This window comes from Scardinius erythrophthalmus (genome assembly GCF_964197995.2).
Source record: "Scardinius erythrophthalmus genome assembly, chromosome: 14".
Taxonomy (NCBI): Eukaryota; Metazoa; Chordata; class Actinopteri; order Cypriniformes; family Leuciscidae; genus Scardinius; species Scardinius erythrophthalmus.
The window spans coordinates 5510683-5582771 of NC_138234.1; the positions used below are offsets into that span (position 1 = coordinate 5510683).

At 41.7% G+C, this 72089-nt stretch overlaps 2 protein-coding genes across 3 annotated transcripts; one reads left to right on the forward strand and one right to left on the reverse strand.

Moving 5' to 3' along the window:
• The first annotated feature begins 4774 nt into the window (after positions 1-4774).
• On the forward strand, positions 4775-60516 carry LOC308702276 (major histocompatibility complex class I-related gene protein-like). Of its 2 annotated transcripts, XM_081384983.1 has the most exons (6): positions 51592-51723; positions 52957-53214; positions 59093-59371; positions 59570-59872; positions 60046-60147; positions 60344-60516. In XM_081384983.1, the coding sequence occupies exons 1-6, from the start codon at positions 51678-51680 to the stop codon at positions 60436-60438; spliced, it is 1083 nt and encodes a 360-aa protein (XP_081241109.1). In that variant the 5' UTR covers positions 51592-51677; the 3' UTR covers positions 60439-60516. The 2 variants fall into 2 exon arrangements, with proteins under 2 accessions (XP_081241110.1, XP_081241109.1); XM_081384984.1 differs by lacking the exons at positions 51592-51723; positions 52957-53214 and adding an exon at positions 4775-4875.
• On the reverse strand, positions 17311-51502 carry LOC308701560 (uncharacterized protein; the record flags this gene model as incomplete). Its single annotated transcript, XM_081383916.1, has 11 exons — positions 51319-51502; positions 50805-51071; positions 47643-47921; positions 46643-46712; positions 33789-33973; positions 33161-33523; positions 23523-23789; positions 23153-23431; positions 22465-22749; positions 18607-19148; positions 17311-17346 (listed from the first exon to the last, which is right to left on the reverse strand). Exons 1-11 carry the CDS (start codon positions 51362-51364, stop codon positions 17311-17313), a joined length of 2619 nt encoding a protein of 872 aa, XP_081240042.1. The 5' UTR covers positions 51365-51502.
• Positions 60517-72089: the final 11573 nt, after the last annotated feature.

Here is a 72089-nt window from a genome sequence, read left to right on the forward strand (position 1 = left end):
TGTCCCACAAGCTGGCAATATCTGATCTCCCACATCCTGAAGATTCCCAACCGGACTGAAATCTGGAGAGAGTGCAGACGACTGGAGGAAACTCTTCATTTGTTTTTGTCGGCAGTCTCTTCTTGACTAGATACCCGCTTATATCCATTGTTCCGTTTCTGCAAAGTTATGTCATAAATATTAGTTAAATAAGGCTATATTTTAATTACACAATTTATATGACCACTGAAACAGCATGTGACCAATTCCAAATACCAGATTTTTGCAATTACACACTGCAATTGTAAAAACAGCAAATTCTGCAAAGGTATTTCTCTAAAATGTGCTTAAAGATAAACATTTGGCTTTGACTGGTTTTGTAAATATAGCTTTTAAAACTTAAATTCAACTTTATTAATTGTTGTCAGTAGCATCAAATGAAAAAAAGAACCAAATAATAAATCAATATTTTTTTAAATGCATTATATTTTATAGTTACAGAAAACTTTTTGAATCCAAATGAAATCTTCATCAGATTTGACCCATTTATTACAATTGACAAAATGACATGGTTAGATGAGACTCTTTTTTTATTTAGACTAGTCCAGTGGTTTTCAACGGTTAGGGTTTGCCTCCCCAGGGGTGATTATTAATTAAATAATCAAAAAATTAATGAAATTATTTAATGATTAATCATTTAAATCAATACATTAAAACGAAAACAATCCTTTAAAAAGCAAAAAGATGCAGGGTTTTTGACAAGAGACGTTATGTTTCCGTTATGTGCAAAAACTTTACACTAATATTCAAAAGTTTATCACATGTAAATTTGACTGAAGTGATGGCTATTGAAGATGAGGCTGTGCAGTTTAAAAACAATAATTAAGTGATTCTCAACTTTAGTGAAACATTAGCTTAGTTTAATTCCAACTTAATGGAATTTCTATCAAACGCATTGAAATGTCTGTGTAAATCCAAACTTTTGAATGCTTGTGTGATTGCTGAGGACATTCCCATCATCCTAAAGCTGATGAAACCACTGGAATGAGAAATAAGAGCAGAAAAAAGACATGTAAACATATACTTACTTTCATCTTAATGAAAACAGTACCAATAACCAGGACTATGGCTCCTCCCATCACACACATCCAAAAAGTTGAAAACTTTGCTTTTGAAGTTTCTAAAAAATAAACAAACAAACAAACAACACTTGAAAACTTTGCTTTTGAAGTTTCTAAAAAATAAACAAACAAACAAACAACACTTGAAAATACTATAATATATTGAAACAGCAATAAAAGGCTGAAACAACTAACTGATGAAATCAATCAGTAATCAATACTAAAAAATAACAAGTTATTATTTTGGTCCAGTTAGGTTACTGTAGGTTAGCTAGGTTATTACCATATACCAAAAATGTTAATTGAAATACAGCTAAAATCAAATTAAATATAAATATTAGATGAAAAACGAAAATTAAACTAAACAAATATTTCCATGGAAAATACCTGAAATGGGTTTAAGTCAAAGTATTGTAATATAAAATAAATAAATAAACTAAAAACGAACTAAAATTTAATAAAACCTAAATAGTACTTATTTAAAAAAAAAAAAAACCCTAACAAAAATGACAAAACTAAATAACAATATTACAAAAAAAATAAAATAAATAATGATTATGGAGAAAAAAAAATCGATTTCAAAATATTAATACAAAACTATATAAATATATAAATAATACTAAACATCACTGGATGGCTGGTCCTAATAGTAACGGTTTGATTTTGCGTCTGAAGACTGACTGCAAGAATCTTCTTCATTTTTGGCTGAACTATCCCTTTCAAATTGTTAATGTTTGATATTGACTTCAGATATCTATTTGACAAATGTTTTAATGATAAAAAATCTGAATTTGATAAATTTGCCCAGTGTACCCTTACAATCCTATTAGCCAAATGTGGTAAAGATAGGATAAACATTAAAGTATATATAAAAAAATAAATATAAAAACATAAATAGATGGTTACAGATTAGTTACATTTATATGATTTACTTAGTTTTTTTCAAATTAATTTTGTTTTTGTTTTAATGAAGCAATGCATGAGAAAAGAGAAACACCAAATGACTCATTATAATAAAAAATCTATTTTTTGAACAAAGTGAAGTTCTCAATAACAAGGTACCTCTTCTCTCGAAATCTGCTTTCCTTAACGACAAGAAATGTTTCAGCCAGTAAACGCACTCATAATTGTAGTATCGTTTCAGCACTGTAGGATTTTTTTCTGCATTGGCATTATTCCACTTCTCCACTGTGGGTATTGCCTGTGGTACATGTGCAGTGTATCTGAACACCCTCACATCCAGCGTGATGAAAGTATGTCCATCATAAGTGTACCGATCAAACGGTACTTCTGATACTTCAGTCTTATCATCATAATCACATCCAGAGACCCTCTGATACATATGAACTCCTGAAGAAGGAAAAAAAGGTAGAAGGTACAACTTTTTGTTTAATGCACAAGTAGGGATGGGCGATATGACCAAATTCTTATTTCACGATATGAGAAATGTTATTTTTACAATAACAATAAAGAACACAATATATTTATTTTGTGTTATTTGATCACATTTCTGTTAATAAAAATAAGAAAAAAGAAGCAAATTACAAAAACTAGGCCAAATATAACTAAAATATGAATGAAACAAAACTTATTGTGCTTAATGACACTTTTTAACATCAAACATGTCCCAAATCCGCACATCCGGCTTCAGGATATATTGAGCTTTTATATATATTTATAAGGTAATCGGTTTACATTTGAAAATGTAGTATAAAAGCATTTTGACTCACCACCTGACTGATTGAATCGCTCCATTAGAACAGGAATGTTGTCTTTGTAGATCTGCTGTTGTTTTTCTCTGATCTCAATGTATTTCTTCCACAGTTCTGTAGATGAAAAATCCTCCATCCAGTCCTGTTTGGGAACCAGCTGCTTTATGTTATTGTCATAGTAATCGATCTGTTGATAATCCAGGAAAGTTATAGATAAAAACTCTTGGATTCCTCGAGCCGTCTGTTTATTTAGTCCAGTGTATGAGGTGTAGAGCGTGTGTAACTCTGAACAAACATTGAACAAAACAACACAAGACATAAAGCTCTCAAACATGGTTAAGAATCTCATAATGTCAAATCAAATAACTATAAAATTCCATTATCAAAATGAATATTACATTAATTTGAGACACCAATCCCACTGAAATTCTTAACTTACTTTCTTTATTCTTTGATATTTTAATCTATTCTATTACAAACATCTCATGATTGTGTGTCCGTTCAACACACGGAAGTAGGCTAGATGAACGCCTTGCTGACAGATAATTCATTGTTTAAACGACTGTACGAAATGAATCTCACCTGAGTAAACCAAAGGTACGCAGAGGAAGAAAATGATGAACTTCATTGCTGACGAAAATCCATGTATTTGAGACATAATTGTTAAGTGTAGTCGTCGAAGAGAAACTTTACTGAGCGAGTCACGACAACCTGTGAGTGAAAGGTTCCACCCTTCCGTATTGAGACCGTTTCTCTAGAGTTGGTGACGTCAGATCAGTTGATTCATTTCCTGTTGATTCATATGTAGCAAAGGCTAAAGAGTTTTACAGCGCTCTTCGACGACTACACAAAGAATTTTCATCTGCAATGTTTTTTTCATCTGCAATGAGGTTAATAATCATTTTCTTCATCTACGTGCCTTTGGTTTACTGAGGTAAGATTAATTTTGTGATGTAATTTGAACTACGAATTCTCTTTCAACAAGGCCTACTTCCATGTGTTGAACAGACAGAAACTAAGAGTTTTCAAATCTGATATGCAATATTTTCTCAAACATCTTGTATAATATCCAGGATAATTTAACTTGTTCTTGAACTGAAAAGCAGGATTTTGATTTGTTGAAGCTGCACTGAAATTTTTCAGTTTCAGTATTTTCCAATTATATGTATTTGTCTCATGCAGCCTTCAGCTCGCCAGGCCAAGAAGGTGGCACATGCAGGGCTCTTACGCACTCCTCGGATGAGCACCGTGAGTGCGTGACCCTGCTTCTTTCAAGGAGCTGTCCAGTGCTACTAAGAAAACGGCTCATGCGATTGGCCATGCGATGGACAGTTTGGTGGACATTTAAATTTAATAGAGATCTAGGACGTGGAAACAGCTCTCCTCGACTCCCCAATTTCTCTAACAGGCCCCGACATGTACTGGCCGTCATGAGCACTGGGACTTTTCCAGTGGGCCGATCGATCACCGAAGAGAGGTCAAAGGATTCAGATGAAATAGCATTCACCGTCAACTTGTATAGGTAGTCATCCTTGCCCAATTTGGCAGCCTGAAATGCCAATTGCCTGATTCAATCAGGCTTCAGTATTCAGAGAAAAAGGAGTTTCCCAAAAGCGTCACTGACTGACACAATGCTTGTCCCCATTATCTCAGGGAATCGAGGTTACATGAGTAACCAAGCCATTTTGGTATCAAAAAGAAATTATATTTTTAACACTGTATTTATATGTAGTAACCATTTTGAGAACTTTATGTTGTTGTTTTTGTGTTTGTGTTGATGTGTGTTTACTATTTTTTCAGACTTACACATTTGACCGCTTACACCAGAATAAGCGGCCAGACGTTTGCAGAAATCCCAGAGTTTTCTGCTGTAACAACACTGGATAATCAACAGATCAATTATTATGACAGTAACATAAAGAAGCTGATTCCCAAACAGGACTGGATTAAAGATGGTGCATCTAAAGACATGTGGAAGGAATACACTGATATCAGAGAAAAACTACAGCAGATCTACAAAAACAGCAATTATGTTCTAACGAAGCAATTCACTCAGTCAGATGGTGAGTTAAAATGCTTTATAACACGGATCTGTGAAATGCTTGATTCTGATTGGTCGGTCATGACATTCCGAGGTCTGTTATTCCTCTGATAATAACTGTTATCAATAGCAACCTTAGACTGTAAAAAAATAAAGGACATACTCTCCGGGACATCACCGTGGGTCTCTGAAGAGCATTTTTGAAGCTCAAAAGACGGCAGTCCATAGCCATTTTGGCAGCACATCACTCCCGGATAACCAAACATGGTTATAAAAAAATTCACCCCCCTCACAGTTGTCATGAAGGGTTAAATTTGTTATATAGACAGTTGATGGGCCCCGTTGAATTTTTTTTCATACTATGGAAGTCAATCTTCTTTTGTGCTTGGTTTATACAGGTTTGGAACAACTTGAGGGTGAGTAAATGATTGACCGAATTTTTATTTGAATATGTATATATGCATATTTTGCAATAAACTCACCCTCATGTTACATTCATGTTACATCCCTTCACAGAGATGAACAAAATCACTTTCCAGAACCTTCACCTTCACAAATCCTCATCGGTGGACAAATCTTCCCAACTCTTCCCGACAACTGAGTACTTTTATAAAGTTCATGAAACATCTAAAGACCTTTAAAGACTCTTTTCTGTGACCATTCAACTACACATCCTTAAATTAAAGGTCCCGTATTATGCCCCTTTTCACAAGATGTAAAATAAGTCTCTGATGTCCCCAGAGTGTGTATGTGAAGTTTCAGCTCAAAATACCCCACAGATCATTTTTTACAGCATGTTTAAATTGTCATTTTTTGGGGCTCAGAAAAACGCGCTGTTTTAGTGTGTGCCCTTTAAATGCAAATGAGCTGCTGCTGGACGACACAGGGGGCGGAGCTTCATGAGACAATTTCAATCTCTCAGGACAATTTCATCTCACGGAATGATGATAATATCAGAAACTCTCAGTAACGGCGTTCATTTCGAGTCGGACAATAATGCCTACAGAGTCAGAGTGCTGTATAGAGATGGAACAGGTATAGTTTAGTAGTTTAATTACGGTTATTATAACGTATTTGTCATCTGCTTGTAGGCTATGTATCCATTATTTATTAATAGCCTACAAGTCTGCTGTCTGAATGATGATCAAACATATACTGATAAGTTTAATAAAGTTTATTGTACATCACACAAAAGATGAAGCGTCAGTTCTCTTACGAGAGGTTCTCTCGTATTGCGTAGTTAGCTTACGCTACGGGAAAGCCTTTCTTTCTCGAGATACTGAAGCCAAAAATTATCCTTAATTTTTATAATTTTGTCAACGCAGTGCGGCAGCCTGCAGACCTAGGGCAAGCTAACTAGCGTGCCCATTGGCTGCCCTGCGGCAACTGCAGCAGCCTACCGCTGAGCCCTTGGCGTGACGTCACGACCAATGAGCGCGCTTGGCGCGCTTAATGCGTCACAGCCCGCGAAAAGGGGTGTGGCTTAGCGTATATAAACAGGGCTCGGAGGCTGCTTCTCCGATTTCTGTCTTTTCAGCGAAGCTCTTCGCATCGCTGCTCTCTGAGGAAGCCGCCGTCGAAACAAGCGACCAGCACGCCGAGGATCTCAGCCTGAGGACGCCGGCCGCCTTCGCCGCCTTCAGCTTTCCCTGCCTGCTTCGCTATCCGGCGATCATATCCTTTACTGCTCTGTTTTGTATGTGTTTGTGTGTTCGCCCCGCGACACACTTTTGCATCTAAAAGAGCGCGAGGCGTTGTTGCAAATGCCTCGCTCATCCTGTGGCTCGTGCAGAGCCCCGCTCAGCGATGGAGACCGCCACGTGATTTGCGCTCTCTGCCTGGGCTTCGACCACGCAGCCCGCGCCCTCTCCTCGGGCGGCTGCGAACAGTGTGAGGACTTGCCGATGTCGACCCTGCGGGCTCGACTCGCCATGTTTGACGATCCTCCACCTTCCCCGGCTGCCTCTTCAGGGCCGCGTAAGAAGAAACGCCGCTCTCAAAGGCCTCCAGAGCCGGTGGTTATAGCTGAGCGCTCGCCGGAGCCCCTCCCGCGAGCCTCGCTTTCTCCTTCTCCCCCGCCCTTCACCGACGCGCAGCGGCCGGCTACTGCCCGCACTGCCGTCGCCTCAGGGGATGAAGCAGATGACGCCGCTGACAGCTGCTCTCTGCTTGCTTCGGACAGCGAGGAGTGGTCGGGCTCTCACCGCTCCGCCTCCTCTACTCCTGAGTCTGGCAGGTCCCGCTCCAGTGTCGACGCGGAGCTTATCCGCCTCCTCACCAAAGCGGTCGACCGACTGGGGTTGGACTGGTCCCCACCCAAGGAGCCCGCGCCTAACCGACTCGACGGGTGTTTTCTGCCTAGCCGCCGCCAAGCGCCAGCCTCTAGGTCAGCACCCTTCCTGCCTGAGCTCCACCAGGAGCTGTCGAAGTCGTGGAACGCGCCCTTCTCCGCTAGACTCCGCTCGTCTGTCTCCTCGGCTCTCTCCCAGGTGGACGGGGCCGCCGAGAAAGGCTATACCGGCATCCCTTCCGTTGAGGAAGCGGTGGCAACGCACCTTTGCCCGCCGTCTGCTAGATGGCGCTCAAAGTCTGCCCTGCCGTCTAAAGCCTGCAGGACCACATCAGCTCTCGCCGGCCGCGCATTCGCCGCCTCCGGCCAAGCTGCTTCTGCCCTGCACTCGATGGCTGTTCTTCAGATCCTGCAAGCCGACCTCCTCCGCGAATTGGACGAGAAGGGCTCGGATCATACAGCCTTAACAGATCTGCGCAGCGCGACGGACCTTTCGCTCCGTGCTACTAAGACCGCTGCACAAGCCATCGGCAGATCTATGGCCGCGCTCACCGTCATCGACAGACACTTATGGTTGACGCTGGCGGATATGAGTGAGTCAGAACGCGCTGTCTTCCTCAACGCCCCGCTCTCGCCCACCGGCCTCTTCGGCCCTGCGGTCAGCGGGATTGTGGACCGCTTCTCTGAAGTGCAGAAGGCGTCGCAGGCTATGAATCTCTTCCTGCCTCGCCGCTCGAGCCCAGCCGCAGGCCGCTCTCAAGCTCAGCCTCCTGCGCGCAGCTCCACACAGCGCTCGTCTCGGCCACCAACCACTTCGCAGCGACGCCAGGGCGGCCGCCCTAGGTCGCGCTCGACCAGCCGTCACAGACCGCCGCCCCCCCGGGGTCCGCGTCCCAAGATAACGCTGAAGTCTGAGCCCGCGAAGTCCTCCTAGCACCCGCAGGGAGGAAGAGATGGCTGAGTCCCGCTGCGGCCGGACCGCCATCAAAACGCCCAGCTCTGTCAGTCCCCTCAGTGCAGGCTACTACAGCAGCTTACACCGCAGCCAACGAGCCAGTAATACCACTCGCTCGCCTGCACACAAACGCCGTTTTTACGGCGGCCCAAATAAATCTCAGAAAGAGTGTAAATTCGGGCTTTCCGGCTCCGGCCGAAGGTGTTGTAAGCGTAGAAAATGTGCCCACTCCCACGTGCTCACTGCTTCACACAAACACGATCCCCATGGTAACGCGTTCAGAGCGCTCTCTCATAAAGCGGTCACACGCCGCTCGAGTAATAAGTGTAGTAAATGTGCCCACAACTCTGTGCTCACATCTACCTGTAACTCGCTCTGCCACTTGGTTACCCCGGGCAACAGCGGCTCAAGCCGAGGGTGTTATAAGTGTAGAAAATGTGCCCACTCCCATGTGCTCACTGCTTCACACAAACAGGGTCCCCATGGTAACGCGTACAGAGCGCTCTCTCATAAAGCGGTCGCAAGCCGCTCGAGTATTAAATGTAGGAAATGTGCCCACAACCTTGTGCTCACACCTACCCGCTGCTCGCTCTGCCAGCCAGTTACCTTGGGTCACGGATCCTCTAAAGCTCCCAAACACTGGCCGTGTCATAAGTGTAAACCCTGCGCCCGCTCACGAGCACGCGCACTCACTTGTAGACATGATAATCCCCACGCCTCTCTCGCGCCTGGGTTGTTTGACAGCAAATCACGCTCCATCCGATGGGACCGAGCTACTGAACGCTGTACAGTCGGCCAATACTGTTTACCAGCCCCCGTGTTCGAGCACCAGCGGCGCGCGCGCCGCGCCTTTCTCTCTGATACAGGCTCCCCATCCCGCGCAGCGCGGCGATCTGAGCCCAGAGACCATTCGACCCCTAGCTATGCATGCGGAAGCATGGGAAGCGATTCAGGGCGCGTCAGAATGGGTGCTGAAAACTATAAAACACGGCTATTCGCTTCAATTCGCTCGTCGCCCTCCGCGCTATACAGCACAGACGGAGACGAGAGTGAGTTCAGAAGCGGCGCACTTGCTTCAAGCAGAAATAGCGAAGCTGCTGCGCAAAGGGGCTATAGAACAGGTTCATCCTTCTTTGAGCGAGTCGGGCTTTTACAGCCGCTACTTCCTCGTGCCCAAGAAGGACGGAGCGTTCAGACCTATTTTAGATCTGAGACATCTGAACAAAGCCCTCATGAGACGGCCGTTCAAGATGATCACAACCAGAAAAATCCTCGCGCAGATTCGCCCAGGAGACTGGTTTATCTCTCTCGATCTAAAAGACGCATACTTTCAGATCCAGATAACTCCCCGTCACAGGCCATTCTTGAGATTCGCCTTCGAGGGTCGAGTATATCAGTACACAGTCCTGCCGTTCGGCCTGTCTTTGGCACCCCGTACATTTACGAAATGCATGGACACGGCCCTCGCTCCCCTGAGGAAACAGGGAATGCGAATACTGAATTATCTGGACGATTGGCTTATTCTAGCGCAGTCAGAGACGGAACTTGTGTCTCACAGAACAGCGCTTCTCAGCCATCTGGAGGAGCTGGGTCTCTCGGTCAACTGGACCAAGAGCTCGCTATCACCCCGTCAGTCAATTTCCTTTCTTGGAATAGAACTGGACTCGGTGGCTATGACGGCCAGACTGTCGGAGCAGCGCGCGCGCCGCATCCGCCTTCTCGCCGCATCCCTCCAAATAGGCAGCCGGGTTCCGCTGAGGACATTCCAGCGTATCCTGGGGCATATGGCCTCAGCTGCAGCAGTGCTCCAGCTGGGTTTACTGCGCATGCGCCCGCTCCAACGCTGGCTGAAAATGCGCGTGCCCCACCGAGCCTGGGCGGCCGGCGGCTTGCGAGTCAGAGTGAATCAGGGATGCATTTCAGCCCTGCAGCCCTGGCTGGCAGCCGAATGGTATCACACAGGAGTGACTATGGGAGTGATTTCACACCGGAAAGTTGTCTCGACAGACGCTTCCAACCTAGGTTGGGGAGCGCTCTTCGAAGGCAGACCGGTCTATGGCCGCTGGTCAGACCAGGAGAATCTCCTACACATAAACTGTCTAGAGATGCTCGCGGTCGAGAAAGCGCTCAAACACTTCCTCCCATTCCTCCACGGTCACCATGTTCTAGTCCGTACGGACAATACATCGGTAGTGGCCTACGTGAATCACCAGGGCGGTGTCAGATCAAAGATGCTCTGCACCCTGGCGGAACGCCTCCTCGTGTGGGCTCAGCACTCTCTGCGCTCGCTGAGAGCCGCGCATGTGCCTGGCCACCTGAACGAGGGCCCCGACAGACTGTCCAGGGACAACGTTCCCCCTGGGGAGTGGTCTCTACACCCCCAAACAGTCCAGTCACTGTGGCGACGGTTCGGCAGAGCGAAAGTCGACCTTTTTGCGTCAAAAGACAACGCTCACTGCCCAGAGTTCTTCTCGAAGAACGAGGACGCGCTGGCCCAGATCTGGCCCAGCGGCCCGTTGTACGCTTTTCCCCCGGTCTCTCTGCTGCCTCAGGTCATCGAGAGAATCAGGGAAGCGCGCCACTCAGTGCTCCTCATAGCCCCATGCTGGGAGAACCAAGCTTGGTTCCCGGATCTAATACAGCTGGCAGACTCAGCCCCCTGGCCGATACCGGTGAGGAGAGACCTCCTCTCTCAAGCACGCGGATCGATATGGCATCCCCATCCAGAGCGCTGGTCTCTGCATGCGTGGAGCCTCAACGATTACACGCTAATCTGCCAGACGGGGTCATGAACACGATCATACAATCTAGAGCCCCCTCTACGAGGCGGCTCTACATGTCGAAATGGTCAGTGTTTAACACATGGTGCACTGCTAAGGGGCTCGATCCACAGACATGTGGGGTATCGCGAGTACTGTGTTTCCTTCAAGAGCTACTGGACGCGGGCAGGTCCCCCTCCACGCTCAAAGTCTATGTTGCGGCCATTTCAGCGCTCTCGGTTTCTGAGCAGGGCCGCGCATTAGGAAGGAACGAGCTCGTCATCCGCTTCCTTAGGGGAGCCAGGAGGATGAACCCCCCGCGACCCCCCTCGGTTCCTATGTGGGATCTCTCTCTGGTCTTGGAGGCCCTGAGAGCGCATCCCTTCGAACCCTTGGAAACTGTGGATATGAAATACCTCACGCTCAAAACCGTTTTTCTGATAGCACTGTCGTCAGTCAAACGAGTGGGAGACCTTCACGCGTTATCTGTTAACGCCGCGTGCCTCGAGTTCGGACCTAATGACTCCAAAGTCATTCTCAGACCGAGGCATGGGTACGTTCCAAAAATTTTGGGCACTCCCTTCAGAGCACAGGTCATTTCCCTCTCAGCCCTGCCGACGCACGGCAGCGAGGCCGATAGTAATCTCCTCTGCCCGGTCAGGGCGTTGAGAAACTACATTTCACGGTCCGCCGCTTTCAGGCGCTCGGATCAGCTCTTTGTTTCGTTTGGTGGGCGCACCAAGGGTCTCGCCGCCTCGAAACACAGCCTGTCCAGATGGATAGTGGACGCTATTGCTGCTGCTTATGCGTCTAAAGACCTGCAGTGCCCATTGGGCGTTCGAGCTCATTCCACTAGAGGCATGGCCTCGTCGTGGGCATGGTCCAGCGGGATTCCCATTCATGACATTTGTGCAGCGGCAGGCTGGGCCTCCCCCTCCACGTTTGTTAGGTTTTACAACCTGGATGTTCCCGCCTTGCAGGCGAAAGTCTTATCAGTCTAAGTCTCGCGTATGCCAGCCCACTATCTGTGCGCGGGCTACGTTGTGTGATTTAGCTCTACTGGTTGAGCTGCACTATACAGGGAATTGGCAGTTAGGACCGGCCGTGCCGCTCCTAACCCCCTAGTGTGTGCTTATGTACGGCGCTAGCCCTCTTCGGGCTGCCCGGCTCTCCGCTATCACGTTCCCCGGGCTCTCCCTGGGACTCATTCAGTGGATGCTGGGCGCGCACGGCGTTGACAAGGGCGTTCCCGTAGCGTAAGCTAACTACGCAATACGAGAGAACCTCTCGTAAGAGAACGTTTCGGTTACTCACGTAACCTCTGTTCTCTCTAGAAGAGGGAACGAGTATTGCGTAGCCCGCCGTGCTCGCGCCACGAGCTCATTTCGCTTCATGCGACAGAAACCAGAGAAGCAGCCTCCGAGCCCTGTTTATATACGCTAAGCCACACCCCTTTTCGCGGGCTGTGACGCATTAAGCGCGCCAAGCGCGCTCATTGGTCGTGACGTCACGCCAAGGGCTCAGCGGTAGGCTGCTGCAGTTGCCGCAGGGCAGCCAATGGGCACGCTAGTTAGCTTGCCCTAGGTCTGCAGGCTGCCGCACTGCGTTGACAAAATTATAAAAATTAAGGATAATTTTTGGCTTCAGTATCTCGAGAAAGAAAGGCTTTCCCGTAGCGTAAGCTAACTACGCAATACTCGTTCCCTCTTCTAGAGAGAACAGAGGTTACGTGAGTAACCGAAACGTTTTACTTCAGAAAATCACCGTAAGAGCTGAGTAACACAGTAAGTTATAAGAAGTGCGCAAGTAGCCAGTAGAGTTGAGGGAGCATTCCTGTGGGCGGAGGTTAGTCAAGAAACGGTTCTAGTGACATCATTAAAGAAGGAAGTAGAGGGATGTAGTCCAAACGAGCCGTTCGTTGTAGTCGACTTCTGTTAAATAAAATATCTCGCTTGGCATTGAACTTTGAGCTTTTATAATTTTACAGATATTATTTATGCTCTAACAGCAACATTACACACTAACTAAAGTTTAAATCATGGGATCACGAAGAACGGGACCTTTAATATTCTTTATACTTTTACCTTTTCTTCCATCTCTGATCTTGAAATTTTAGCATTTCTTTTAGTATAAATCACTTTAGCTGCTTTTCCACCGTTCTCTTCGCTCAACCATTCAATTATGTGCCATGGTTTCAATGTCCACTGTGTTGCTGATAACAAAGCTCTTTACAAATATACAATGTGTCAGTCATTGTCTTGGTAATGCAAGAGTTTACAGACGTTATGAGATGTAAATAGTGACCGCGGAGGATGATTGTGTTTACTTCGCTCAAATGGTCAGTTACAGAGAAACTACAGCCAGACGACAGAGTGTACAACTGTATACATTTCTTTCCGTTCTTAGAACCGTTCGGCCCAACGATGTTTTCCTCATTTGTTGCTATGAATTTTGCAAAAAAATATATTTTTTTAATATTTTCTTAAATTTTGTATGAGCGATTTCAGGCCCAAACATAAAAGATCACATTCATCTAATCTTTCCTAACGATCCGTTAGCTGCCCGCCCCATAAGCATGCTGTCAAAAAAACGTGTCTCTGTAGGGAGCCTAGGCTCTGAGATCTGCACATAAAAACAATTGGTTTCACCAACCACTCAAAATAAATAGTGTTCCAACCAATCACAGACAGGGGTTGGTGTTGTGAGGTTTTCGAGATCAGCCATTATAGGCAGCCATGCACGAGCGCAAAACCTCACAACACCCAATCCTGTCGGTGATTGGTTGGAAACTGATGAGCTGAATCAGGTGTGTTTGATTAGGGAGACAAAGAAAACGTGCAGTGTTGGGGGTACCCCAGGAGCAGGGTTGGGAAACACTGATATAGAGGGGTAGTGTTATTTTTTTTTTTTTATTCTATAGAAAACAATTGTAGAAATAGTTTGAATACTATACAAGCCAGATGTGTTTTAAAGGGGAACAAGGCAACTCTAGCCATTTCTTCGCTGATTTTCACTTTTGTTGTCGCGTGTTTTCTCAACGAGCTCCCCCTACAGCTGTGGGCCGTATATTTCACAACACTGTAGTAAAAAAAAATCTCACTCTCGGCACCCTCCTCCCCCTTTCTACCGCTGCTCATGTGCATTTGTTATTATGGGAGCCAGCCAACTTTATTGTGTGGAGCTATGTCTACCGAGGTGGGTAATACAGTACATAATACACAGTATCATATGGTTTGTGTGTTTATGTCGAATTGCCGTAAAGCAGTAGCCTGGGTTTCCCCATGCTGCCTTGCGCGCAGCGCAATTTTATTCACGCTGTTAGGCAGCCTGGATTCCATGGACCAGATTTTCCCCTCAAAAAGGGAACCAATCACAGAACGGGGAGGGAGCAGCAAGACTATGATGACGTCTATGCGACACACCAAAGCAGTTTGTTTATATCTATGGATCCAACATGGCATCAGAGGCGAAGTTACCTTTCGATGCAGCCTTAGATGGTGTTCTAAGTAGGATAGTCGCTGAACGCCATCATGTACACATAAATCTCTGACCCATCGTCTTCTTCCTTGTCGAATTTCTGTCGCTCTACATACGTCATCTGGTATAATTGAAGCGATTGGCTATGAGCTACGTACAGGCGCATTTGATAGACATTCGTAGTGCCCAATAAACGGCTCTGGGCATTCATAAACCACGCCTCAAATGCGAGAAAATGAACATGTGGTTCCCAGACCACGTCTCAAAGAGACGAGGTCTGACGTTAGCCAGGCTGGTAAAGCAGTTCGTGTTTCTCGCTCGTTCTCGCTTCTCACAAGACTTCCTATTTCCAACCAAGGGGGTAATCTATCAGCCAGAAACTGAAGCTTCCTCGGGCGCAGCCATTGATTAGCAGACCATCACCTGCTGTTAGCATTCCATTGATTCCCATTCATTTGGCGTCACTTGGACAGCGAATAACTTCACATATGAGGTGTTTAAAGACTTTTTACATTTGTCCATTATTTATTTCTAAAGAAACACGAAAATGTATAAAAGGCTCCATTACCTTGTATCTTACGTTATGGCCCCGTAGAAGCAGTTTTTGTAAAAATAGGCTAACGATTGCGTCATAACCACGCGACTCTCTGTCGCACAGTAGAGAGATTACCGTATGGACGGGAGGAGAAGCTCGCGGGCAATCGGGGGGGACGTGGAGGCAAAATGACAAAGTAATTCATCAGAATACTTAGCAAAAGTTTCTCCTGCTCCTCGCTCATGGACAGCTCCTACTCACACTCTCCGTCTCTGTGAGATTCGGAAGGGAATGATTCAGATTTCTCTTGGCACAGCTACTAGAAGACAGACGGGTTGCGTTAGTACCCATGTTGCAAGGTTGGTTTTCTGCTGGAGAACGCTGGGGGGAGTGGGGAAAGTCACCATTCTCACCAGAACAGGTTATTTAACCATCCAAATGATTTCTAAACGGTTTTATTAAGTGGAAATAGTTGCCAATTTCCCCTTTAAAGGTGCTTCATGTAACTTTTCTACTTAAATGAATCTTTTTTTATTGCCTGTGTGTGAAGGAGTTGTAATCTTACATTAAAATTATCCACTTTGCAGGTTTTGCTATTACCTCGGAAAGCAAGTATTCTTATTTTTATGTGAAGGTGCCGGGTCGGATTTACCACGAAATCCAGTGACGTGACGTGACGTGACCTGCACGCGCGCTCCCGAGCCTCTCGCCTCGTCTAGCCTACTGACTTTGCACTCAACAGCGACGACACTGCAACTTATGACATGGACTTATGACTTATGCAACTTATGAAATGTCTTATAAAACTAAGAAACGACCTGCTCCCAGCAAAACACCGACTCCAACACACACTCCACATACTGATAAAAAACAAAAACAAAAGTTTTTCTGCTGAAGCTCGTAAGGCCAGACGTGAATCGCATGAACTTCGGGTGAAAACACGGCTCAAAATCGGCAGGGCATTTGAATCATGGAGAAACCTTATCTACAAACCTAGAATGTACATTTCCTGAAGAAAATGCGAAGTGGTGCTTGCAGTGGCAAAATCCGGCACGGTTGCTAGGGTTCCATCCTTACTTATCATGGTACGAGCATGGAGCATTAGTTCAACGTCAAGCTGATAAAAGTAGCCTATTATTGTAACGTTGCAGTGGGAGTTTACCTGAGTTTCCAGCATGTTGTGTGATGCTTTCTCCGGTGTGTTGCGTCTCAGTCTGAAGGTACCCACAGTGCTCGCTCATAAATTCGAGCACACGCTTGTAAACTTATTGGTTGCAATCTGAAACGTCACCGCTAGAGGTCGCTGAAAACTACATACAGCACCTTTAAGGCCTATGTGACTGACTACAAAGGTCAACAAGAGAAGTGTGCAGCCACTGAGCAGTTTTTGCTTAGTCAGGGATTTTTCAGTAAACAACAGGTGATGTGAAAGATTCAGATCATTGTTAAGAGGTGTCACGTGAGAGACTGTCGAGAGGAGAAACAGTCAGCTTCCACAGTTATTAACATCGCACATCTAACAAAGTTTTCATATTTAATATATAATTTTAAAATTATATATTTAATATTTTGTATAAATTAACAATATACGTTATGTTACTGTATATTACCTTGGCATTACATTTCAAAAGAAGAACTAGTAAACACTGCTGCAAGGTCGTTTCTGAGGGAATGACAGTTAATATTTCCCCTTTTGGAAAGTCGTGGAAACGCTATTGGATCAAAAAAAATATATACTTGCTGTAGTCTTGCTGTTTTCATTTGAGCTCCATCAGATGAGGCTGTTTACTGCCATTTTCTGGTAACCTTTTTATAAAAGCAATAAGGTACTTGAGGCGTGCTGTATTGTGAATATAGTCGTGTATAAGGCTATAGTCGTGTCTAACCACACCCTTCATTCGTGAGGGACTTATTCACAATACAGCACACTAATTGCGTACGTAAAATTACTATTCCTCCAGGGGGCGCTTGACATAATAAATGTAAGAAAACATGGAGAGACTCTTGAACCTTAGAATGAGAAAGCTTTATTGCTAAAGGCAAGCAAACACAGAGTAAATATACAGCAGTCGTAGTAAATTGATATCTGTGTCTTGTAAAGAAATATAAACAAAAAAAGCCTTTCAAATTGGAATTTTTAAAAAATCTGACACTGAAAGAGAGAGCACAAGCTCAAACAAACACTAGAGGAACAAGAACACACTTGAAGTTCAGTGTTCTGCTTTAGATTTCAATACTTTCTGAAAAAGATAAACATATAAAGGTATAAATTATTAAAACTCACAAATATATCTGAAAAATCGGTTTGTGAGAAATTACATAAATTATGTACCTGATGTGTGAATATGTGCTTGATCTTTTTTCAGCTCTTCTGGATCTGATCTCATAAACCAGAATAATGACAGTAGCCACGCCCACCAGAGCAGAGAGGACCAATCGGCTCACAGCTTCAGTAGGACCACACCAGTGGACAGAGTCTGAGAAATAAAAACATCAAACTGAGATCAGATCAGTCAATAAACTTTAATATCAAAAGTTTTCAGTCGTCACGGTCTGACCTTTACCATCAGATCAGACTGTGGCCCTCAGTTCATGTCTGCTCAATTTAAACAATTCTGTGAGGAAAATGACAGTCTACATGTGAAGACAACACCAAAATGGGCTCAGGCAAATGCTGAGGTGATGCGCCAAAATTAAAAGGCATATGAATGTTATCCATCCACTATCCATCTAGATATCCTCTGCTTCTGACCGGATGCCCCTTGGTGCGGCCTCCGAAGCATACAAAAAGCTGTTCCATGTGTCTAAAAGAAGCGGAACACTCTTTGTATATTCTCAAAGCCCTGAGTAAATGCAGCTCTCGTTCATCCACGGACGGAGGAAGTGCCGAGAGGGAGATGACCTGCTGGTTAATCTGCTATCCTCTTTCTTCCCCTTCGCCACTCCTTCACTGCTTTGATATGAAAAATGGCGGAGGCAGGTAACAGTGCTTTCACACTGGACTCGCTTGCTGCGGTCCTAGCCCGAGCGCGATTGTTGCCGGCTCCCCCCGCAGCATTGGTCTGGTTTCACACCCAACTTAATTCTATCGGACCCTGGTGCGTTTGTGTGCATCTTACGTCATTGCCATGCACGCAAGTGTAAACGCGTGCCTGCCTGCTTTCAGCGCGATTCATTATTAGGTAGAGCTAAGCGAGGGGAGCGATAAGCATAGTAGGCTAGCCAAGACTCTTTCAATTAAAATGTATTCATTTATTTATTTATTTATTATTTCTATAGCGCTTTTCACATTACATATCGTTTCAAAGCAGCTTTAACGAACATGCATGCATCTACTTTACAATTCAGAGTGATGTTATCAGTTATGCATTTCAGAAATGTACATAAACAAATTTACAGTTACAGTATCAGAAAAATTTCTGATCTGAGGGGTTCAAAGCGGTCGGGGGAAAAGCGTATAGGAGAAGCCTGGGCCAGTCGTGGGCCAGCGCATCCCTGCTCTTTGAAAAATAAGTTGGGCAGTGAGAGTTGTCTTCTGAGGCGAAGAGGGGACGTTGCTTTGAGATAGCATGTCTGTACCTTGGTTCAGCTTGCCCGGCACGTACGCTGCTCTCAGAGAGCGCAGGTTGTGGTGTGCCCCATACCAGGAGGTGTTTCACCAGTTTGAACAGAAGTTTCGAGGTGAGCCTGCCCTAGCGATTTATGTAAGACACCACTGTCATGCTGTCCGATCGGACCAAGACGTGGTTTCCCTTCAGGTCTGGTAGGAAAGTCTGAAAGGCATGACAGACTGCTAGCTTTTCCAGGCAGTTGATGTCTAGCCGACTTTCCTCGTTTGACCAGGTGCCAAAGGGTGCAACCTGTGTTGGAAGCGTCTGTCGAGACCACCTTCTGGTGACTGCTCCCACCGCCACGCCAGACAGGAACCAATGAGGATTCCTCCAAGGGGTCAGGGCTGAGACACAGGCCTGGTTCACCTTGATACGTAGGCGTCCGTGATGCCAGGCATAGGCTGGTAATCGAGGTTTCAACCAGTACTGTAGGGGCCGCATGCACAGCGGGCCTAGCTGAAGTACTGGAGATGTAGAGGCCATGAGGCCCAGCATCCTCTGAAAAGACCTGACGGTGGGACAGGCTCCAATTTTGAAGGAGGCCGCGGGCTGCTGAATGGTCAGAGCACGCTCTGACGTGACTGCGGCCCACGCGTGGGTTAAGTTGAAGACTGTTCCCAGGAATGAAATCTGTTGGCTGGGGGACAGTGAGCTCTGAGTCCCAGGCACTTCAAGTGGATGAGGAGCACAGATCCGTGAGAGTTTAGAGGAAGAAACAGCTGTAAAAGCCTGACCTGCTCTGTGCTGGCAGGACCGTTTCTACGGCTCCTTTCGTCAGTAAATTCATCACCTCGTGTTGTGTATGTTGAGAAGACGCTGTTTTCTGCCCTGCAAAAGCAAATTCTCTTTGTAAACCCTTTCAAAGGATGAGGATGTGAAGAGTCTGGTTAAAATTACCATAGCGATACAACAGTAGTATAACCTTTAGACGAATGCTTCTAAAATCTCCATGAGGTCTAAATGAGGTTTACACTTCTTTACAGTGTGTAATTGCTGAGGACTGAGGAAGCCTCCGGAGCTGAAGTTCAGTTATGGTAATGGGGGTTTAGCTTCTGACAGGCGCTGTAAGCGGTCAACCAATCACAACAGACTGGGCCATTTGCCATTGTAATAATCCAGTGAGATTTAAATATGCATAAGGAGTCTGACAACAGCCGGTGCTCCACACAGAGATCTGATCTCACCATCATCGAATCCATCTGGGATTGCATGAAGAAACAGAAAAAACTACTAAATCCAGAAGAACTGTGGCAATGTCTCCAATACGCTTGAAGAAACCTTCCTACAAAGCTACCTGAAAAGCTATCTGCAAGTGTACCTGGACAACAGCTGTTTGAAACGCAAAGGATGGTCACACCAAATATTGATTTGATTCAGTTAATAGAAGCTACTTGATAAACAAAATCTATTTATGACATTATTTTGGAAAGCATCCTCACTTTACAGCATTTTTACACAAGTGCCTAAAACGTCTCACAGTACTGTAGCTTTGCAGGAAGGTTTCTTTAAGCATCTTGGAGACATTGCTGCAGTTCTTCTGGATTTAGTCTGTCTCATTTTTTTTTTTTTTCTTCATGTAATCACAGACAGAATCAATGATGGTGAGATCAGATCATACCGGCTCTTGTCACTCCAAAAATCTCACTGGATTATTACAATTAATGGCAAAATGAATGTTTGGAAATATAAGCTGACACACTACAGCAAAATATATAAATAACTGGCTTAAAACAATTTTTTGGGGGGTGAAAATACTAAAGTGCAGTACATTATATTTCAAGGCCTCTGGTTTAACACATACTCTATGGCGGCCAAGAAACCACACCGTGAAATGGGCTGATGGTGCAATAGGTGGCTCAGTGTGCTTTGTCTATGCTAAGTTTAATGGTTTCTCATGCAAACACGAAAGTCTGTATATTTTATATTTTTGCAAAGATCCTTTTAGTGTCTCTGTAATACGGTGTTAAGAATATCATGAGAAGAAACCCAAAACGCTTATAACCTGCTTTTTTGCATAATGAAAAAGTGCACCTTGAAGTCAGTCCTGTTCGGCAATCACTAAACAGCTGCCACGAAAACACACTTCTATGATAAATGTATGTTCATTCAATTCGTAATTTTCTATTATAGAAAACTAAATAGGGCAATAGTCTGGAATACTTTTCCAGACCTGGAAATTACTCAAATCAAATTCCATACTTTTCCAAACTGTGTAGGAACCCTGCTTAGACCCGTTCACTCAGCTTTGTAACCCACTGTTTCTTTATCTCAGCTTGAGAGAAAGAGAGCAGTGAGAATGAGGAAGGAGAAGATTTCTAGAGAAAGCAGTTCGTGAACGCAGCGAGGCGAGACTCACGCTCTCGTAGTTAAAGCGTTAGTCTTCAATGAACGCGGCTTGCGGGGTGGAGCCGGCAAGTGGCGTTCAGATGTTCGACATTTTACAACAAATGCCAGTGAAAAGTGCTCTTATAGAGGGAGATAGCAGTTGCCGAGTCAGCTTATCTGCTGTGAGGGCTTATTCAACGACGAGAAGGCTGTTTTAGCTTAGTCTCGAAGTCCAGCGAAGAGATAGTCATCGCCGCTGAAGGAGAATTGAGAATTGGCGCGCTCTGGCGGGGTTCTCTGTAGGGCTGCTCGATTAATCGCAATAAAACCGCACGCGATTTGGCAAAGGCTGTGATTATTTTATGTGCAGCTTGTCAGTGGAGTGCGGCTGATTGGTAGTAAATACTGCCCCATTTGAACAGCTCTCATAATATTAATAATAATAATTCATTACATTTATATAGCGCTTTTCTCGACACTCAAAGCGCTTTACATAGAAGGGGGGAATCTCCTCAACCACCACCAATGTGCAGCATCCACCTGGATGATGCGACGGCAGCCATATTGCGCCAGAACGCCCACCACACACCAGCTTACTGGTGGAGAGGAGACAGTGATGAAGCCAATCAGTATATGGGGATGATTAGGAGGCCATGATGGACAGAGGCCACTGGGCAAATTTGGCCAGGATGCCGGGGTTACACCCCTACTCTTTCGAAAGACATCCTGGGATTTTTAATGACCACAGAGAGTCAGAAAGAGAGCAGTGAGAATGAGGAAGGAGAAGCTTTCTAGAGAAAGCAGTTTGTGAACGCAGCGAGGCGAGACTCGCGCTCTCGTAAAGAGCGAGTCTTCAATGGACACGTCTTGCGGGGTGGAGCCGGCAAGTGGCGTTCAGATGTTTGACATTTTACAACAAATGCCAGTGAAAAGTGCTCTTTTCATGCAAACACGATAAATATGCCCCGCCGCAGAAGTACAATAATGCGCATCATTCCAGGAAACCCCTATAGCTGTATCTGAATAAAGAGAAGTTTGAAACGCTTTGATTAAACATGACTTATATAAACACACGACTGCCTTATTCTGTGTCAGAAGCACATCATCTCTCAGAAGGATGAGCTCAGCTGTCGTTGTGAAGGGAGTTTGGACTAAATGCATGTTATTAAATGTTGTCTGTTGTTGGACAAGAGGTTCATAAATGCTTCTCATGTTTTGGAAAGATGTTTGACGCGTGTTGCTTTTTCAAATGCACGTTATAAGTGACTCTAACTCGCAGTGCTTTCAGATGGAGCAGCGTTTACAGAGCCGTACATCAATGACAAACTGCGCATCAAAAAATAATCGCAGCCTTTTCGATTATAAAATCGCGATAAGCCATCGCGATTTAAGTGCGATTACATGTAAATTGCGATTAATCGTGCAGCCCTAGTTCTCTGCCATAGGCTCGTGCAGCTCCACTGCCTCGCCATTGGTTCGTTATACTACTCTGCACGAACCAATGGCCGTGCAGTTTCACTGGGTGATTAAAAAGGCTTCAGAAAGGAGTTTTCCCCATAACAGTGTCTTGCGACGCAGTACGAGTAGAGTATCAAAAGGGAACTATGAATTAAAGAGGCATAACCATAAAAATACTATGCAGCATTATTAACAACTTACTGTACTTATTCTTGATCTCATCGTCAGTCTTCTGGATGGTTTTTCCCTGGTGCTCCACCTCACAACTGAACTGGTTGTTCTTCCATTCGTCTGGAGAAACACGAAGGGTAGATGTCCTCTGGAAGGTCCCGTCCTCATTTGGCAGAAGCTCTCCAAGATCCACATCCTCATAGTGATTCACTCCAATTTTTAACCAGGTAATGCTCACTCCTGATGGGTAGAAACCTGTGGCATGACACACTACTGGAGACGAGGGATTCTTCTGTAACAGAGACACTTCAGGAGCTGAAAAAGATTGAGAAAAATGTGAGAAAAATATTTAATACTTCCGATCAGATCAGTTAAATCTATTGTTTTCTCATGGTGGCTTCATTAAAACAAAGAGACAAAGAATGACTCATTATTAGAGATGCACTGATGTATTGGACGCCGATATTGAGAGATATAAAACCATCAGATTATCGGCTAATCGGCTATAGCATGAAAAAGGTGATATAAAAAGATGCAAAAGTTTGGTGAGAGCTCAAGATCACTGACATATATTTGTTTCCTCCCATCTCGTGTTTCCAAGTAAAAAATGGATTAATTCCAATGTTCAATGAAAATGATTTGATGATGCAGATAAATCGTATCAGTGCATCCCTACTATATATGTATATAAATGATCTACTTGGTGAACAAAGGGTACCTGTTATCCTGTCAGCCTTTTTCCTTAACTTCAAGAACTCCTTCAGCCAGTAAACACACTCATGATCATAGTATTGTTTCAGAAATTCAAGCTGTGTTGTGTCATTATTCCACTTCTCCACTGTAGGAGATGCCTTTTGTACAGATGTGATGTAGCTGAGGTTCCTCAGGTCCAGTGAGATGAAATCCTGTCCATCATAACCGTACTGATCAAACCCATATGAGTCTCCAGTCTGATTATCATATTCACAGCCAAACATCCTCTGATACGTATGAACACCTGAAGAAGGGGATACTATAAGATCTGCTCTTTTTAATGTACAAGATAATCTTTCACATTTAAAAATGTAGTATAAAGCATTTTCTCTCACCCTGTGACTGATTGAATGTCTCCATCATAACATGAATGTTGTTTTTGTAGATCTGCTGTAGTTTTTCTCTGATCTCAGTGTATTTCTTCCACAGTTCTGTAGATGTAAACTTATTCATCCAGTCATTTTTGGGAACTATCTTCTTTATGTTACTGTCATAATAATCGATCTGTTGATCATCCAATGTCGTTACAGCAAAAAAATCTAGAGTTCCTTCAATCGTCTGGCCTCTTATTTCAGTGTATGTGGTGATGAACTCGTGAATCTCTGAACAAACAACACAAAGATATGAAGCTCTCAATCAGTTAAACACCACATACAGTGTCATAAATCAAATTACTGTTTGAGTCATTCACTTTTTTTCTTTTAATTTCAAATCAATACTTTTGCACAGATATTTTAGTATTTAAGGTATCATTAGAAAGCACTCAAAATTTATTATTTGAAGCTGTTTTGACAGACATTTGTTTTAATATGGTAATGCTACTTTAAAATGTTACATTTTTCAAATTAAGATTTTTTGAGACATCAACTTCAATTTTGAAACACAACTTAGTTAAACACATATAAGTATTTAGAGTATTTGTTTTGTAAAATGTTTAGGTCAGTACATTTGCTTTAAAGGAACACTCCACCGTTTTTTTAAATAGGGCTTATTCATATTCTTTCCTACATTTAGATAGGTGGGCAAATGCATTTTTGTCTCAGTGCATGCATTGTTTTAGTTTGACAGGGTCGGCGCTAGCTTAGCTTAGCACAATGAATGGAATCCTTTGTTGCCAGCTAGCATGGCCTGAGTAAAAGTGATCAAAAAAAAAAAAAAAACCCACCTAATTACTTCTTGTGGCCTGCGTATTCACAACGAGTACAAATAGCGATGCAGATTAACACTAGGCGATTTCTTAGGCAGATATTGACTTGGGACTATATTATGGGGAAGCACAGGCGAAGCACTGCTACTTGGGCGCAGACATATCACGCAACACATGAAATCCCACGACTTCTGTCAACATACCGGTGTGAATAGTAGCTGCCTGGCTATTTTCCCTACAGTACATGACATTTACATTTACATTTAGTCATTTAGCAGACGCTTTTATCCAAAGCGACTTACAAATTAGGACTAAATTAAGCGAGTCATCATGAAGAGGCAAAAACAACAACAACGCAAGAAGTGCTCAGAATACAAAGTTCAGGCATTATTCAGAGTAGCATAAGCCCGATAAGTGATGTTTCGAAGGGATTATTTTTTTTTTTTTTTTTTAATGAGGTTAAGTGCTCACGGAAGAGATGGGTTTTCAGCTGTTTTTTGAATGTTGCCAGTGATTCTGCAATCCGGATGAGAGTGGGGAGAGCGTTCCACCAGCATGGAACTGTGAATGAGAATGTTCTGGAAAGTGATTTTGTGGCTCTCTGTGATGGAACCACGAGACGTCGCTCGTTGACCGATCGTAGGCTTCTGGTAGGGATGTAGACTCGTAGGAGTGAGTGAAAATAGTAGGGAGCTGAGCCTGTGATAGATCTGTAAGCAAGCGTCAATGCCTTGAATTTGATGCGAGCAGCGAGAGGTAGCCAGTGCAGAGAGATGAACAGAGGAGTGATGTGGGCCCTCTTGGGCTCGTTGAAGACACGACGAGCTGCAGCATTTTGGATCATCTGTAGAGGTTTTGTTGCACATGCTGGAAGTCCGGCCAAAAGAGCATTACAGTAGTCAAGCCTAGAGATGACCAGGGCCTGGACATGAATGGCGATGAACATGGCTGATTTTGTGTGAGCCAGAACCATACCTATATACAAGAGTTTACAGAAAATGAGTGGAAATAGAACGACAGGCGGAGGTTGCGATCGCTCAACAGCCCGAGGACGTGAGGATGAGAGCCAACTGAAAATGCCGACTGAAATAGAGTGTCTGTGCTGTAGCGAGTGGGACAAGTTTCTGCCATCGATGACCAACGTGTCAGATCAAGATGAGCGTGCCCGCAGTTGTGTCGCAGCTACCGAGGATTTCACGGCGCTGATCCATCCGGCAGTACTCGATTTTTTTTTTTGGTGTGATAAAGTGAACTGGAAAAAACGCCCCACGCCGAATGGACCAAATGGACAGCTGTCCACAGAGTAAGTGATTATTTTAAACATGACACATGTAGTAAACTGCTTGTAGCCTTCTCCTCATAGTAGTTATACTAAAACTCCTGAGCCTAACTCGGTGAGAGAAATAACGATAACAATAACGATAACAGCGATTATTATTTTAGTTTGGTTGTTCATGCTAAACAGGTTGAATTCAACATGAGGTTATACTAGAGTCTATATACAGCTTCTCAGCATCTATCTTACAACCGAATAAAGACACAGATTAACATAAGGAAGAGTAATAAAAGACAACTTACATGTGCACTTTGTTCTGCCTGTGCTTTGAAAATAGATGGGATGGGGACAGCCGTATGTTTCAGACGTAGTACCGTCTTTCTGGGCCCATATTCTATTTTTTCAAAGTAACTTAGTCCTCCGGTGCAAAATGTTCTTCGCTAACACGATACTGTTTGATTTTGTAAAGAGGCGTTGAAGTACAGATCTCCAGAGCAGCTAGCCATTTATTTCTCAGTTCCACATTCGATGGAATTCTGTGAAACATTACATTCGTGTATGTCCTTTGCTTGTTCTCACAACCTTTTGCTACGCAGATAATTACCATGTTTGCTGTAACTGTAGCTGTACCTTCTCAAAAAAAAAAACAATCCAAAAGCGAAGACACTCGGTGCAGATCACGCGTGTTGTTCTTCTGTGTTTTGACTCCTTGCAGGTATGTTGACAGAAGTCGTGGGATTTCATGTGTTGCGTGATATGTCTGCGCCCAAGTAGCAGTGCTTCGCCTGTGCTTCCCCATAATATAGTCCCACGTCAATATCTGCCTAAGAAATCGCCTAGTGTTAATCTGCATTGCTATTTGTACTCGTTGTGAATACGCAGGCCACAAGAAGTAATTACGTGTTTGTTTGTTTTTTTGATCACTTTTACTCAGGACATGCTAGCTGGCAACAAAGGATTCCATTCATTGTGCTAAGCTAAGCTAGCGCCGACCCTGTCAAACTAAAACAATGCATGCACTGAGACAAAAATGCATTTGCCCACCTATCTAAATGTATGAAAGAACATGAATAAGCCCTATTTAAAAAAACGGTGGAGTGTTCCTTTAAAGTAAACCTGAATATCTAAAACTTTTTTATACTTCTGTGTTTCAAACTGCTTTAATTTCTGCAATAATTTGCTGAGTGTGTGGGTTTTTTTAAAGGTCTTCATTTCAAAACATTCATGATCAGGAGTGACAGTTAACAGGTTAATTAACATTAAAACTTTATTCATTCTTATAGGACTATTCTCAGACTTGTTATAGTTTTATTGCCTTGTAAATAGACCTGCCTGCATGAGACAGATCGACGTCATCGGAAAATTAAAGATAAAAACTGCCTTTCAACCCACAAAGGAAAAGGCAAGCACTGAATCAGATTAAAAAGACCTCATGAGTTTCTGCCAGTTTCTGCCAACTATTAAAAACCTGTCTTTTAACTGAAGTAAAGATGAAATCAAATAAAATTAATAATAAATAAAATGTAAATATTAGTTGAAAAAGTTAGACTAAACTTAAATAAACAATAATTGTTCAAATAGAAAGACTAAAATTATTAACTGAAAATAAATAAATAAAAAATACACTAAAAGTCACATTAAAATATAAACGAAAAATAAAAGCTAAATCAAAATGTTGATAAACTATAATAAAACTACCTTAAACTAAAACTGAAATAAAAATAAATTAAACCTAAATAGCAATATATATATATATATATATATTATTTTTTTTTAAAGACAAAAGCATATAACGTTTAGCACAGAGTTCAACACACGGAAGTAGCTGAAGGCCTCGTTGAATTCATCAGTTAAACGTCTTTATGAAATGAAACTCACTTGAGTAAACCAAAGGTATGCAGAGGAAGAAACTCACTTGAGTAAACCAAAGGTACGCAGAGGAAGAGGATGATGAACTTCATTATGGATGAAAATCCTTGTATTTGCCCCGCACTTCTTTAAGTGTAGTCGTCGAAGACCGCTGTAAGATCTGAATCAACAGGAAGAAGAGCTTAATAACGGAAGATGCCGATTCTGCAGAACTGACGTCACTGATGCTAGATTAACTCAGTACAGACGTTTAGAGGAAGCTTTTCTATACATATATACAAATGTTCATGCTCCAAAAAAAACACAAAGGTAGCATGAAATTAATCTTGACATGATCAACTTTATCCACTTTATTTTGCAATGCGTAAATTAGCAATCTGTGAATGTGCGAGACATTCGATTCAGGAAATAAGAGAAGAATAACAATGAGGCCATATTATAAACTTTAACAAAGTCTAGATTTTGTTTTTGGGCTCTACTAGAATAGGTTTCCATGCTTGAATGTTCAAAACACATTATTTTCCCCATATTTGACATTGTTTCAGCTTCTCTCTCTCACGTCCACTTGACACCATCATCCAGACCTTGGGCCCTATTTTAAGGATCTAAGCTCATGGTCTAAAGCACAGGTGCACTTAGGGCGTTTCTGAATCCACTTTTGCTAGTTTAGCGGTGGGGAAAATGGTCGGTGGTCCCGGCGCATGGTCTAAAAGGGTCGTCCCTATTCTCTTAATGAGTAATGGGTGTGTTTTGGGCATAACGTACAATAAATCAATCAGAGTCTCATCTCCCATTCCTTTTAAAAGCCAGTTGCACTCGCGCCATGGCGGATTTGCTTTTTACATGGAGGAATTTGCATCGGAAAAACTAAACTAAACTCCAGAGCGCAAACGGATCTGCTTGTGCTAAAGCTGTGTGTGTGTGTGTGTGTGTGTGTGTGCGTGTGCGTGTGTGCGAAGTTAAAGAACAGACCATCTACGGGACAAGCCGAATTCAACCATATCTTTGTGTGTACGCAATAGGGGTGTAACGGTACGTGTATTCGTACCGGACCGTTTCGGTACAGGGCTTTCGGTTCGGTGCACGTGTGTACCGAATGACCGAATGCAATATTTTGTGTGTGGAACATAGGTACATTTCAGTAACGTGCGGTGAAATCTTGTCATGGGTAGGCTGTGACCTATCAATGTGGCATATATTCATTCAGTTAATGTAGCAACCCAAGTTCATATCAGGCATCATCACATCGCTGCCTGCATACAGCAAAGTCAGTCATATGTGAGGCTAATGCACAATCAAATCTAATAATCAAATTAATGGACACATCTATCTTATGACTTATACAACAAAACGTACTCGGTTACTAAACGTAACCTCTGTTCTCTTACGAGAGGTTCTCTCGTATTGCGTAAGTAGCTTACGCTGCGGGAAAGTCTCCTTTCTCGAGATACTGAAGCCAAAAAATTATCCTTAATTTTTAATAATCTTGTCAACGCAGTGCGGCAGCCTGCAGACCTAGGGCAGGCTACTCGCATGCCCATTGGCTGCCCTGCGGCAACTACAGCAGTCTATCGCTGAGCCCATGGCGTGACGTCACGACCAATGAGCGCGCTTGGCGCGCTTAATGCGTCACAGCCCGTCATTAGGGGTGTGGCTTAGCGTATATAAGCAGGGCTCAGAGGCTGCTTCACTGGTTTCTGTTGCATGAAGCGAATGAGCTTGTGGCGCGAGCACGGCGGGTTACGCAATACTCGTTCCCTCTCTAGAGAGAACAGAGGTTACATTTAGTAACCGAGTACGTTCTCTTACGAGAGGTTCTCTCGTATTGCGTAAGTAGCTTACGCTGCGGGAACTCCCTTGTCAACGCCGTGCGCGTGCCCAGCATCCACTGAATGAGTCCCAGGGAGAGCCCGGGGAACGTGATAGCAGAGTCGGGCGGCCCACAGAGGGCTAGCGCAGTAACACAAGCACATACTAAGGAGGCATGGAGCGGCACAGCCGGTCCGAACTGACACTTCACTGCTATTGTAGCTCAACCAGTAGAGCTAAATCACACAACGTAGCCCGCGCACAGACAGTGGGCTGGCTACACGAGACTTAGACTGATAACACTTTCGCCTGCAAGGCGGGAACTTCCAGGTTGTAAAACCTAACAAATGTAGAGGGGGAGGCCCAGCCTGCCGCTGCACAAATGTCATGAATGGGAATCCCGCTGGACCACGCCCACGATGAGGCCATGCCTCTGGTGGAGTGAGCTCGAATGCCCAGTGGGCACTGCAGGTCTTTAGACGCATAAGCAGCAGCAATAGCATCCACTATCCATCTGGACAGGGTGTGTTTCGAGGCGGCGAGACCCTTGGTGCGCCCACCAAATGAAACAAAAAGCTGCTCCGAGCGCCTGAAGGCGGCGGAGCGCGAAATATAGTTTCTCAACGCTCTGACCGGGCAGAGGAGATTACTATCTGCCTCGCTGCCAGAATTCGGCAGGGCTGAGTGAGAAATGACCTGCGCTCTGAAGGGAGTGCCCAAAATTTTGGGAACGTACCCATGCCTCGGTCTGAGAATGACTTTAGAGTCACTGGGTCCGAACTCGAGGCACGCGGCGTTAATAGATAACGCGTGAAGGTCTCCCACTCGTTTGACTGAAGACAGCGCTATCAGAAAAACGATTTTGAGCGTGAGGTATTTCATATCCACAGTTTCCACGGGTTCAAAGGGATGCGCTTTCAGGGCTTCCAAGACCAGTGAAAGATCCCACATAGGAACCGAGGGGGGTCGCGGGGGGTTCATCCTCCTAGCTCCTCTAAGGAAGCGGATGACGAACTCGTTCCTTCCTAATGCGCGACCCAGCTCCGAGACAGAGAACGCTGAAATGGCCGCGACATAAACTTTGAGCGTGGAGGGGGACCTGCCCGCGTCCAACAGCTCTTGAAGGAAGCACAATACTTGCGATACCCCACATGTCTGTGGATCGAGCCCCTTGGCAGTGCACCATCTGTTAAACACCGACCATTTAGACGTGTAGAGCCGCCTCGTAGAGGGAGCTCTGGATTGTATGATCGTGTTCATAACCCCTTCTGGCAGATCAGCATGTAATCGTTGAGGCTCCATGCATGCAGAGACCAGTGTCTGGATGGGGATGCCAGATCGAGCCGCGGGCTTGAGAGAGAAGGTCTCTCCGCACCGGAATCGGCCAGGAGCACTGTGTGGCGCGCTTACCTGACTCTCTTGATGACCTGAGGTAGCAGAGAGACCGGGGAAAAGCATATAGCGGGCTGTTTGGGGGTGTAGAGACCACTCCCCAGGGGGAACGTTGTCCCTAGACAGTCTGCCGCCCTGGCGATTCACATAGGCCACCACCGATGTATTGTCCGTGCGGACTAGAACATGGTGACCATGGAGGAATGGGAGGAAGTGTTTGAGCGCTTTCTCGACCGCGAGCATCTCTAGACAGTTTATGTGTAGGAGATTCTCCTGGTCTGACCAGCGGCCACAGACCGGTCTGCCTTCGAAGAGCGCTCTCCGACCTAGGTTGGAAGCGTCTGTCGAGACAACTTTCCGGTGTGAGATCACCCCCATAATCACTCCAGTGTGATACCATTCGGCTGCTAGCCAGGGCTGCAGGGCTGAAACGCAGCCCTGAGTCACTCTGATTAGCGAGCCACCGGCCGCTCAGGCTCGATGGGGCACACGCGCTCTCAGCCAGCGTTGAAGCGGGCGTATGCGCAGTAAGCCCAGCTGAAGCACTGCCGCAGCTGAGGCCATATGCCCCAGGATACGCTGGAATGCTTTCAGCGGAACCCGGCTGCCTTTTTTGAAGGATGCGGCGAGGAGACGGATGCGGCGCGCGCGCTGCTCCGACAATCTGGCCGTCATAGCCACCGAGTCCAGTTCTATTCCAAGAAAGGAAATTGACTGACGGGGCGAGAGCGAGCTCTTGGTCCAATTGACCGAGAGACCCAGATCTTCCAGATGGCTGAGAAGCGCTGTTCTGTGAGACACAAGTTCTGTCTCTGACTGCGCTAGAACAAGCCAATCGTCCAGATAGTTCAGTATTCGCATTCCCTGTCTTCTCAGGGGAGCGAGAGCCGTGTCCATGCATTTCGTAAATGTACGGGGTGCTAAAGACAGGCCGAACGGCAGGACTGTGTATTGATATACTCGACTGTCGAAGGCGAATCTCAAGAATGGCCTGTGATGGGGAGTTATCTGGATCTGGAAATACGCGTCTTTCAGATCGAGAGAGATAAACCAGTCTCCTGGGTGGATCTGCGCAAGGATCTGTCTGGTTGTAATCATCTTGAACGGCCGTCTCATGAGGGCTTTGTTCAGATGTCTCAGATCTAAAATAGGTCTTAACGCTCCGTCCTTCTTGGGAACGAGGAAGTAACGGCTGTAAAAGCCCGACTCGCTCAGGGAAGGATGAACCTGTTCTATGGCCCCCTTGTGCAGCAGCTTTGCTATTTCTGCTTGAAGCAGGTGCGCTGCTTCCAAACTCACTTTCGTCTCTGTCTGTGCTATGAAGCGCGGGGGGCGACGAGCGAATAGAAGCGAATAGCCGTGTTTTATAGTGTTCAACACCCATTCTGACGTGCCCTGAATAGCTTCCCACGCTTTTGCACGCATAGCTAGGGGTCGAATGGTCTCTGGGTTCAGATCGCCGCGCTGCACGGGATGGGGAACCTGTATCAGAGAGGATGGGGCGGCGCGTGCGCCGCCGGTGCTCGAACAGGGGGGCTGATAAACAGTATTGGCCGGCTGTACAGCGTTCAGTTGCTCGGTTCCGGAGGATGGAGTGCGTTTTGCTGTCAAACACCCCTGGCGCGAGAGCGGCGTGGGGGTTATAGTGTCTGAGAGTGAGTGCGCGTGCTCGTGAGCGGGCGCAGGGTTTACACCAGGGTTTACAACAGCCAGTGTTTGGGAGCTTTAGAGGGTCTGTAACCCGGGGTAACCGTATGGCAGAGCGAGCAGCGGGTAGGTGTGAGCACAGAGTTGTGGGCACATTTACTACACTTAATACTCAAGCGGTGTGTTTCCGCTTTATGAGTGAGCGCTCTGAGCGCGTTGCCATGGGAACCGTGTTTGTGTGAAGCAGTGAACACACTGGAGTGGGCACTTTTTCTACACTTAATATCCCCTCGGCCTGAGCCGTTGTAATTCTAGGTAACTGAATGGCAGAGCGAGCAGCGGGTAGGTGTGAGCACAGAGTTGTGGGCACATATACTACACTTAATACTCGAGCGTGTGTCCGCTTTATGAGAGAGCGCTCTGGGCGCGTTACCATGGGGACCGTGTTTGTGTGAAGCAGTGAGCACATGGGAGTGGGCACATTTTCTACACTTAAGACACCTTCGGCCGGAGCCGGAAAACCCGAACTTATACTCTTTTTGAGATTTATCTGGGTCGCCGTGAAAACGGCGTTTGTGTGCAGGCGAGCGAGTGGTATTACTGGCTCGTTGGCTGCGGTGTAAGCTGCTGTAGTAGCCTGAATAGAGGGGACTGACAGAGCTGGGCACTTTGATGGCGGTCCGGCTGTAGCGGGACTCAACCATCTCTTCCTCCTTGTAGATGCTAGGAGGACTTCGCGGGCTCAGACTTCAACGTGATCTTGGGCCGCGGACCCCGGGGGGGCGGCGGCCTGTGACGGCTGGACGAGCGCGATCTAGGGCGGCCACCCTGACGTCGCTGTGAATTGTTGGGTGGCCGAGACGAGCGCTGTGTGGAGCTGCGCACAGGAGGCTGAGTTTGAGAGCGGCCTGTGGCTGGGCTCGAGCGGCGGGGCAGGAAGAGGTGCATAGCCTGCGACGCCTTCTGCACTTCAGAGAAGCGGTCCACTATCCCGCTGACCGAAGGATCGAAGATGCCGGTGAGCGAGAGTGGGGCATTCAGAGACACCAAGCGCTCTGACTCACTCATATCCGCAAGCGTCAACCAAAGGTGCCTGTCGATGACGGTGCGCGCGGCCATAGATCTGCCGATGGCTTGTGCAGCGGTCTTAGTAGCACGGAGCGCAAGGTCCGTAGCGCTGCGCAGATCCGTTAAGGCTGAGTGATCCGGGCCCTTCTCGTCCAATTCACGGAGGAGGTCGGCTTGTAGGATCTGAAGTACAGCCATCGAGTGCAGGGCGGAAGCAGCCTGGCCGGAGGCGGCGAAAGCGCGGCCGGCGAGAGCTGAGGTGGTCCTGCAGGCTTTGGACGGCAGGGCAGACTTTGAGCACCATCTAGCAGACGGCGGGCAAAGGTGCGTTGCCACCGCCGCCTCAACGGAGGGGATGCCAGTATAGCCTTTGAGAGCGGCGTTTCTTCTTACGCGGCCCGAAAGAGGCGGCCGGAGAAGGTGGAGGATCCTCAAACTTAGCGAGTCGAGCCCGTAGGGTCGACATCGTTAACTCCTCACACTGTTCGCAGCCGCCCTCGGAGAGAGCGCGGGCTGCGTGGTCGAAGCCCAGGCAGAGAGCGCACACCACGTGTCGGTCTCCATCGCTGAGCGCGGCTCTGCACGAGCCACAGGATGAGTGAGGCATTTGAAACAACGCCATTTTAGATGCAAGTGCGTCGCGGGGCGAACACACAAACACAGAGCAGAAAAGGATATAGTGCCGGATAGCACAGCAGGCAGGGAAAGCTGAATGTGGCGAAGGCGGCCGGCGTCCTCAGGCTGAGATCCTCGGCGTGCTGGTCGCTTGCTTCGACGGCGGCTTCCTCAGAGACAGCGATGCGAAGAGCTTCGCTGAAGAGACAGAAATCAGTGAAGCAGCCTCTGAGCCCTGCTTATATATGCTAGGCCACACCCCTAATGACGGGCTGTGACGCATTAAGCGCGGCAAGCGCGCTCATTGGTCGTGACGTCACGCCATGGGCTCAGCGATTGCCGCAGGGCAGCCAATGGGCACACAAGTAGCCTGCCCTAGGTCTGCAGGCTGCCGCACTGCGTTGACAAGATTATTAAAAATTAAGGATATTTTTTTGGCTTCAGTATCTCGAGAAAGGAGACTTTCCCGCAGCGTAAGCTACTTACGCAATACGAGAGAACCTCTCGTAAGAGAACAAATGTTTTGTGCAGGACACAGTAAGAGGGAGGCGGCGCGGTGTCAGCGAACCGACAAGCAGCCTAGTCACTATTGTGTAGTTTGTATTAATGCCATGGTTCAACAAATAATGTAAAGGTTAAATAATAATTCACTTAGACTTTATAAGAAGCAATTGTGACTTTATTTCACACAATTCTGACTTTATATCTTGCAATTCTGACTTTATAACATGCAATTGCGACTTTATTTCATGCAATTCTGACTTTATATCTCGCAATTCTGACTTTATAACACGCAATTGCGACTTTATTTCACGCAATTCTGAGAAATAATGACAGAATTGCGAGATGTAAACTCGCAATTGTGAGATAAAAAGTCGCAATTATTTTTTAAAATGTTTTATTCTGTTGCGGAAACAAGCTTCCATACCTCCTGGCCTCTTCCTCCCATCCATCCTCCCTGACGCGTAGCTACCAGGCCGGCCCAGCTATCGGTAGGCGCCGGCGGAGCCGCGGTAGTTACCTGAGAAAACGTTTTGGAAAAGACGGGCTATGGAACCAACCAACTCTATAGGAGGGGAGGGGAGAACTCCCTCACATGGTTCAACCTATGCAGAGGCTGCGCGCTGCGGTGTCAGAATGTGGAACGTGTGTAGCCTAATGTAACTAACGTGACAAATGTGAAAAAAAAAATCCTCGACCGGCCCAAAAGTGAAGCGGCCCACCGGGAATTCTCCCGATTACCCACCCCGGGCCTGTTGACAGCCAACGCTAGGCGCCGCTAGATCGGGAAGCGCGGATTGAGTGAGAGTGAGTGGATCACGTGACATGAAGCAAGCTCGGTCTCTGCCTCAATGTTGATAATTCAAGACAGCATGAGAACTGACTGCGCATGCGCAAACCTACGTAAACTACGTTCTATGGACCAAAGAGGCACTGCTAACCTCTGCCTCAATGGCCTTGCATTTCCTGCATGAAACAATGGTTTTAGGAGCAAACAATGGCAAAATGAGTATAATATGTGTATTCCTGAGAATTTTTGTTACAAAAATTTATATTTGGAATAAAATAAATCATAATGTGGTGAATTAATAAAGTTCTTGGAATTAATAAATGTAATGTCAACATTTCCTTTGGTGAGGCACTGCCTACCCTGCCTACCCTGACCGCACGTCCCTGGTACATTTTCGTGTTTCCACAGGAACATATTAAGTGGCGGAAGTCTCCGCGTTCAGCGCAAATGTTCCTTTTTCCCCCCGGTGTTTCATTTAATTAGGTGATTCTAAGTTTAATTATTGATGATTACAAGCTTGGAGGAATTGCAATTAATTACAGCAAATTGTGCAATTAATAATTTTTTTTTAATCGATTCCCAGCCTTAATTTTTAAATATGAGCAGGCCTACAAGCTGGGATTGGTAATGCTGCACTGTAATCATAGTTATTTATTTATATTTTTCATTATATTTATTATGTGATATTGGTTTGAGACTGAGTATTTTATTTAGTGGAGAACTTTGCAGCAGTATTTTATTTCTTATTCTTTTTTTTATTTGATATATATTTTATTAAAAAGTGTTTAAAAAAGTGTAAACAAATTGTTAAAAAAGTTTATAGTAATAAACAACCTGCAGTTTAATGTTTGCATTTCTTTCCCTTACTGTACCGAAAATAAACCGAACCGTGACTTTTTAAACCGAGGTACGTACCGAACCGTGATTTTTTCGTACCGTTACACCCCTAGTACGCAATAATAATCTTTTATATCCTTTTATTTTTATTCGGCATGTTTGTGTGCTGCTGCGCCTCCCTGTGTGTGTAATAAGCAGAGTGTGTGTGTGTAATAAGCAGAGTGGTGTGCAATATTATTATTATTAATTATACATATTTGGATAAGTTAACTCTTTCCCTGCCAGCATTTCTTATAAACGCATAAAACACATACAGCTTCACAGCCCTATACATTTAGCTCGTCCTTGGTCAGGATTCAGAGGTTTAGGCAGTTTTGATGTATATGCTGTTTAATATTAATAATCATGTTATTTTCATAAGCATATGATTACATATTGGGCAAATTCCAAACGGCATTTTTGCACCCTTGAAGGGCCCTTCGGGAAGAGGGGTTTTGTAGGCATTTTTAAGGGTTTTCCAAAACAAAGTGAACAACTCGATCCCTTCACGAAGGGCCCTTCCAAGGCCACTAGCAAAGGGAACGATGGTCACATATATAACGCATACTTTAAAAACTTTTTTGGTATAAAATGTATATTTATTTGCAACAATTATGTTAACAGCAATAAGAACAGCTATTCAACTGATGCTGCGCTGTTATGGGAATATCCCAGGTTAAAATAATGAGAAAATTATGTTGGTTGCATTTGAAAACGTAGGCAGTGCAATTGCAACGGAAGCAAACTCAAATAATTTTGTATCCTCAATATGTCCTGAGTAAGGAAAAAAAGTCTAGAAGAATCCCATTAGGGGAAAGTTTCGAAAACTGTTTCTGGGGATTCACTTTTTATTTTACCTTTTGTCCTTTGCATTCTCCTTACCATTGTCTCCTGTTCTTCCCTCAGACTCGTCCCCCAGAAACAGTCCCACAGACCCAGTCCCAAACCCAATCTCTTGCTTCTGTTGAGTTTGCTTCTGTTGCAATTTGTTCAAGGTTGACCCCCATTTTGGCTTAAAATGACTAACAGGCAGATCAGGTGCAAACAGACCCCAGCCCTTGCATCACCACTGGCTAGTCAGAGTCAGTGTGGTCAGACTTCAGGACCAGCAACAGGTCAGAGCATCTACCAGACACAGGCAGTCAATCACATACCCAATTCAGGAATTTAAGTTGAGATGATTTTTCCAGATTAAAAGGATAGTTCACCCAAAAATGAACACAAAAAAATAATTATATTTAGAAAGAATAATTATAAATTATTATAAAGAAAGAATTATGTTGTATTAAATCTTCCTAGGATAAGATTTTATATTGATGGGCAATACAATTGTTTACATTTTTCAAGTACAATTAAAAAAACAGTTTTTTTTTGTTGTAAATGTGAGTTTTTTTGTAAATAAACGCAGCAGTACATAACAGACACATGCTACGGTATCTTATCTCCTTGGTGCTTAAAGGAGAACTCCGGTCAATTTTAACATTGAGCTCATTTTTTTGTACATTTGGAGTGCTGTCAATACAGAGAACAACGACAAAAAACGGTGTTGCCTACACCGAGTTATTCTATTTTTAAAATTTGCACCCTGTTGACTTCAATAGGGCAAGTAGTAAGCCTGCTTTTTAGCCTCTTAACATCCTTTAAGTGTCATTACAAGTGCACAGAAAATGTGAGTGATTCCTTCCGAGTGAACACGAGTGGATCTGACTGCAGTAGATGTTAGAGATATTAATAAAAACGAAGTTAATTCAGTCAGCGCTCATACCTTTGTTTACATCCGGTTCTCGGTGGAAGCCATAGTAATCGATTGTCGAGTTCACGCGCGTGATCATTGGTAACTAAACCTATGCGCGTGAACTCGACAATCGATTACTATGGCCTTCCACCGAAAACAGGATGTAAACAGAGGTATGAGCGCTGGCTGAATTAACTTCGTTTTTATTAATATCTCTAACATCTACTGCAGTCAGATCCACCCGTGTTCACTCGGAAGGAATCACTCACATTTTCTGTGCACTTGTAATGACACTTAAAGGATGTTAAGAGGCTAAAAAGCAGGCTTACTACTTGCCCTATTGAAGTCAACAGGGTGCAAATTTTAAAAATAGAATAACTCGGTGTAGGCAACACCGATTTTTGTCGTTGTTCTCTGTATTGACAGCACTCCAAATGTACAAAAAAATGAGCTCAATGTTAAAATTGACCGGAGTTCTCCTTTAAGCTTTGTTTTCTGCAAATATTTTGGATGTTCAACACTTATAGACACAAACAGAGTGACCCAATTCCTTCCATAAGCTTTTCCACTGTGTGTGTGTGTGTGTGTGTGTGTGTGTGTGTGTGTGTGTGTGTGTGTGTACTGTGTACCCCCGAAAGTAGCAGTGGCCACCCCCTGGCCACCCCATGTATAAAACTCTAGTTCCACCACTGCATTCATAGCAAGGTTTGTCTATGAATTGAAGGAGAGAAGTTTCTCATTTTTTGGCCTGTGTCTTCAACATTTTTCACGTCATAACCATCTCATCTCGCTGGCGTGCCTTTGCTGCCTCTTCTGCCCTACTGGGGGCTTGTCAAACACACCTTGGCACTTAGTTTGTTGTTGGGAGAGGGGGTTTGCTGGATTATTCATTAAAGTAACACTAAGTAACTTTTCAACCTTCATAATATATTTCCAAAACCATTGTGATGGTACATCGACTTAAAATAGGTTGAATGAAACGTCTGCCATAGCCTTACGGGGTTTGTATAGTTTTTAATCGTACTTTTAAACTTCGGGGTTCGGGTAGTAACCCCCGCGCACAAAAAGAACTACAGAATTCGACTGCTTTACGGCATAGGCTACCTCACTTCCCCCAACACGTCCTCACACATGGGCCCTGTCCCAAATGGCGCACTTCATGCGGACTTTTGGTCTCGTGGACTTGAATTGCGCGTGCTCGCTGAGTCTACGAGTCCGTAGGCTGTCCCATTCAGCATTTTACCACTCTGAAGTGTGCTCAGCAGCGCCCCCTTTGTGCCCTTGAAGCGGTCTTCCGCGAAGCCCGCACAGATGCAGGCGCCACACACTTTAACTACCCAGGAATCCTTGCGAAAGGCCAATCAGACAGCGGATGGGAGGAGATTTCACTCGCGGATAATTGTTGACATGGCTGAGAAGAAAATATTACGGTTTTTATGACCTAAATGTACATTTTATCAGTGGTTACCTACAGTTTATACAAACATTATGGTAATCGACCAGTGGTTGATGTCTCAAACATAATAATAGCGCGTTTAATAATACGATCGCATTATGATTCATTAAATAAATAATGGCAGGGCTTTACAGAGTCATATGTAAATATAGTATGAATATTGAAACCTGTAAATTCATCTGAAACTCATGCACATTTTCATTATGTTTTAAAATTGCAATCTTAGTTCAAATGGAACATTATGTATTATTATGTACAATTGTATACATCATTTAAATAAGCATGACGTATCTATTGTCTAATGCCCAGGTGGCATGCACAATATCAAAATATAGAACTGTAAAATTAGGCTGTGTAGTGGACGTGGAGATGAGACGCTGGAGCGCAAAAAATGTGATTTCTCCTGTCCAACAACAACCAGACCTGTAATATTTCTGTCAGTAAGGTTATTTTTCACTCTGATTTCTCTGAAAATAAAAAGCTAGATGATATATTAAACTTTTTCTGTACGATGGGTAAATATCATATTCACAAAGCAATATACCTTAAATTCAAACCTAGTTGCAAATTTTTTGCTTATGATTTACAGTTATTCTTCACTTCAAAAAATCCCCTCCAATAAAAGAGCTTCGAAAATATCCTGTATTATAGAACAAGTTTTATATAAATTGTAAAAATATTTTATTTACTGTTATTATTTACTTTCATTTTCTCTGTATCCCCACATGTTCATGTTCATTGTTTTGTATTATTTCCATTGTAATGCAAAAAAAAAAAAAAACAGCCCGTTATTTCCGGCGTGCTGATCGAGTCTGTCCCAAAAATACCTCTCAATGCGCCCTCGTGGACTCGCGCCAAGGGCCCTATAGACCCCTTTTGCGCCTACGTCACGGCGCTAGCTGGAGGCAAAACAAACGGAAAACTGGAGGCGGCCAATACAAACCAGCACAGATTCGGCTACATAATAAGGAGCTTAAATTATTATTTTTATTATTAAAAGTCATCTTGTTGTGTTCTTGGGTGCAAGAATCAATGAAAAATGAGTATGCTGTATCTGGAATTTTTATTTCTAGAAAATATTCATATCATTAAAATTGCACCGTAGTGTCACTCTTTACATTGTCGTCTTGGCGCTGGCTAGGCAGAACTGCGGATCGCACCACACAAGTCTTTACATGACCATTCAGCACATAGTTATATTATATAGGCATCTAAATATATTTATATGACCTCAGTTTCTCTTTACCCTCAGTTTCTCTATCGGGTAGGTGTAGAAGTCAGGCCACTCAACCGGAGGTAGCGTTAACGTTAATCCTGTCAGTTCGGCATTGACTGAGCGTGTACGGTCATCTGGTTCCGTCCGTTAAAATTTACTTTTGCAAATAACAATCGGCATCCTGGACAGTGAGTGACCTTGCACATTAAGACAAAATCGGATTTTCTCCAGTCATTGTTAAAAAACAAGCTAACAAAACTTGCAAACTAACGTTAGTGAAGTGGCCAGATGAGGGATCTTTCTGCCTCCAGCTAAGCTCCGCCCACACAAATACGTCACCGTGTTTACCAACTGTAAAAGGGTCTATAGGTCTGCACTACATGACGTCACCAAAGTGTGGACTCTGAGGAAGTCCACAAGTCCGGAGTGTGCCATTTGGGACAGGGCCATGCTGTTGGACTTGTAAGTACCGTATTTTCCGGACTATAAGTCGCACTTTTTTTCATAGTTTGGCTGGTCCTGCGACTTATAGTCAGGTGCGACTTATATATCAAAATTAATTCAGACTGAGATGAACCAAGAGAAAACATTACCGTCTACAACCGCGAGGGGGCGCTCTAGTTGGCGGAGTTGTTCAGAAGCGACACGGATGATGAAGAAAATGATGAGGAATGAGATCGCGGGAGCTTGCTGAACTTGTTTACTGGTAACTTGCTTGTTGGACTCGCTGGCTTATGTTAATTTAGCTTATTCAGCCTCCCAGATATTTGTTCTTTATGCTATTGTGTAGCTGAATAACGTGTGCAGTGCGTGTGCGGTGCATATGCTGTGCAGGAGCAGCACGCGCTAAAGTGCTTTCACATAAGCTGCGTTTGCAGTGCGTAACTGACCCGCGGCTGTAACCCCAAACACATTGTATTTCAAATCCAGAAGTTATCAGCAAATTTTATTTTTTTAAAAAAAAGAAAGTTTTTTGTCAGCATTGCGATTCTCTTTATACGTATACTCTTTAATAGACGTATTCACGTTTAAACACAATTTAAACAAACTATTATTCAATGCATTACTTCTATATAATTATATATTAAGTTGCTCAAGCAAGTGGTAAAATATTTAACCATGCATCTATATTAAAATCGCATACATTTTAAATTAAAACTTAAAATTGACAAAAACAGCAGACTCATACCCTTTCTTTTGCATAATTTAAATCTTTATACAATAAATCTTGCATGTCACAAATAACTTGTTTTTCCACCTCCACGAATGAGACGAGTGTTGTTCATTATGTTGCCTTGTTGAAGTAAATTGTAGTTTTCCTTGATTTACCAACGCTTTAAGTAAAAAGATGACTGTGAAAAATAGTAGGCTAGTATTTAATTAAATGCATTTATGATGAAATTACTACATTTCCATGTCAATCTGGTCAATCGGTGTTCATTTTGACCACAAACCGTGTGCTGTCACTTTAATTGACTTTATGCACAAATGCACTACTTCCTGAACTTAAGCCAGCTCCTTTATTTCCTGTCTTACATTATTGGACACACTGATTAATCCAGGTGTGTCTGATTATTGTTGCTATGACTACTGAGGTCAGGCACACCTGAATTAATCAGTGTGTCCAATAATGTAAGACAGGAAATAAAGGAGCTGGCTTAAGTTCAGGAAGTAGTGCAGCTGTGCATAAAGTCAATTCAGCGCGTGCAGCACAGCAAAAATAGACTCGGCGCGGAAACGATCGCTGCACTGCTGTAGCCTATATGCACCGCACCTGGAACGGATCGACGGACTGCATACGCGTGCATTGTGAAAGCTCTGACCTGTTACCAACGGTACGGAAAAATATACACTACAAACGGAGTATGTGTGAAACGGGCGTTAATGTGTTACGTTAACATACTGGACATTCAGCCTGTTGTTCTGTGTGCTATTGTGTAGTTGAATAACTTGCCTTTCCTGATTAAATGTCTGTTCTTGGTCTTGGATTTTGTGAAATAAATTTCTAAATAAATGCGACTTATAGTCCAGTGCGACTTATAGTCCAGTGCGACTTATATATGTTTTTTTTCACTTCATGGGGCATTTTTTGACTGATGCGACTTATACTCCGGAGCGACTTATAGTCCGAAAAATACGGTATATTGCTTATATTGTATATCACTCGGACAAGCTTTCACTCGTTGGTGTGAGCTAAAAAGCACCTGGCGTTCTTGTTGATGGATTAGTAGACATCTTCGGAGGCTAGCTGTGCTTGTTCGATGTCCGACGATTTGTTACGCGTTGTGTTTATTCCCCAATCGAACTCGTGTAACTGTCTGTCACACGTTCTACCGTCCACAGCATTACTTGATAGACAAAAATAGGACAAGAATGAGCATCAAACAGAAACCATCCGCTTACGGGGTGTTCGAGGCGCACGTACAATACAGACTGCCGAAAGTTAAACAGGACGCGCGCAGCTCTTAAAGGGGCCACACCTTATTTCCACTCGTTACAGCTTCTATTTGACTGAACGGGGACCGTATACAGGGGGAAGGGAATCAGGCCGTGAGTGAAGAGACTGCTCTGCGTGAGTGGTATTTACGACAGTAACGTTAAATACAAGTAGTCCACAGCGACTCTAGGCGTCGTTGTTTGACCAAAACGGAAATTACATTTATTAGACAAAATATTCAAACAAAGAATCTCATAACGGAAAAAAATATTAACATTTAAAACTGAAAGCATGGCAGCCAAGGAGTTCTCCCCCTTTAATAAATTCCTTATTTATCAACTATTTGATAAATCTAATCTAATATAGGCTAATATAAAAGCATAATAGAATGAGGTGCAATAATGCACACAATTAAACAGTATTGTTTGCTTTATATCATTCATAATGACATTTTATATTTTTTACTGCACTGCACTGACTGCTAACGTTAACTGTTACTGAGAAAGTATTAACCACCGTCACGTCAAAATAAACCTTAAACTACTGCTCAATATCTAAAGTAAAGAAAGTAACAGCTAGCTGGCGTCAGTTATTTGTAAAATAGTTAATGTTTAACAGTAAAATCTCAATTTAGCTTGCACCGAAGTTATAAGTTATAATAACATAGTTTGCTAACATTAACGTCAGCAAGTTCGAGGAGCGATACGATTAGCAGCAGCACATTTCCTGTATTTAAGAATGATTAAACATGGACTTACGTGCAAGTGATGCACGGGCATCATCTCGCAGTTTCTTCTTTCTTTTCTCAGATCCTGACCCCTGCTGTCTTTTAGGGGCCATTTCCAAAAAAAGTTGCCTACTATCTGTCTGTCAAACTAGTCCGCGCTAACGCGAAAGCGACCTTCGCAAAGGCGCCCGCACGAACAACCGGCACGGACCATCCAATGCGGGGGGCGGTACTTTCTAGACTAGAGCAATTAAATTATCTTGTCCCCCCTTTTTTGTTACATATACATGGCTAAAATATGCCTAATAATATTTCTATAGGCTAATGAAATAATATCGGCATAATATATATTTTTTCATTAGGCTATTTTTGGTGCCCCCTCAGCACTTGGTGCCCTACGCACAGCGCGTGATGCGCGTGGTGGGAGCGGCGGCGCTGCGGAAATCCTACATAATGGGGCTTTAAATATAATGAATAATTGTGTGTCTGATTGGTCCAGCTGCTACAAGGCCTAAACTCCTCAGTCTGTGGACTAAAAAGTTGAAATGAATATAGACTTCCTTGTGAAGCACAATGTCAAATAGGCTTTCTCCAAAAATGTTGCACATCTAATCACATTTTTACATTACAAACACTACTTGATACAGAATGTACATCAAAACAAAAGGCCATTTTTTTTCCTTGTTTCGTTGATTTCGAGAAAGCATTTGGTTCAATCTGGCTTGAAGGATCATACCTAGAGCTTATTGACAGTGGGATAGGGGGAACATTCTATGATTTGATCAAATCAATGTACACAGCCAATGTCCTGTTAAAATTATGAACCACAGAACTGCGTGGAGTGAGACAGGGCTGCGGTTTAAACTCCTCCCACTTCAACATTCACATCAACCGATTGGCCAATATATTAGAAGATGCTCCCATTGAAGGTCTCCCTCTACACACACAGAGATAAGTGTCTTCTCTACACAGATGAGCTGGTTCTCCAGTCGTCCACTAAAGAGGGTCTTCAGGACAGCCTGGATCTGCTGGAGGATTACTGAGAGTCCTGGCCGTCAACCTCCAGAAAACTACAGTAATGATGTTCCAGAAACACTCCAGATCTCAGGGACCAACACACACATTCACACCATCACACAGAACCATCGAGAGCACAAACATACACTTACCTCGGCCTGAAAATATCTTCAACTGGTAACTTTACTGTGGCTGTGAATGAACTCAAAGAGAAAGCTTGAAGGGCTTTATATGGCATGAAAAGATTGATTAAAATTGACATCCCAATGATGAATGATAATAATATTTTAGCTTCAATTTAGCTGATAGGTTGTATAATTAATATAAATATTGTATAATTTAAATAATTGCTAATAATAGTACAACAAACTTAATAGGCTAAGGTTTTATAAAAAAAAACTTTATAAGGTTTTAAAAGGCCAAATACTCCAATAATGAGAAAATCAGTGACTTTGCAGCAATAAAAAATGAAAATATGAGCCTGAATGACACCTGTGTGTATTAGTGATTACAAATATTACAATTTTAAGTAAATTCATATTTAGTTCTTTTTTGACACAGACAAAAGTCTAAAGAAAAAAAAATGATTCTATGTTTTTACGTTGCAAATGCCAGAAATTAACTACTAATTGTCAGAATTGAAAGATATATTCTAGTGTTTCCCAATTTTTACACATACTTCACAAAACATTTACAAATTTATCTGATGTTGCACTTATGATTATTAAATTATTATATAAATTATTATTAAAATATGCTTTGTTGTTATTGGTTTCAACTTTATATTGTTACGCAGTTTTACTGGAAAAAAGAAAAAGAATTTCTGTAACGTGTAAAAACTATTTGCAATCAGTGAACTTGAAATTTTTTTTTACTAATTTATATTTACAAGACATTTTATTTTAAAATATTTACAAATGCAAGAGGTGAAAGACAAGATCACACACACTTATGTCGTTTAGTCATGTCATATCTCGTTCATAAAAGACGTTCATACTCGTGGACATTATTCAAAACTGAAACGTGTTTAGTCACACAAGCATGATGGAAATCATCTGTTCTCCAACATCCTGAAGATTCTGCGCAGATGGTTGAAGAAATCTCTTAAAATCTACACAACTTCTTTCGTTTCTGCAAAGTAATGTCATAAAGATGAATTAAATGAGGATATTTTTAATTACACGATTTGTATGAAACAGCATGTGACCAATTCAAAATCCCAAATTTATGGAATTATACACTGGAATTGTAAAAGGAGTGTAAAAAAACAAAAAACAAAGAGTGAAATAAAGGCCTGCTTTCACAGACAGGGCTTAGATTAAGCCAGGCTTAGGCCTTAGTTAAATTAGGACATTTAAATAGCTTTTATTAAAGTGCCTCAGAAAAAAACATTACTGATGTGCATCTTGAGACGAAACAATGGCACTGACGTATTTTAAAATACAGTATGCTTTCAGTTCAAACAGATCAACACAGCTCAAACATGCATTTTACTAATTTATAGACAGCTATTGAAGACTGGATTTAATGCTTGCTTTAACAATAAATCCTATCTAGAGATAATTTAATTTACAAAGTGTTCTCAATGTTTAAAGACATTTTTGCACTGTGATTCAGCTGCAGTAATGGCTACTGAAGATGAGGCTTTGCAGTTTATTGTAATTCAATCATTTTGAATAATTTCCAGTAGAAATAGTTGCTCTATTTAATTCCACTTTACTGGAATTTTTACCTAATCTACCAAACATATTAAAATGTGAGTAAAACGTATGAATGCTTGAGTGATTGCTGAGGACATTCCCATCATCCTACAGCTGATGAGCCCACTTGAATGAGACATAAGAGCAGAAAAAAGACAAATAAATATACTTACTGACTTCATTCGTAGTAAAATAAAAATGACCAGGACTACCACCACACACACCAGAATGTATTCTTTTGTAGGTCCTTAAAATAAAAATAAAAATAAAATAAAAAATAAAAAATATTTGAAACTACAATAATATACAGAAACAGCAATATAATTCTGAAAGAGCTAAATGAAATAAATAATAATCAATACTAAAAATAACAAGTTATTAGTTAGATCCAGGATTATTATCATTATTTTTTTAAATTGAAATACAGCTAAAATCAAATTAAATATAAATATTATGAAACTTACAAATAGTTAATTAGAAACTACCTGAAATAGGTTTAAGTTAAAGTACTAAACTAAAACGGAGCTAAAAAAAAATATTAAACCTAAATTATAATATCTAAAAAAATAATAATAATAAATAAATAAAAAAAGACAAAACTAATTAACAAAATTACTAAAAATGAAACAGAAAATGAATACGAAAATACAAAAAGAAAACCTCATTTAAAATACAAATACAAAATTATAATAGTGTCATGATCTCTGTTTTTGTCTTTGGACTTTTGTTTCACTTCCTGTGTCATGTGCCATAGTTGTAGTTTTTCACCTTAATTGATTTGTTCCCTGATTGTTTCTACATGCGTTTCGTGTCCCTCTTGTTAGCCTGACTGCAAGATTATTTATTTATTTTTTCATTTTTTGGCTCAACTATCTCTTTCAACTTTTTAATGTGTGATATTGACTTAAAATATCTATTTGATCAATTTCTTAATGATAGAAACCTATTTGATAAATTTGCTCGGTATAATCGTACAATCCTATAAGCCAAATGTGGTAAAGAAACATAGTAAGTACATATAAAAACCATAAAAAGATGGTTACAGATTAGTTACATTTATCCATATGATTAACTCAAACATAAATTGTGCTAAGTTTTCATTAAGCAATGAGAAAAGAAAGTGAAACACCAATGACTCATTATAATTAAAAAGAACTACTAGTCAAAGAAATGGTACCTCTTCTCTTGAAACCCGCTTTCCTTAACTTCAAGAAATACGTCAGCCAGTAAACACACTCATGATCGTAGTATCGTTTCAGCACTGTAAACCGTTCTTTGTCATTATTCCACTCCTCCACTGTGGGTTTTGCCTGTGGTACATGTGCAGTGTATCTGCGCTCCCTCACATCCAGTGAGATGAAATCCTGTCCATCATAGCTGTACTGATCAAACCCATGTGATTCTTCGGTCTCATCATCCCATTCACAGCCATACATCCTCTTATACACATGAACACCTGAGGAAAAGAGGGTGAGCGAAAAATAAATAAATAAAACATCTGCTTTTTGTTTAAAGGAATACTTCACCCTTTGGGAAGATGAATGTGTATTTAAAGGTCCCATGACATGCTATTTTTTGTAGGCTTTAATATAGGCCTTAGTGGTCCCTAGTACTGTATCTGAAATCTCTTTTCAAAAATTCAGCCTCGGTGCAGAATTATAGTCACTATAAGGCAGTCCCAGAATGAGCTTCCTTCAGACGGGCCGTTTCGGTGTCTATAGCTTTAAATGTTAATGAGGAGGAGAAAGGCGGCGCAAGGTGGAGGGTGGGTGTGGCCTTGACCATCTTGCGCAACGGTACCGGTCCGTGCATGTTAACGTTGGATATAGCAATGGCACGAAGACACGCAGTCGTTCAAGCATTTCAGTTTGACCCAGAATCTGATCCGGATGGAGAAGCAACAACTCAGCGGTTCCAGCAGGACATTTCCGAATGGTTAGTTTAAAATATTATGTCTGGATACGGTACTTTATTCGGATGGTTTACAGTTATTATCATGTAGCTAACGCTAACCTACTGTTGCCTTTTCACGAGAGATCTGTAACATCTGTAATTTATCTTATTACAATTACATCATCAAGCTCTGCGATCTTGAAATGCGGATATCGCGCGCGCCGTATAACCAACAGGAAAACGCTATCCAAATAACAAAGAAGTGTACAACACTCGCGTTACATTGTGTGTATTCACACACATAAACTGCATAGCTGCATAGCTAATGTGACAGCCACATTCTACTTGTAACAGTCTAGGCAAACATAAACAGTAAAGCAACACACTTATATGTCATTAGTTGACTTACTGTTCCGAGGTGTGTAGCTGAGCCAAAGAGAGTGATCCAGACTTTAGTTTCAGACGTTCAGCAAGCCCAGCTCTGTATTGACCCTTCGGTGTTCATTTGTACATCCAATTATTGAGCAAGTGTTATGCTTCGCTCGCTCAAAAGCCATGATATCTCTCGTGGACAAACTAAAATCGCGCGTGCGCGTTCCTACTTCCTAGCTCATTTTCTCATGGGCGGAAAATATTCTCTGGGCGGGCAAAGCAGAGACAGGGGAGGTAACATTCCTCCTTATGACGTCATAAAGAGGAGATTCAAGATCAGCGCGATTAAGCTTCCATTTTCTCAAAGGCAGAGAAAGATAACAAAAGCTCGATTTACACCGATTGAAATTTCTAGAAACTTGGGGACCATATACAGGCTAGGGGAACTCATATTAATGTTAAAAAACCTCAGAAAGTGAAAATTTCATGTCATGGGACCTTTAAAATAGGTCATTTATGAAGAAGAAATGTGAAGAAATTTTTGAATTTGGAGCTTTCTAGACTGAGAAAAGCCAGAAAAAGTATTTTTGGCTTATGTGGATGAAAGACAACAACTCACAGAATGCACTTGCTTCGCTGCCCTAGGAGGCCACACCTACCGGTTAGAGAGCGCAGAGTTGAAAACAAGGCTAGGCTACCAGTGAGTCTCCGTGACGAGTCTGCCTGGGATTTCGGGATCGCCCAAAATGTCTGGGATTCGGCTTTTGCGTTCTACAGTCGCCATTCATTCATCATGTTTACTGTGGCGAGCAGGACGAGGCTGAGGGGCGCGGGAGAACGACGCGAGGCCGGTGGCGTGATTACTGAGACGCGCCAGTCTCGTATCCCTCACGGAGGTGCGGGAATTTTCTTAGCAATGTTTAAAACGCACATCAACCGATCACTTGTTTAGCGTTCATGTAAACACTACATTCAGATTCACCGATCGGAATGAATTCAGTTAGATTGAAACAAAAGATGTGCATGTAAAAAATGAATGGCGACCGCAGAACGCAAAAGCCGAATCCCGGACATTTTGAACGATCCTCGCCCGCCGGACATGTCCGGGAAAAAGAGGATGGTAACCCCTACTACTCAGCTTTCTCCTACTACTCAGCTTTCTCCACAGAACAAGAGCCTGCTAGCTTAGCTTCCAAAGAAAGACGGCTGACTGTGTGTACATTCTGTGAGTGAGATCCCACTCTGTATGGGCGGGATGAAAACATGCGGGACAGCGCCTCCTACTGGCTGTAGTCTTTAGCCTCTGGCCAAAAAATCCTCCGATGACGCAAAATGACGATTTTTGCGTCATCGGAGGATTTTTTCCAGACAAAAAAATACATAAATCTCTCCTCTCAGGGGGATATGAGGGTGGAAAGCATGGTAATTCGAAAATACTACAGGTTTTCTACTAATACAAAGCTTAATGCTAAATCCTGAAGTATCCCTTTAATGCACAAGGTAATCTTTGACATTTATATATCATGCCCTTTTATGAAGTCTTGATTTTGTTTTCAGGGTGTACTAGAATATATTTTCATGCTTGATTGCACAAAAAATAAACGTTTGTGTTTTAATGTTCAGGAACAGTGTATAAAATAAATGTTACACACTAAGTTCGTCAGCCTTAGAAAGGTCAAACAAATACGTTTTGTAAATGTTGTGAAAACACTGTCTCTTTGACATAGCGACAACATTGCAAAAGCAGCTCATCCAGGCCTAGTCATCTTTTTTTGCTTATTCAGTGGGCAGGGATTATTTAAATGATTAACAGTATGACTTCATAAGATCTGAAAAAAAAAAAATTGTAGTCGCATTGTAGTCCAAATGAACCGTTTGTTGTAGTTCTTGAAAAGTTGTAGTTCTGTTAAATAAAATATCTTCCTTTGGAGGGACTTTGTAACCCTGCAGATCTTTATGCTCAAACAGCAACATTACAGATTAACTATTGTTGAAAAAGTGGAAAAGCATAATTGGACCCCTTTAAAATGTATCATGTACATGTACAAAATGTAAAATGAGCATTTTAACTCACCATGTGAGTGGTGGAATCGTTTCATTATAACAGGAATGTTGTTTTTGTAGATCTGCTGTACATGTTTTCTAATCTCAATGTCTTTTTCCCACATGTCTTTATATGTAAACTCCTCCATCCAGTCCTGTCTGGGAATCATCTTCTTTATGTTACTGTCATAGTAATCGATCTGATGTCCATCCAGTGTAGTTACAGCAGAAAACTCTGGAGTTCCTGCAGCCGTCTTTCCATTTATTCCAGTGTATGTGGTGAAGAACTTGTGTAACTCTGAAAAAACATTGAACACACAACATAAGACATAAAGCTCTCAAAAACATGATTAAACACCACATACATGGTCATAAATCAAATTACTAATTCAAGTATCCATATTAATATTATTTGAATTCGAGACACTAATCCCACTGAAATTCTTGATTAATACTTTTAATACTCATTTTCCGTTCAACACACGGAGTAGCTGAAGGCCTTGCTTTGAGAACTCATTTAAACGACTTTACGAAATGATTCTCACCTGAGTAAACCAAAGGTATGTAGAAGAAAATGATGAACAACTTCATTATGGATGAAAATGAATGTATCTGACCCGCACTTCTTTAAGTGTAGTCGTCGAAGAGCGCTGTAAAACTCTTTAGCCTTTGCTACATCTGAATCGAAAGGAAAAACACGTTACTGAGCGAAGCGACATCCTGTGAGTAAAAGGTTCCTCCCTACACTTCCACAGAGGCTGTTTATCTAGAGCTGCAGTGACGTCAGATCAGGAAGCAGTTTTTCCTTTCGATTCAGATGTAGCAAAGTCTAAATAGTTTTACAGCGCTCTTCAACGACTGCACTTAAAGAAGTGTGTGTCAAATACATGGATTTTCATCCATAATGAAGTTCATCATTTTCTTCATCTTCATACCTTTGGTTTACTCAGGTGAGAATAATTTTCTTAAAGTTGCTTAAACTGCAAGGCCTTCATAGCCTACTTACGTGTGTTGAACTGATAGAAAATCATGACATGTTTTTAATCTGATATTTTTTCAAACATTTTTCTCTTATAATAACCAGGCTGGAACTAGTTAACAGATTTAGTGCTTGTCGTTTCCGTCGTGAGCTGAAAATCTGGATTTTGTTTTGTTGAAGCTGCACTGAAATAATTTCAGTATTTTCCAATGTGTATTTGTTTCCTGCAGGCAGGTCCATTTTAAAGCAAACCTATAACAAGACTGAGAATAGTCCTATAAGAATGACTAAAGCTATGCACATTTTAAAGTAAATGAAAGAATATGCTTCCCGTGCAGGTCGATGTGAAAAAGTATTGCTTTAAACTGAAAGTTGGCATGAAACCAACGTTGCGCTAGTCTTTTCTTCCCTATTGTGGTGTATATCTGAGTAAAATGGCTTTTGGAAAATAAAATCAAGAATTGTCCAATTTAATTTTGTGATGACTTTAAAAGGTAGGGTAGGCAATTTCGGAGAGACTAGCAATAGCGAGTTAGCTTAGAAAGCATTAGATTTCACCCTCCCTTCAGTGCGTCTCAAAAGCCATGCATCCTTCAAAACACATGAAGATGTACAGCAATGAGCAGAGTCTGCAAACCGTCACGAGAGACGGTGTTAAACTACCTCATGTCTCAAAGCACATCATTTTACAGTAATGAACGTTAACAACTTACGGAGCTCTAGTGTTGTCATTGAAGCACATATCAAAATAAACAGCTCCGTTTGCCATCTTGTAATTACGGTTACAACATGGCGTGAGCGCAGCATCAGCTAGTTGTTTTGGTTCAGGAGGAACTGTAAAAGCTGCTGTTCGTTTGCGGCACTCGGTGACTGATGTCTGTCTAACTGGGTACGTGTGATGTCTGCGCGAGCCGGTGCACGGATGTATAGAAATGCATACATTGAGAGGCAGGTGATTAGACAAAAAGTTTTGGTCCTGAGACTTCCACAGATAGACCAGTTCTATTATTAATTGCTATCAGGATGTGAAGAGAGAACAGTATAACAAAAAAAATTGGTCTACCCTAGCTTTAACACAGAAACAGAAAAAACTGAATGACTTGCCTTGGTATCAAATAGTAATTTGATTTATAACACTGTATTCGTATTTACCAGTTTGAGAGCTTTGTGTTGTGTTTTTGAATGCGTGTTCAATATTTTTCAGAGTTGCACACCTTCATGGCCGCTTACAGTGGCCAGAGGTTTGCAGGAATCCCAGAGTTTTCTGCTGTAACCACACTGGATGATCAACAGATTGATTATTATGACAGTAACATAACGAAGCTGATTCCCAAACCGGACTGGATGAAGGAGTTTGCTTCTGAAGAACTGTGGAAGGAATACATTCAGATCAGAGAAATATTACAGCAGATCTACAAAAGCAACATTCATGTTCTAATGGAGACATTCACTCAGTCACAGGGTGAGTTAAAACACATTATTACACAGTTCTCCAAAATGCTTGATTCTGATTGGTCAGTCATGACGTTCTGAGGTCAGTTATTCCCCGATAATGACCGTCATCATTAACAATGCATATAGAGCGCAACAGTCTGGTTCTGGAAGTTTGTTAATGATAACTTTTACCTTTAAAGACAACCTTACTGTGAGCTAAGGGGTTGTTTTTATTTGCTTCTGCTGAAGCCACCAGACCGCATTAACTTAGTTTTAAAATAATCGTGTTTAACAGCTGAATTCGTGATGAAAACTACATTACCCATGATTCTGTACAGTAAATTCAACCAGAATCGAGACAAGGAAAATGCGCCAAAATATTTCTTTAGCTTCGCCCACTCCCATGAAGCAATGCTAATGACACAATCGAGTCGATATCTCTACAATCTCAAAAAACTTAAATATCTGAATATGGATATATGCAATAAACTTAAAATATATTGTTTATATACATATATTGCCATTACACTAAAGCTGTTAAGTTTAGTCTTGTGCCTGTGCTTTTTTTGTCCGATTTTCAAAGACTTTTTTGCTTCAAATCAAAGCTTGTAGTGTTGTGATTCACCTCATTGCAGATTGGCTTGGTTCATGGCTTATAACATTTTAAAGGGTTCGCTCGCCCGCCCGAAAATGAAAATGAAAACGATCAACATTTACTCACTTCTTGTCGTTTCAAACCCGCAAGACTTTCGCTCATCTTCAGAACACAAATGAAGATATTTTTGATGAAATCTGAGAGATTTCTGGAACTCTGTTGACTGTCTACGCAACTACATCTTTCAAACCCCAAAAAGGAAGTAAAGACATCATCAATTTAAGCTAATCCATGTGACTCCAGTGGTTTTATGGCTAAAATTGAGAAAAAATCCATGTAATAGAGACATCAGTACTGGCATCAGTGAGACTGGCCCTCATTCATAGTACTTAGTTCAAATATGCCATTAAACAAATATTTAAAATATACTTGCGGTTTGGTGTGATGACAGCGCACGACGACAAAGAAGTAGAGTAGCCTAGAACAATATATAATGATACACTTGGAGAAGAACAAGGAATAACACAACCAAAACCTAATACAAACTAGGACGAAGAGAGAATGTGTGAGAACATAGGATATATAAGCACATGGCAAACAAAGAAAACTAATGTGATGATTAACAAGACACACCTGAAACAAGAAACCTAATCAATTCGAAACCATGGAGACAAACAGGGAGGAAACCAGGGCTGCGTTCAGCCCCGACAAAACGTTGCACAGCGTTTTTTAAACAGAAACGGTGTTGCGTGGAACACACTGTTCTGATGACGCAAGAGTTGCAACTATGGCAGCTGAGAAGGCCATTCTTTGTGTTCTTTGTGAAGAATTTTCAGAGCCTGATGAAGTCGGTATAAATATGTGTTTACAGTTTTTCTCAATTGCTTAAACACTATAACCAGGCTTTTGAACTAAAATTTCAAAACCATAACGCCATTTATCAAAAAGCACACCCATTTCACTAAACTATAAACACACAATTACCCAAGTGGAAACACTAAGAGTCAAAATTGAACACACATCAATCAGAACCTTCAATAGATATATAAAAGGGCCCAAATCAGTTTATTGCGTTTTGGAACTATGGACCCTGAAAGACATGAAGGAAGAGGGATAAGAATGAGGAGGAGGAAGGGCAAGGGCAAGAATACAAGCAGTCTCAGATGAAATTCAAGCCACTCTAGTTGCCCATGTCTTTATCAATGGTATGACTATGAGGGAGGCTCGGCTACGAGTAAGGCCAAATTTGAGTCGCTTTACCGTCACCTCGAGAACCTTCAGGGAGGTGTGGTGGCAAACAAAATTCTATCACTGAAAAAGAGAAAAACATTTCCAATAGACTTTGATGAGGTTTATTTTCTTGCAAGAAAAGGCCAGCAGTCGTACAGTCACACAGAGTAACACAGAGTGTGACAGTGAAGGGAGGGTATCCTTTCTCCTTTATAGTCTTGACTCCCAGAATGTTATCTTTCTAGGTATTTCAACCATATGTGGAACATTCTTAGACGTGTCCATCATATTGTATCCTTGAGTGGAGGCCCTCCTGTTACGTCCCAACACTCTTTACCAGTCCAATACAATTCGAATTCCATATTAGAATATGGTTTGTGTGTGTTCTTTTACTGTCATATGGTGGTCACACACATCTTACTGTAAGTAAATATAAAAAAAAATTTAGAGGAGAGAGTAAAAAAAAATTGTAAAACAGGAAAAAAAAATGTTTTTGTGTGTGTGTGTTTTCTGTGTATGAATAAAAATGTGCCAATGTATCCACTGGTTGTGTCTTTTGTGTTCATGTGAAAAGGTTTGTGAGGGGGGGAACCACAAGCAACATAACTTACCAGTTTTGGAAATGTTGTTTTGAATTTATTGCACCAGTGTCTTAGACTATGTTGTAGTGTGTGTGATTTTGAGGGCTTGTGTGTCCTGTCTGAGGGCAAAGTTTGGTTTTTCAGCAAGAGTGAATGGTTTTGAGTGTAGAGCTTCATTTTGACCTGAAAATAGGATGTTTGGGGAATTGGGTGAGACGTTATGGATTTGTGTTTATAGTTTTGAGAATACGAGACATAGTTTCAAGAAATGTGTTTAAGCAATCGAGAAAAACTGTAATACTACAAAATATGCCCGATGTTACAGTTATTGCACTTGCCGCCCAGAACAAAAGAGAACATCCCAATCGAGTGAAGGGATTTGTGGAAACTGAAACTGAAGCACACATCTTACTCAGACTAAAACACATCTATTTAGCCTCACATACTGACTTTATTTGTAGTTCATACTGTTTTAATACCCTGTATTTTCTTTCTCATTTTTAGGAAAAGCACTTAATTACCATTGTTTATTTCTATACCAAATGTCATACACTTGCAATGAAGCTAAAAATATAAACAACTACATCATTATGTTGATATCCTATATTTTTACAATAAAACTTAAGACAAACATGTCTTCTAATATCCTCAGTTGTAATGTATACCGAGCTGCATCGAACACATTTGTAAATGACTTTCCTTGAACCCATTGTGCGAGTTCACTTTACTACCGCGTGCTTTAGATACATGTTGCTGCTGATTGGACTGCAGTTCTGACCAGTGTTGGGGGTAACGAGTTACATAGTAACGAATTACAGTAACGATATTACTTTTTTGGGTAACGAAATAAAGTAACGCATTACACTAAAAATATCGGTAACTACACTACTTTACTAGACTATAGAAACGCGCTTTCCTGCGTTACCCAAGCCATTTTTGCCTGCGTGTAAAGCTCTGATCTGTTTGTGCTGCGTACATGTCTGTCTGTGTATGTGTGTGTGCGCGCGCGTGCACCGTTGTCATAGAGATCGATTTGAGTGACGTAGCTGCTGGTGCGAAGGGGAGCGGGAAATGGAGACGGAGACAGGGGGGTCCGGCCAGTGGCAATATTCACATCACTTTCAGTTTATTGCTCGAAAGGACAAAAATATTCGCGTGAAATGTACTTTGTATGCCCAGGCAGCAAGTTACTGGCCATCGGGACTACCGGGAGATTCCCAGTGGGCGGACGTGCCTTTTGGGTCGACATCTCTTATTTTTTTTCTTCTTCTTAACGGACCATAAAACTCGTACATCGGCGGCCCATTCGTTTTGCTTAATTGGTGGCGCTGGGTTAAGTAAGTGCGTGCCGGTGTAATGCATTAGTTAAAAAAGTCTGTGTCAGTTTGTTTTTTTTCCTGATAGCTGACCGGTCCATGAAACACCGTGGCCCATTGGATCTTTTCTTGATTGACACTGGGCTGGTCCAATCACATCTTTAAACACCTCCCCCTTTGGGCTTTGATCGAGCGTGCACGTGTGTCAGTGTGTATCTGTCAAAATAGTCTGAGAGATGGAGAAGAAACGCAAGGAATGTGCAGAGAAATAGCGTGAAAAATAGACACAGGCCCTTCAAGCAGACGCTGTAAAATGTGTCAAAATGTTTTCTGCAGCAGCATGACCTTCATCAGCTCCTGTGGCTGATGATGAGGATAGTGAGGAGGATCAGGACAGAGATGAGAAAGTGTAGAGCCTGCGGTAAGCAGAACTAACAGTTACTTTCAAAACACTTAGGCTATCCCATACACAAAAGATAAATATATTTGAAATATATTTTCAGAGTATATTTTGGAATATATGCAAATATTTGAAATTGGCCCAATAAATATATTTCACACTTAACATCATATATTTTTGTTATATTTCAGAATATATTTCAATGTACTTTTTTTCTGTTTGGATCCCCAAAAGTGTCAAAATATATGTGGCATATATTCCAAATACATTGAAATATATTCTGAAATACAACTAAAATATATGATGTTAAGTGTGAAATATATTTATTGGGCCAATTTGAAATATTTGCATATATTCTAAAATATACTCTGAAAATATATTTCAAATATATTTATCTTTTGTGTATGGAATGTCATGAGTGTAGGAACCCATTACCCAGTAATACATTATTTCCACATCTGCATAGTTGACGATTACCGTAATTTACTATAAATTTAATGAGACGCGTTTGTAAACCATGTTTTCCGTCAAAATAAAAGATTATGTGCTTATATCTCTTTCAAGTATAGAAATTAGTACAAAACTAATTATGAAAGTTTCCTTTATTTTTCAGTGCTTTTGTTTTACAATATATGTATATTAGTGTGCTATTATTATTATGGCCAAAATGCCGATTTTTTTTTTTTTTGTCCCAGTCCAGCCCTGATTATGTGTCTACCACCGCAGACATTTGTCCTTTATCCTGTTGTTTGTGGATTTTACAGTGAGGCATATTTCTTTGTGCAGACATGTATATTATTCTTTCATATTTTACATGCCATTTTGTAGGCTACATTTATAAACACTATTTGGACAGGCTAAGTGATGATAGGGCTATGATGTTTGTCGGTATCTACAGGGTAAATTAAGAAATGGGAAAGTAAAGTAATAAGTAGTGAAGTTACTTTTCAAATGCAGTAACTAGTAAAGTAATCTCATTACAATTTACAGAAGTAACTAGTAACTAGTAACTAATTACTTTTTTTGAGTAACTACCCCAACACTGGTTCTGACACACCCACCAAACAAGAGAAAACGTATCTCAAACCCCGTTGCACACCGGTGCACACCGTTTCCAGGAAACATGACGTTCAACCCGGAAACCGTAGCAAAACGTTGCGCACCGTTTTGAACTTGAACGTGCCCCAGGATGACTGAACCAATGAACAAACTGAGAAGTAAACTAGAACACAAAGGCAAAAACAAACATTATCCTAAGAATACTTTCTTAATGTTGTTTCTACTATATTTTGGAGATTCAATGTGAATGTGTTACAACATAAAAATATTTTAAAAAACTTTAATGTTAGGTGCGATTAATGATACAGCAAAATGTGTGATAAATTAGTTAATATCTTTTTAATCGATTGAACGCATTGGTATATGCACATTTTTTATAATTGCAGGTATTCCTTCTTTTTTGTCTTTAGCTGATCATATGCCTGTTAATATTTTTTTTAATAAAGTGGTGAATAATGTTTTTTGCACAAACAACGCACTCGCGTCGCTTCATAAAATTGAGGTTAAATAACTGGAGTCACACAGGTTACTTTTATGATGTCTTTACTATCTTTCTGTGCTTTGAAAGTGGTAGTTGCATTGCTGTCAATGGTTTAACCTCATTTTCAAGAAATAAACTCATACAGGTTTGAAACAACTTCAGGGTGAGTAAATGACAGAATTTTGATCTTGAAGTGAACTATTCCTTTAAAAAATGTAGTAGTACACCACTCTCTCTCTTTCAGGAGTTCATACGTATCAGTGGATGTGTGGCTGTGAATGGGATGATGAGACTGGAGACTCACAAGGGTTTGATCAGTACGCTTATGATGGAGAGGACTTCATCTCACTGGACCTGAAGGAGAACAGATACATCGCACCTGTAGCACAGGCATTTCCCACAGTGCAGAAGTGGAATAAAGACAGAGCACAGCTTAAAATCTTGCAAAAATACTTGCAACAACAGTGTGTTTCCTGGCTGAGGGACTTCTTGCATTTGTCTAAAGCTACTTCTAAGAAAACAGGTACAGTTATCAGAGTTACCAGGACAGACAGATCATTTCTTTCTTGCATGTGCAGATCCAGATAAACCATGTTTTAACAGACAGCTTGATGAATCTATGCAGGTCAACTTTAGACAATGTTAAACTGTGATAAGTAGAAAGTACAGGGGTTTCTCTCTCTGTTCTCAGTTTTGTTCCCTGTTCTGTATTTACTTCTAGATCCTCCTAAAGTGTCTCTGCTGCAGAAGAACCTTGAAGAATATGTGGAGTGTCACGTCACAGGCTTCCTCTTCAGAAACACAAGCATTTCATGGAGGAAGAATGGACAAGCTCTGAGCAATTCCAGAAAATTTGAGTATAGAGACACACTACCAAATGAGGATGGGACCTTCCAGAGGACTGCTGCCCTCTATGTCCTTCCAGAAGAATGGAAGAAGAACGAGTATGTTTGTGTGGTCGAGCACAAGAGTTTGACTGAGCCAATCCAGAGGATTCTGACTGAGGATCAGATCAAGAGCAACAGTAAGTTCCTTTTTCTGCATGTTCTACATGTACATTCTACTTTTTTAGGGAGCAATCACTGACAATGAGAATGGCTTTACTTTTTTCAGTTGTTGTTTGTAGGTTTGTTTATTTTGTTGTTTAGGTTTATGCTTTCTGCCATATTATTCAATATATTCTTCGCTGTGTTTTAGAATCTGCATCAGATGCTTCATATATCATGTATCTGGCTGCTCTGCCCATCATCGCAGTTATTGTAGGCATACTGTGTGTAGTTTGGAAGAAACTCAAAGCTTGTAAGTACAAATGACCTGTTGAGAGATATAATTCCCATCATAAGTTAATTAACATAATGTTAATTAATAATTATCTAAAATGATCAAACTTTAAGAATTCTGTTGGTGCTATGTGTGAAATTATGTGTGAATCCCTTGATAGTGTTCTTTAAATTTCATTACACTATATTTCACCTCCGTTTATCTCTCTCCACAGCCAGCAAGAATAATAACAACTCTGGCAAAACTAGTCCCTCGCCAGAACATGCACCGTCTCTGGACTCTCTTACCTCCACTCTCTTATCTAAATAAAAGTGCAACGGCGTCAGAACAGCGAGTGAGTGGCTCCTCATGGTACCTTTTGGAACAAAATCCCTTTCCAGAACCTTCACCTTCACAGTTCCTCACCAGTGGACCGATCTTCCCAACCCTACCTGACAACTTTTATAAAGTTCAAGTAACATATAAAGACCTTTAAAGACTCTTTTCCGTGACCATTCAACTACACATCCTTAAATTAATCTTCTTTATACTTTTACCTTTTCTTCCATCTCTAATCTTGAAATTTTAGCATTTCTTTCAGACTGAATCACTTTAGCTGCTTTTTCACCGTTCTCTTCGCTCAACCGTTCATTTCCGTGCCATGGTTTCACTGTCCACTGTGTTGCTGATAACGAAGCTCTTTACAAATATACAATGTGTCAGTCGTTGTCTTGGTAATGCAAGAGTTTACAGACGTTATGAGATGTAAATAGCGACCGCGGAGGATGATTGTGTTTACTTCGCTCAAATGGCCAATTAGAGAGAAACTACAGCCAGACGACAGACAAGTGACCAATCCTGAGTGTCGACGTCACTTCACATATTCTACTGAACCAATCTCAAGTGGAAATACAACCGTAACCAATTATTTCCATTCTTAGAACTGTTCGGCCAACAATGGAAAACGATGTTTTCCTCATTTGTTGCTTTGAATTTTGCGAAATGATAAAGAATGTAAATATTTTCTTAATGATAATTGTCTCAATGATATTTCTTGATGTGCTTTTTTTATTTTTATATCTAAACTAAAATTCCCATTCTGTTGAAAACAAAGTCCTACAAATCTTTACTAAAAAAACATTTTTTAGGACTGTCAATAGATTATTATAATAATATTATATTTTTGAATTTGCTTTTTTAAGATATGAGCCAATACCATTTGTACCATTTTTATCAGAGTATATTTCTCAATCAGATGTTTATATGTTTATGCACATATTTTATATGTATAATTATATGTGTAAGTACTATATATATATATATATGTGCCTTGTTTCCTGTGGAAATATATGTATATATTTCTTTCTGTGTTCTGGAGTGAATGATCAGTAAGTTTCCTCAGTCTGATGATTTCTCATTGAAAAGTACTTGTTGATCTTGTGGTTTAACAGAACAGCGTAACAACTGATGATGACCTGTGATCAATCAACATGTATTCACTTTTTTTTTCATCCTGTTTGTATATTTATCTTTCTTGCCTTATTCTGTACTATATTAAATAATAAACCCTTTTTTTAAATATTTTTTTTCTGAGTGAGTTCAGTCTCTGTCATTAATCTATACATAATAGTTTTAATAGAGATCACGATTCTGACTAAATGTGTTTCATGAATTTTGCTACACAGATTTTAACTCATACATGTCAACTATGGCAATTTGTAAAACTACATTCAAAAAATGTACCGCAGAATTCTTGATTGCATATGCGAGACTTCATCTCAAATTTAATTATCTAATGAACTAACACCAGACTATAGCTCATGGACCCAATTTCTTACCCTACAGATACACAGTCAAAAGTTCTTGATCGGTAAGATTTGTAATGTTTAAAAAAAGAAAAAAAAAGTCTCTTCTGCTCACCAAGGCTATTTGATTAAAAGTAAAAAAATAAATAAAATAAAAACAGTAATAGTTAAATATTATGACAATTTAAATTAACTTTTCTATTTTAATATTTAAAATGTAATTTATTCCTGTGATCAAAGCTGTATTTCCAGCATCATTACTCCAGTCTTCAGTGTCACATGATCCTTTCTCAAATCACTCTAATATGATGATTTGATGATCAAGAAACATTTATGATTATTATCAATGTTGAAAACAGTTGTGTACAATTTATTTTCAGGATTCTTCGATGAATAGAAAGTTCAAAAGAACAGCATTTATTCAAAATATAATCTTTTGTGACATTATAAATGTCTTTACTGTAACTTTTGATCAACTTAATTAATCCATGATGAATAAAAGTATTGATTTCTTTTATTTATTTCCCCCAAAAAATAAATAAAAATTCTTACTGACCCCAAACTTGTGTTTAATGTTACAAAAGCTTCTATTTCAGATAAATGCTGTTCTTTCAAACTTTCTATTCATCAAAGAACCCTTAAATAAAAATGTACACAACTAATAATAAATGCACCCTTTTTGGTGAGCAGAAGACACTCCTTTTAAAAACGTGTGTGTGTGTGTGTGTGTGTGTGTGTGTGTGTGTGTGTGTGTGTGTGTGTGTGTGTGTGTGTGTGTGTGTGTGTGTGTGTGTGTGTGTGTGTGTGTGTGTGTGTGTGTGTGTGTGTGTGTGTGTGAGGGATGTTCACAGGAGGTTATTAGTCTCTTCACTGACACACTGAATCAGGGCTGGTCCAAACCAAAGTGAACAACTGGATCCCTTCACGAAGGGCTCTTCCACAAGGCCACTAGCGAAGGGAACCACTTCAAGGCAGTAATTTGATCATTTATGGTCATGTGACCCAGTAAATACTCGAGATTCGTTTTAAAGCGAGATGGCGGGAGAGTTCCAGTTAAACAGAGCAATTCAAGTTTTGTTTGGTTCGTGATATATTTCACCCATTTTTGTTATTTTATGTTTAAATAAGTTTCATAGGTAAGAAATGTGTTAGTTAATGCAGGGCCCAAAGATGAGACGGCAAGTTTTAAAGTTGAGAGCAGAGAAATACACTCACACACAAATATATAACGCATATTTTAAAAACTTTTTTTGCATAAAATGTATATTTATTTGTAACAGTTATGTTAACAGCAATAATGAGACATTTCTGTTGTAAGAACATAACAATAATGGCACGCGAGTGTGTTGCTCACTCCAAAGTCCCCACTTCAAGTGTTCTACCCTTTGAAGGGAGTAGGGCACAGGGTGGGATACTCAGTTTGGGATTTGCCCATTGCTGCGTCTCAATTCGCCGGAGCAGGAGCAACTTTATGACTCTCTATGGGCTTCTCCCTTGACTTTATCGGACTTTATGCCTCCACGTCCCCCCGATTGACTGCGAGCTTCTCTTCCTGTCTCTACGGTAATCTGCAGAGAGTCGCGCGGTTATGATGCAATCGTTAGCCTATTTTTACAAAAACTGCTTCTACGGGGCCATAACGTAAGATACAAGGTAATGGAGCCTTTTATACATTGTCGTGTTTCTTTAGAAATAAATAATGGACAAATGGAGTCTTTAAACGCCTCAGATGTAAAGTTATTAGCTGTCAAAGTGACACCAAAATGAATGGGAGTCAATGGAATGCTAACAGCAGGTGATGGCTTGTTAGCCAATGGCGGCTCCCGGGGGTGGTAAGCTTTTCGGGTGATGGATTGGCCCTGTAAGAAAAAATTATGTGGACGTCGAAGATCTCAAAAATGAAGTTTATTACAGCATAGCAGTGGCAAGGTACACAAAGCACCTTGGATTCAGCGGAGTCAAACAGAATGCATCTCATCCTCTCAGCTCAAACTTTTATCCTCTATTTCGTTTGTCTTTCCCCCTCTACATCTAAATGAAGCTCTGTTTTTAAGTGTAATTTAAGAATAACAGATTCGTCTTCCCTCTCAACATGAGGCAGAAACTCTGTCTTAAATGCAAATTGAGGATCTTTCCTCTGTGCCCACATCTTTGATGTTCTGTGAAATCGGAACAGCAAACGGTTAAGGTGTTAAAATCTATCTGAAGTGGATCTTCAGTTAAAACAAAACGGTCAAATGTTTAAGGTGACAAGCTATTTGAAGTCCCTGTAATCAAGATGGTTGTTGGTTGCCCTCTGTGATACTATTTACATATTACTGAGATTGGATGCAATTGTCTCTATATGATAATTAAGCTCTTTTAAGTGAAGGAACATTTTGATATATATAGCCTATATATATTGGAGTAGAAGTTGTTGGGAACAGAACATAATTTCTTATAGCCCCCTGCTTTTTACTTGCGTGTGTGTTGTGTTTACTCCTCCTCCAAAGCGCAATGGATCATGGGTAATATTATCTGTTAAAGTGAGCACGGATCCACACCTTGAAAATCCACCAGCAATAGTAGAGCATCCGGGGACTTCTGACATACTCTTTTCAACATACTATGCTTCGGGACACACTTTTAATCTCACACACTGTTTAGGATAGAAACAGGGGAGGAAACGGAAGTATAAAGTCCCTTTATACTCTGAATTAATATAACAAGCATTCAATGCATGTTATGAGGAGGTGATGTACACCAATGTGCAGGGCGTTAAACGAGGGTTATTTTGATAGGACACATGATACCAATAAAGTTATGCTATCTAATAGTTCTATCATAAGGCACGCATAAAACAGGATACAATACACACAATGTCCTGGGGATATGCATTTCTGTCAGGACCACTATCGTCAAATTAGACAATTACTGTAAAAACTAAAGGAGCCTCAAATATCCTGTCGGATACTCAAGGAACTTAAAAATGTAATTTAAGTGCCTCAAAGCTCTTTCTCCTATAGTAGGGTTACTGGAGGAGCATTGACAATATTTGAGGTTCTTGCTGGAACTTATGGGATCCTTTAAGAACTTTGTATTTAGTTCAGAGGTTCTGGAGTCACCTTTTCATTACCATGAGACCTCGAAGTGCTTTGGGGGAAAATAGAGGAACTTAAATGTGATAAAAGGGTTATTGGAAGATCTTTTAACATTTAAGTGGTTCCTGGAAGATCTCTTATGTTAAAGCCAGCATCTGGAGGAACCCAATGGTTCAGTGAGGCCAGAATGAATGATATTATTATTATCCTATTATTACTTAAGTTTGATTCAGTATACATACCCAGGTGAAAAATACGTAGGCTACTATTAAAAATGTACTTGAGTGTGTTTTTAGTAGGCCTTCAATACAAATATAACCTACTTTAAAGCTACACTGTGTGATTTTTACCCCCATCTAGCGGTGAAATTGTATACGACTACCCAGTGAAAATTAGTTTCTGTTCCTCTCAATTTCGAGGGCGTTTTAACTCCTACGGTGGCCGTATTATTCCAAGATTAACATGGCTTCCAGTTATCGACTTCGTCCATGACAATAATAATCAATACGTCTAAAATGAATAAAACTACAGGACAGATGTCAGGAGGTAAACGTCACCCTTGGAATCGGCTATCCCAGCATAATCAGATTAGGCTAACGTTACAATGTGTACAAAGTAAAAGCAATTAAAAATAAATAAAATTGACAGTGTCCTTTTTTTATATAGCTTAAAAAATTGCGCCTTTAAAACTATTCATTACCTGTGATCCGTCGCAGCACAGATTTATGTTACAAGGTAAACAATACTTTTTCACCATTGACGCGAGGATGAAGTTATACTAGAGGTCGTTCTGGCGTTATGCACAACCATGCTATGGTTAGACAAGCAACTATAAAACTTCGAATTTACACAAATGAATTACAACAGGCTGAATTACCTGTCGAGAAGAAAGCAGGCAACCTCGGCGTCCGTTTTAAAATCTTTTCTCCTCATGAGCTCTTTCCATCTGAGAAAAGTTACTCCAATATTGACTTTGGTCTTGCTGATTTGCCTGTCGCGTTGACGTTTTAATTCTCTCTTTCAAATGTGAGTACGCACACACACACACACACACACACACACCACACTATCTTTCAAATCTGCCGGCACTCGCGAGTAATCTCCCCCTCGCATTCCTCACGGTGTCACTGAGTGAAAAACGCAAAAGGCGAAGCTTGAATTTACAGGCATGTCCCTCTTTGGCTAATGTCCCAGATAGCACACGACTATTTGATGTGAAACTTACATCTGGAAGACGTATTTTAAAGGAGTCATGACCTGCAATTTTCACTTTTCCACGAGAATCAATGTATGTTATGATTGCCTAACGATTATACACTGGCCGGGAAGCCGATATTTAAAAGTGAAGCGTTCGTTTACCCCAGGGTTCATAAACCAGCGCGCGTGCACGCGCACTCAAATACGAGATTTTGATTTCAGCCCCGACTTGACGTCATGACAGGGCAGGATATCCCATATATGGACACCGTAGACCTGCCGCAGGAAGTGCGCCCTGGCGCCCCTCCTCCCCTCATATTCAGTCGAGAAAGAAGCAGAAACGTAGTGCACACTGAGTTGCTCTGTTGTTGACTGCCAGAATCAACATGTAAATGTGTTTTCTCTCCCAAGAACGGACCAAGCTGTCAGAGACCAGTGGATTAAATTCATTTTTAATGACGCGGTTCCTACAACCCTTCCCACTGGCTTAACGTTATGAGTCTGTGCTAACAAAACATTTTACGCCGGAATCCTTCACAAATTTGAGGCAATATCAGGCGAAGTTGGCATCGAAGCTCGGGAAAAAGGGGCCATTTTCAACAATCAGACACTTGCCTGCAATTGAAACAGTAAGAATGTGTTTTTATTGCTCTACTCTGTGTCACAAACAGCAACTAACTGCTAATGCGGCTATTGTATGCTAGCGGGAGTATTAGCTTCGAGGTAAACATGGGGAATGGATGCTAACGTTACTTTGCAAACAACAAATGACTGAGATCATCATGAATTCGGCTATTGTATATTGATTGCCTAACGCTTATATATGAGGCGCCGTCTAGTTTGTGTGTGTGTGTGTGTGTGTGTGCAGTGGCGGATTTAGGAAATTGGGGGCCCAAGGCGAAAGCATGTATGGGCACGGGAAAAAAAAATACCGACTGAATGGTGGATAGGCAGGTAAAGCTAATCTACGGGGAAGTAAAGGTTGGAGAGGAGAAAAAATTGTAAATCTCCCCTTTAAACCATGCATACACTACTCAAAAATGAAGATGGAAAGCAGAGAACACACAAAGTGTAGCACTACACACAGGGCCGGATTAACCATTAGGGCAACTGGGCACTTGCCCAGGGGCCCATGGCATCTAAGGGGCCCTGACAGGTAGGAGGAAATACACAGAAATTTAATAAAGTTATCAAACACTTTACAGTCTTCACTGCATAAAGTGCATCTACGCGGGTTCACGCAGACAAAGTCTTTCCTCCCTCCCCGCGGAACGCCAGCGATTACTAATTCGTGAAATGCACTCCCGCTGGTTGAGCGCGGTAAAGTTTGTTTTAGGTTCGATATTAGCCGGACATTTGTTCTCTAGGGTCGGTAGTCTAACAAAGATATCAATAGCAAGATTAGTTTTAACATTATGTGACCATTGTATATCGACATGATGAAAATATTCATTCAAAATCATTCGTGCATTAATGCTGCATAATTATACCTGAGAATGCTTTGACGCGTTTCCACAGCGCACGATGCTTAAGGGAACGTCTGCCAATTCACCCTCTGCGGTAAACGTAGTCTATAATTTGTATTATTTAAAATTACTTTCAACATTTAAAAACAGACGTTTTCAAATTCCAAAGCTTGCAGAAGGTTCCTTATGGCAATACTGACTTAGGCTACAGCTTTCCTGGTAGTCTTGAGTGAATTAACTTGTCTAAGAAAATGATTCATAAAACGTATAAATATCAGTTGAGCCTATGTTTACTTTCGTCACTGACACAGACGAAAATGAAAAGACTAATTTCAGCTTTAGGAGGGGAAGAAATAGGCCAGGATAAGGAGACTGGGAGAAAAAGAAATATTACGAGATGAGAAGAGAGCAGGTATTGACAAATAATCTAATGACAAGGTTTTAAAGATAGCTTATTTCTTATAATTTTTTGGCCTTCAAAAGTCCTAAATTGCACATAATGTAGATCAGAGAAATCCAAATTTTCTCGGGGGAGCATGCCCCCGAACCCCCCTAACTACACCGGGCCCTTGAGTCGTGTTGCCCAGGGCACTGGAAATTGTTAATCCGGCCCTGACTACACAAACTAATATGGAACCCAACAGAGAATAAGGTTTCAGATAACACCTGAAAAATCTTGCATCACAATAAGTATTGATTGTCAAAACATTTTAGAAACTAAATAGAAACATGTTTTACAATTATGTTACAATTTCTGGTAAGCTACGTTTTTTTTTTATTATTGCTTGAGACAAATTTCACGATTTCAATTCAATTCTTGTGATTTGATTCAATATTGACTCATTTGGATAAATATTAGGTACACAAGATAGGCGTTAATTTTTCTCAAGAAAAAAAAACTCACATAATGCTGTAAACATGTATACAGCCCTATCAGCTGGTAGTATTATTTATTATTATTTAAAAATAGCTCAAATTAAACATAATGCGTTTTATTATAATAACAACTTTAATAATACAAGTAAAAAATATGCCAAACATGTAATATTACACATTTATCAAAATACTCTCTATAGCTCTTTTGTCTAGCCAACTAACATGCTATAACATATATTATGGTCATTAAACGGCTTTCCTGAGGTTAACGTAACGTTAAATGTTATTGACAATTGTTCTCCAGCTGTTTTATTGACGTCTTTCTGCGGTTGAAAAACACAGATGTATTGAACCGTAGCCTATTATGTATGAGGAATATACATTACGGTAAGTTGTACTGTATCTTTCAACATTGTTCATTCGTGTTTATTCACTATTAGCTAGTAGAGATGATCGGTTCACGTGCCGCTAGGGATCTGTCGAGTCACATTTACAAGCGCCAAAACAGTATTTATAGTAAGGGGGTAACGTAAGAGGGGCGAACTGGGGAGAGGAGATGGCTCTAAAAATCCACGTATATCCATGTGAGTGTGTTAATGTTATCCTCATTCCTCACCTAGCGCCACTTCACAGCTAGCAGCTGCTGCTGTAGCGGCATGTTCAACGCTTTGGACGTTGTTCTTCCTGTCTGTATCCCCCAACAGTAGCTGTAAAAAAGTATGTAATCTTTGGCAGCGTTGCCAAATACTTATCGGCGTCTTTTCGCTTTTTTCTTTTATTTGAGCCGGTTGGGTAACTTCGTTTCATTTTCGCGTCTAGACTCATCTTGCTTCGTCTCTGTTTGTGTACGTCCCAGTCCTCCTGTCACTGCGTGTTTATCTTTCGCGCCGCGCACCGTTACGGGCTAGTTCATTTCATTGTGAAAGTCAGGGGTGTATGTGTAGAGACGGATAACCATGAACTGGACATTTTAACTACTACTTCAACGTTTCAGCGTATTTCTTAAAGATATTAATACAATTTGCCATGCTTTTGAAGCGTTCATAATGATAAGGGGCTTTTTCTTTTCTTTTTTTTTCTTTTTTTTTTGAGGTTGGTTGGGGGCCCCCCTACTACGACCGCTGGTAGGGGGCCCCAAGCAGCCGCCTACCTATGCCTCTATGTTAAGACCGCCACTGTGTGTGTGTGTGTGCTCACGTCTCATATGAGTAACTATGTGTATGAGTATGTGCGTGGAGAGTTCATATACATGTATGTGTGACTACTTAGTATGTATGCAAGCGTGTTTCATATATGTGTGCGTGAATGAAGTTTGATTTAAGCCCTTATTCACCTTATTTTTAACGGAAATACGGGCGCAGCCAGTTGACGGCATTTTGTGCGAGACTTCCGGTCAGGCACTTCCGGTCACTGGCGCGCTAACTCACTTTTCACCATAGCGGTTAATTAAACAAGTGTTCGTAAGAACTAACTCATCTTTAAGACCGGGATTGTTTGTGCAGTTAGAGGTTGTCATAATAACTGGTACAAAATAAAGGTTTACTTGGAGCAGGAGTGTTTTAATCATCGAAATCATTGACATTTTAATTATCAGGCGCCCTACGACCAGAGACACACTGCGTGGCGTTTTACATGTCTTTGCACACCAGAAACGTGTCTGACGCGGCACTGCTAGGTGACATATGATAAGCCTCATTCATTGGTGATTAAATTCGACATAATGGGGAGAGAGTTGTGGAAGGCCTATACTTAATGTTAAACATAAATATATAGCAGCAAAGACAACGTCGGCAGTATTGACGGCAAAATAGGCTACAGAATATTTCGTTCTGTATTGACAGGTGCAATATTAGAACTTTTTTTCTATTGCATTTAGATCTGTATTTGTCAAAACCTAAACTTTCAAACATCAAAATGTCATTTATTAATATGTATTCATGTCAAAATGAAATACAAACATATTTTCCTATTCTATTTTGCCTGGAAACGCTTCCAAAACGCTTGCGTGTCGCGTGAAAAATAGGCGTCGATTCTATTTATAGCATGCACGCGTTTTCCGCGCCTGTGAGACGCGCGTCTTTTTTTACTGTCTATGGTTCTAACCTGTTCTAACCTGTTAACATATAACAGGTTAGAACGAAAATAAAGCCGAAATAAAAAAGGACACGCCACGCAGCCAGTGTGTCGCCGGCCTGAGGAATCCCTTCGCCTGTGGTTAAAAGCTTTACATGTGAAGAAACCATCGAAACGACCGTATGTTTTTTCTTTTCATTTCGTGAGCACCCACAGAAGACCACCCGATACCAGAAAAGTGGCTGGGCTATGAAGTCTCAATAAAAAACTACATGATAAAAACTCCAAGGAGAAACAAAATCATTATAGTAACCCCTGTATAAAATCTAGTGATCATGGCATAATGGCATGATCATGGCATTTATTTTGTATGATTTACAATTATTTATAGCCATCTACTTATTGCTATCCTATGCTTTGGTTGCATTCTGATGGCATTATTAATACATTTGACATGACAAAATACCTCCATAGATATATTAGTCCAGCGTTGGCTCGACTGTGTTTAGGGCGGTGCTGAAGGCGCCGGCTAAGTTTTGGCACTCTGAAAGCTAGATGCATGAGTGTTTTCAACCAGGTCCGGTACCCTAACTGAGTGAGGCGGGGCTTTAGTTCTTTGTAGTATTCATCTGCTACGCATGTGTAACATTTTTCTGTCAACTCTGCATAATCCTTCGCGATCGATATCGTTATTTAGCCCAGGGAAGTGAGGAAACGGAAGTGCCGCACAAAAACCGGATATTGGACCCATGTTTACTTCCGCGTTCGAAAATAAGGTGAATACACTGGCCGGGAAGCCGGTCGCGGCCAGGTCGGGTTCATTCATAATTTGCGCCATGATGTCATTTTGGAATGATATGCTAAAGCGAACCCCCCTCCTTCCTGCCACCAATCAACGCGCCCCTCATTTGCATTATTAAAATGACTGTCCACGACAGCCAAAATATCGCATCAGATCTCGCGAGACAATAATGCCTTCAGAAATAAGGGTCTGAGGAGCTCTGTGTTTATTTTTTTTCCACTTTTCTTTTTTAGAAGGGCCTGAAAGACTATAATACAGCAGTAGGTATCCAAGGTAATACTAGGTCATGACTCCTTTAAAGAGTGTTTGCTCATCTGGAATACGTCTATTGGACGTTTCCTGTCAGATGTCAAATAGACGTTTAGAAGATGTCAGTTTAACATACATTCTAAATCATTCTAAATCATTACATCTTAAAGACATCTTCTAAACGTCTATTTGACATCTGACAGGAACGTCCTATAGTCGTATTGCAGATGAGCAAACACTCTTTAAAATACGTCTTCCAGATGTAAGTTTTACATCAAATAGTCGTGTGCTATCTGGGGTAGTTTCAAGATGGAGGGGCAACATGGCGACCGGCATTCGAACCCCTCACCCGTATGTACTTTCAATGGCAGATTATAAACTTAAGAGAATACTTTATTACTTGAAAGAAGTAAATATACATTAATGAGCACAT

What these genes read in the sequence shown, in the direction of transcription:
- LOC308702276 (XM_081384983.1), top strand. Translation starts at nt 51,678, where the DNA reads ATGAAGTTCATCATTTTCTTCATCTTCATACCTTTGGTTTACTCAG. An exon ending in CATACCTTTGGTTTACTCAG is followed by an intron (nt 51,724 to 52,956) that starts GTGAGAATAATT and finishes AATATTTTTCAG; the next exon opens with AGTTGCACACCTTCATGGCC. An exon ending in AGCTACTTCTAAGAAAACAG is followed by an intron (nt 59,372 to 59,569) that starts GTACAGTTATCA and finishes ATTTACTTCTAG; the next exon opens with ATCCTCCTAAAGTGTCTCTG.